The 54538-nt window shown below is 41.6% G+C and overlaps 1 protein-coding gene across 2 annotated transcripts; it reads right to left on the bottom strand.

The window, feature by feature from the left end:
• Positions 1–17242: 17242 nt before the first annotated feature.
• LOC121066260 (ADP-ribosylation factor-like protein 8B) lies at positions 17243–45096 on the bottom strand. 2 transcript variants are annotated; one of them, XM_040549687.1, is made up of 7 exons: positions 44738–45088; positions 40389–40469; positions 25843–25916; positions 24920–25013; positions 22723–22790; positions 20709–20779; positions 17243–17648 (listed from the first exon to the last, which is right to left on the bottom strand). In XM_040549687.1, the coding sequence occupies exons 1-7, from the start codon at positions 44924–44926 to the stop codon at positions 17599–17601; spliced, it is 627 nt and encodes a 208-aa protein (XP_040405621.1). In that variant the 5' UTR covers positions 44927–45088; the 3' UTR covers positions 17243–17598. The 2 variants fall into 2 exon arrangements, with proteins under 2 accessions (XP_040405621.1, XP_040405630.1); XM_040549696.1 differs by lacking the exon at positions 20709–20779 and having other exon boundaries at positions 17585–17648; positions 44738–45096.
• Positions 45097–54538: the final 9442 nt, after the last annotated feature.

Below are 54538 nucleotides of genomic sequence, written 5' to 3' on the forward strand. Positions count from 1 at the left end.
TAAAGCCTTACCAGAGATTTATGTTGTTTTAAATAGATTTATTTTGTTGCAATACCTGAAATGCAGCTCAGGGTCTTTCATAAGCACAAAGGCAGTGGCAAATCTCGCGATTAATCTCAGGGGAGAGTGATGAAAGTACATCAGCTGGTGGCAAACAGAACAAGTGAATGATTCTGGAAAACCAATTCATCTTTCTGTCACTCAGCACTCCTAGCTTGCAAATATATAGCTGTAGTATCTATCCTCAAAGCTGATTGCATTATCAAGAGCAGGAAGAAGTCTGTTTTACATAACGACTGAATCTTGGCAGGTAAGAATATATCTAAATGTCTTAGTTTCTTTTTCTCCTTCTGAAAGGAGAACACGACACAAATAGCAGTGCTTACCAGTTAGGTAGTGCACCAGTTAGTGCATTTATCAGGAGAACTTCTTCAGACCAAGTTTGCTGCATATTTTTGAAATAATCATCTTCTAATAGAGAGTTGAAAAGAAATGATTTTAACAGGCAGTAAAACTAGCAGTTCATTGACTCACAAAGCAAATTCCATTTCACTGTGACTACGAAATAATATCTGTTAAGTTTTCTGTGATTCTTTGTCTGTAAGTGCAACCCCAGCTAGAGCAAATGAATGGTAAAAGATGTCTTTGGTACATATCCCCTTGTTACCCCAAAGCTATCTATTTCAGTAATATCCAAGCCAGCAGTTTAATAAACACAGCAGCACACAAATGTCTCCAGGTGCCAATGAAAACAAGTTTCTCCAACAGACAGAAAGAGTTCTGCTTGGCTATATCAACTCCATGTTACAGGCACATTAAAAGGATCACCACTTGTTGAAAAAGAGACTGAATCAAGCGGATAATATCCATGGGACTGTCAGATAATAATACCTAAGTTATAAATAACAGCTTATGCTGGGTTGCTGGGGCTTTCAAAAAAAATGATTATCTGATTATGAAAAGCATGTGCATTTTTTGCACATTTTGGTTTTGTACTCTGCAGATTCTTCTGCCTTTTTCCTCAAGGTATGCCTGCCAAGGACCCAGATAAGTGTTATTCCACATGTGTAGATTGTTAATATTCCCATTTTTAGGACAAAGGTTTTGAGGAGATTCATATCTAAAACCTTTTCCTGTGAACTCACCCACTCAGTTTTTAACAGAGGTCTTTGCAAAGCAAGTGTACACAACTCCATGGAGTGGGTTGGAGGTCTTAACGTAGACTGTGACAACACGTGCTTACAATATTTTTCACATCCCCAAATCTTTTGTGAACAAACTATTGAAGTTTATTCAATAATGGATTTCACAAGTCTTCTTGATCATCCAGTGCTGTGATTGCTAGAACACCTTAAAAACTCTCACGTTACGTGCCTACCACACACCCTGCTGTAGGTCAGTGAGCTTCCCAGCAGGCTGTTGGTCACAGGAAAACACATCCATCTCTCAGACTCCCACTCCAGTAGTTATCAAATCAGCCTGTGCAGCCAATATGAAAACATGTCCATCACTCCGATACCCCCCACCCTAGAGCAATCTGCAAGGGCTTCAAGCAGTTGTGAAGTTTCCCAGTCTCCTACTTCAAAAGGTGGTAACGTATGCAGGGAAGGAATGGCTTGACATTTGAAAGTGACCTTAAAAAGAGTTTTATCACATGGCAGGCTAAGGTGAAAGCGAATAAAAGTGTTTACTTGCTAAGCACAAAACAGACAGCACCATTTGCAAAATACAAACCCATGAATGTGCAGAAATGAAATGAGCATGTATTTATAAGTTATTGTTGTGGTTTAGCCCGGCTGGCAGTCAAACACCACACAGCCGTTCGCTCACCCTCCCCCCTCCCTCTCCGGGATGGGGGAGAGAAACGGGAAAGTGAAGCCTGTGAGTTGAGATAAAGACAGTTTATTAAGACAGGGAAAAGAATAACAACAATAATAATAATAATAATAGTATTAATAGTAATAATGTGTACGAAATAAGTGATGCACAATGCAATTGCTCACCACCCGTTGACCGATGCCCAGCCTATCCCCGAGCAGCCGGCCACCCCTCCACCCCGGCTAGCCACCCCTATATATTGTTCAGCATGACGTCAGATGGTATGGAATACCCCTTTGGCCAGTTTGGGTCAGCTGTCCTGGGTCTGTCCCCTCCCAGCTTCTGCTGCATCCCTAGCCTGCTCGCTAGCAGGACAGAGAGAGGCTGAAAAGTCCTTGGCTTGGTGTAAGCACTGCTCTACAACAATTAAAACATCAGCATGTTATCAGCGCTGTTCTCATCCTAATCCAAAACATAGCACCCTGCCAGCTACTAGGAGGCAAATTAACTCTGTCCTAACTGAAACCAGGACAGATATCCACCCCTTATTCCATACCATTTATGTCATGCTCAGGTTACACTCTTTCCAATACTTTCTAATTAATCACCATTTTCATCTATGATATATAGCAACCATGGTAGCGGTGACATACAGTGTTATATGATGATTAACATATTATAATTCAACTCATGGGCTATTCTCACCCAGTATTAGGTCCCCTTGAGGTACACACCGGACCTCCCCATTCTCTTGCATTACCCACCAAGTGCATCCAGGTCCCCGAGCAAAAGCAATCCCACGAATGGGCTTGCCTTTTCCTGAGGCGGGAGTAGCCCAGACTGTCTTACCCAGCATGTTTCTTACGTGCACTACAGGAACTTTATCCCCTTCTACAGTGCGTAACAGGTTTGATTGGGCAGGTCCAGCTCGGTTGGCAGATCCTCTAGTATTGACTAACCAGGTGGCCTTTGCCAGATGTGTTTCCCAATTTTTGAATGTCCCAGCACCCATTGCTTTCAGTGTAGTCTTTAACAGTCCATTGTATCGTTCAACTTTCCCGGAGGCTGGTGCATGATAAGGGATGTGATACACCCACTCAATACCATGTTCTTTGGCCCAAGTGTCTATAAGGTTGTTTCGGAAATGAGTCCCATTGTCTGACTCAATTCTTTCTGGGGTGCCATGTCGCCATAGGACTTGCTTTTCAAGGCCCAGGATAGTGTTCTGGGCGGTGGCATGGGGCACAGGATATGTTTCCAGCCATCCGGTGGTTGCTTCCACCATTGTAAGTACGTGGCGCTTGCCGTTGCGGGTTTGGGGGAGTGTGATGTAATCAATCTGCCAGGCCTCTCCATATTTGTATTTCAGCCATCGTCCTCCATACCAGAGAGGCTTTGACCGTTTGGCTTGTTTAATTGCAGCACATGTTTCACAATCATGAATAACCTGTGCTATAGTGTCCATGGTCAGGTCCACCCCTCGGTCACGAGCCCATCTGTATGTTGCATCTCTACCTTGATGGCCTGAGGTGTCATGGGCCCATCGGGCTATAAATAATTCACCTTTATGTTGCCAGTCCAGGTCCACCTGAGCCACTTCAATCTTAGCAGCCTGATCCACCTGCTGGTTGTTTTGATGTTCTTCAGTAGCCCGATTCTTGGGCACATGAGCATCTACATGGCGTACCTTTACAACCAGGTTCTCTACCCGGGCAGCAATATCTTGCCACAATGCAGCAGCCCAGATGGGTTTGCCCCGGCGTTCCCAGTTGTTCTGCTTCCATTGTTGTAGCCACCCCCACAGGGCATTTGCTACCATCCATGAATCAGTATAGAGATAGAGAACTGGCCACTTTTCTCGTTCAGCAATATCTAAGGCCAGCTGAACGGCTTTCACTTCTGCAAACTGACTCGATTCACCTTCTCCCTCAGCAGCTTCTGCAACTCGTCGTGTAGGACTCCATACAGCAGCTTTCCATCTCCGATGCTTTCCCACAATACGACAGGACCCATCAGTGAACAGGGCATATTTCTTCTCATTTTCTGGTAGCTTGTTGTACAGTGGGGCTTCTTCAGCACGGACTACCTCCTCCTCTGACGATATCCCAAAGTACTTGCCTTCTGGCCAGTCCATAATCACTTCCAGGATTCCTGGGCGACTGGGGTTTCCTATTCGAGCCCGCTGAGTAATCAGTGCAACCCACTTGCTCCATGTAGCATCAGTTGCATGATGTGTAGAGGGGACCCTTCCTCTGAACATCCAACCCAGTACCGGCAGTCGGGGTGCCAGGAGGAGCTGCGCTTCAGTACCGACCACTTCCGAAGCAGATCGAACTCCTTCATATGCTGCCAATATCTCCTTTTCGGTTGGAGTATAGCGGGCCTCAGATCCTCGGTATCCCCGACTCCAAAACCCCAGGGGTCGACCTCGAGTTTCCCCAGGTTCTTTCTGCCAGAGGCTCCAGGTGGGGCCATTCTCCCCGGCTGCGGTGTAGAGCACATTCTTTACATCTGGTCCTGTTCGGACTGGCCCAAGGGCTACTGCATGAACTATTTCTTGTTTAATTTGTTCAAAGGCTTGTCGTTGCTCAGGGCCCCATTCAAAAGCATTCTTCTTACGAGTTACTTGGTAGAGCGGGTTTACAATCAGACTGTAATTTGGAATATGCATTCTCCAAAACCCCACGACACCTAGGAAAGTTTGTGTTTCCTCCTTGCTAGTTGGTGGAGACATAGCTGTTATTTTGTTGATCACATCCATTGGAATTTGACGACGTCCATCTTGCCATTTTATTCCTAAAAACTGGATCTCTCGTGCAGGTCCTTTAACTTTATTTTGTTTTATGGCAAAACCGGCCTTCAGAAGGATTTGGACTATTTTCTTCCCTTTCTCAAAAACTTCCTCTGCAGTGTCACCCCACACAATGATGTCATCGATGTACTGCAGGTGTTCAGGAGCCTCCCCCTGCTCCAGCGCAGACTGGATCAGACCATGGCAAATGGTAGGGCTATGTTTCCACCCCTGGGGCAGCCGATTCCAAGTATATTGGACTCCCCTCCAAGTGAAAGCAAACTGTGGCCTGCACTCTGCTGCTAGAGGGATGGAGAAAAATGCATTAGCAATATCAATTGTGGCATACCACTTGGCTGCCTTTGATTCCAGTTCGTACTGGAGTTCTAGCATGTCCGGCACTGCAGCACTCAGTGGTGGCGTGACTTCGTTCAGGCCACGATAGTCCACTGTTAGTCTCCACTCACCATTAGACTTTCGCACTGGCCATATGGGACTATTAAAAGGTGAATGGGTCTTGCTGATCACTCCTTGGCTCTCCAGTTGACGAATTAGCTCGTGGATGGGAATCAGGGAGTCTCGGTTGGTGCGATATTGCCGCCGGTGCACGGTTGTGGTAGCGATTGGCACTTGCTGTTCTTCAACCCTCAGCAACCCCACAACAGAAGGGTCCTCTGAGAGACCGGGCAAGGTAGACAACTGTTTAATGTCCTCTGTCTCTAAGGCAGCTATGCCAAAAGCCCAGCGGAACCCTTTTGGGTCCTTGAAATATCCTCTTCTAAGATAGTCTATGCCAAGGATGCACGGAGCATCCGGGCCAGTCACAATACGGTGCTTTTGCCACTCATTTCCGGTTAGACTCACTTCAGCTTCCAATACAGTTAACTGCTGGGATCCCCCTGTCACGCCATAAATACAGATGGGCTCTGGCCCTTTACAGCTGGATGGCATTAGAGTACATTGTGCACCGGTGTCTACTAGAGCCTTATACTTCTGTGCGTCAGACGTGCCAGGCCATCGAATCCACACAGTCCAATAAACTCGGTTGTCCCTTTCCTCCCCCTGGCTGGAGGCAGGGCCCCTCTAGTCCTGGTCAGAATCTTCATTTCTGTGTTTAAAAGACTGCCTGCTAGAAGTTGGAGCAGCAAACTTTTCAGAGAACCCCTTTCTCCCGATTGTTTTCTTTTGCAACTCACGTACCCGTGCCTCTAGGGTCTCAGTAGATTTTCCATCCCATTTTCTCATGTCCTCTCCATGGTCACGTAGGTAAAACCACAGGGTGGTGCGGGGTGTGTACCCACCATATTGTCTTCTTTGCATGGATGCACGTTTACCCCTAATAGCTGAGACGCTGGTTTGTACAGGTGGGGAAGAAAATACACTCTCTTTAAGTTGCTGGACCTCTTCAAAAAGTTTCTCCAAAGTATTCTCTTTTAGTTGGTGGCCACTGGTTTGTTCAGGTGGGGGGGAAGATAAATTCTCTTTAAGTTGGTGGAACTCTTCAGAGAGTTTCTCCACAGCCGAGACGCAGGCCTGTAGGGAAGAGGAGAGATTTCCTTCGTACTCCCGGAGTTGTTTAGCCATGTCACCCACTGTGGGATCTTCACCGTTTTTCCAGGTTATTATTGCCAATGTGCTGGCCCATGTTGATGGTGCATTCCGTACAAACTTCCGCCATATGGGTCGAGTACACTGGACTTCATCTGGATCTGTGGATGTTTGTGCATCGTTTAAGTCCTTATAAATTACTTCCCGTACGGCTAATTCCCTCAGGTACTGAATTCCCTTCTCCATGGTGGTCCACTTGACTGGTACACATACAAGTTCTTCCTTGTAGGGATACCTTCCCTTCACAGCTAACAGGAGATGCCTCCAGAGGCTGTGAGATCGTGCTCCATCTCCAATTGCTTTGTCAATGCTTGCATCTCTAGCAAGGGATCCCAACCGCTTGGCTTCCCTGCCCTCTAATTTCACACCATTGGCTCCAGTGTCCCAGCACCGGAGCAGCCAGGTGACAAGCTGTTCACCTATACAGCGACCAAAATCTTTTCGCACATCTCGTAGCTCACGCTGGTATAGGGTTCGGGTAGTTACTGTTGACTTACTGACATCCTCATCCTCATCTTCATCCTCCTGCACACTTGATGGCCCAGCCTCGTCTTCTCCAGACCCAGACTTAGCAGAAGACTTTCTGCGTTCTAAACGACCTGAGTCTCTATACCACTTTTTCACCTTTTCTACAGGGGCAACTTGCACTGCTACAGCTCGCCTCTCCGACCCAGCCACAGGGTCTGCCACAGGGGTTGGAGTACCCTCTGCAGGGTCAACTTGCACTGCTACAGTTCGTTTCTCCGACCCAGCCACAGGGTCTGCCACAGGGGTTGGAGTACCCTCTGCAGGGTCAACTTGCACTGCTACAGTTCGTTTCTCTGACCCAGCCACAGGGTCTGCCACAGGGGTTGGAGTACCCTCTGCAGGGGCAACTTGCACTGCTACAGTTCGTTTCTCTGACCCAGCCACAGGAGTGGGAATGGCTGCGGGAGCTGGAGCCGGAATGGCTGCGGGAGCTGGAGCCGGGACGGCTGCGGGAGCTGGAACGGCTGCGGGAGCTGGAGCCGGGACAGCTGCGGGAGCTGGAGCCGGAACGGCTGCGGGAGCTGGAATGGCTGCGGGAGCTGGAGGCGGGACAGCTGCGGGAGCTGGAGCCGGAACGGCTGCGGGAGCTGGAGCCGGGACGGCTGCGGGAGCTGGAGCCGGGACAGCTGCGGGAGCTGGAACGGCTGCGGGAGCTGGAACGGCTGCGGGAGCTGGAGCCGGGACAGCTGCGGGAGCTGGAGCTGGAACGGCTGCGGGAGCTGGAGCCGGGACGGCTGCGGGAGCTGGAACGGCTGCGGGAGCTGGAACGGCTGCGGGAGCTGGAGCCGGGACAGCTGCGGGAGCTGGAGCCGGGACGGCTGCGGGAGCTGGAGCTGGAGTGGCTGCAGGAGCCGGGACTGGAACGGCCGCAGGGTCTGTCACTAGGTTGATAGTAGCATCAATTGCAGCTCGATAGGCACAAGCCAGACCCCAGCACGCCACAGTGATTTGTGTCACTTTGGAACTGCCAGAGTCATGACACCTTTTTTTCAAGCATTCTACCAGTTTTTTAGGATTTTGCAGTTGTTCAGGGGTGAATGTCCAAAACACTGGAGGTGCCCACTGCCCTAGAAACCTGCCCATATCCTCCCACACTCCCTGCCACTCGCAAATATCCCGCCTCAAGACAGATCTCCGGATGAGATTCCTAAGTAGTTGTTTAACCTTAAACAAAACCTGAAGCGCATTCAGGAGACATAACAACAAGAACATGCTGGTCTGAGTATCCCAAGGATATTCAACATCTTGGAGAGCTACCGTAACTAGCTCGGGGGATAAGAGGGTGGTGAAGGAGGAAGGGAGAGTGAACAGGTAGGAAAAAATATCTTCCCCTGTCCCCTCCAGAGACTGACTCCCTGATGAAAAAAGGCAATAGGTGTAATTGCTAATAGTTTCTGAGATATGGTTTCCGAAGTATAGAGTCGACGACAGTGCTGAGTACAAATACCAGGTTAGAGTCATGACCAGATACTTCATCATTTCATAAGCCATCGTTACACCACACAGTACCATAACAATCTTAAACCAGGGCCCGGAAAGGGTAAACAGCACGACAGGGAGCACATACAGAAAGTAACTTGCTATAAAACTCAATTTGGGAAACAGGCACAGCAGACTTGAGATTAAGGCAATCAACATTGTGACTAGCAACTATTAAGCAGGTCGAATACTTATACCAATTTTAGTTTAACACACTCTGGTCAAATCTGTCGATATCTCAACCCTTCGAGCCCCACGTTGGGCGCCAAATGGGCTGTTGTGGTTTAGCCCGGCTGGCAGTCAAACACCACACAGCCGTTCGCTCACCCTCCCCCCTCCCTCTCCGGGATGGGGGAGAGAAACGGGAAAGTGAAGCCTGTGAGTTGAGATAAAGACAGTTTATTAAGACAGGGAAAAGAATAACAACAATAATAATAATAATAATAGTATTAATAGTAATAATGTGTACGAAATAAGTGATGCACAATGCAATTGCTCACCACCCGTTGACCGATGCCCAGCCTATCCCCGAGCAGCCGGCCACCCCTCCACCCCGGCTAGCCACCCCTATATATTGTTCAGCATGACGTCAGATGGTATGGAATACCCCTTTGGCCAGTTTGGGTCAGCTGTCCTGGGTCTGTCCCCTCCCAGCTTCTGCTGCATCCCTAGCCTGCTCGCTAGCAGGACAGAGAGAGGCTGAAAAGTCCTTGGCTTGGTGTAAGCACTGCTCTACAACAATTAAAACATCAGCATGTTATCAGCGCTGTTCTCATCCTAATCCAAAACATAGCACCCTGCCAGCTACTAGGAGGCAAATTAACTCTGTCCTAACTGAAACCAGGACAGTTATCCTGTCCTTGAGTAAGCAGTTTAGCAAATTATTTAGTTCTGATATTTTTCACCACAACAGCCCTTCACACCCTGCTGTGAACCACTCTAAATTGATGCTGAAGCTCACTAATATGTTATATCTTGCATTTAAACTTAAAGTGCATCTACTACTCTCTATGTGTGTGCATGCATGTATTTTTATATATGCATATATGGACCTAAGTCTGCTGCTTTAGACCAACAGCAGATAGGACAGTAACCAATCAGTTTGGAACAATAACGTTTGTGGTGGACTGTCCCTGAACCCTGTCTTTGAGGATGGGGGACAAGGGGACAAAGGCCCGTTTTTCCCCAGTTTTTCTCCCCTTCCCTCCCTTCAGTTAATTCTTTTTCTCAGACGGACCCTGCTCAATATCATTATCCTCAGAGAAACGCACCATCCATCTCACTTCATCAAGTTCGGCTGCCTTTTGCCAATTGCCTATCATCCTTGGGAAGCAGCTGATAGTACCATTCCCAGAAGGAAGGAAAAAGCTCTAGGATTAATTACTCTCCAGTTAAGTGCAGAAAACACATTTGCTGTGACATATTTATCATCTCACAGCGTTCAAAATGGCTAACATCTTGCACTCTAGATGAAAAGCCAGGGACTATGCTAAGAAGCTTGTATCTCCTTTCAGATGCAGTAGAGTGGGGATGATAGGGAGGGGCTGAAAGAAGGAAGGTGGAAGTAGAGAAGGGTAATCACAGTTTCCCAGCAGATTTTTGTGTACAACATTGTGGGACAAATGAAGGACTTGATTCATGTTTTGCTCAGGTGCACCTCTTTATTCTTTGCAAACATCACAGTAAAATTGAGTCTTGTGGACAGTCTAAAGCCATTGCCCTATTTTCATTAAAAACAGGAGGAATCTTCCCACTGATCTCCACACACTTTGTCTGAAACCTTAGAGATCTGTTGCCCAGATCTGTTGGATTTAAGTCTAGCAGACAGAGGTTAGCCAAGGAGACAACCCGTGGCTCAATCACTTCGCAGCCTAGTGTATTAACTTAAATTGCCACCCATTCCTTTGGGTGTAATACCCAGGGTGTGATGCAGGGCTACTGCCTTTCCAGTACCTCTGAGGACATTGACTTTCGTGGAGAGGTGGAGTGAAGCACTCAGCCAAAGAGCTTCCTCAGCTGCAACAGCAACCCGAAAACAGCAGTGGAGATCACGAATGAGAGGCCAGGAAGATGGAACCCCCTGTGACATTAGGGGAGCTCTACATACAGGAGTGGCACAGGGGAAGGGCAGGTAGCAGTAAGTGAAGCAGACAAATGAGCATCATTAGTGAACAACACAGAAAATAAAGAAAAAAAAAGTGAAGCTAGATGAAAGGGATGAGGGAAACAGTCACATAAATCTTCACCCCTGTTGTGGTTTAGCCCGGCTGGCAGCCAAACACCACACAGCCGTTCGCTCACCCTCCCCCCTCCCTCTCCGGGATGGGGGAGAGAAACGGGAAAGTGAAGCCTGTGAGTTGAGATAAAGACAGTTTATTAAGACAGGGAAAAGAATAACAACAATAATAATAATAATAATAGTATTAATAGTAATAATGTGTACGAAATAAGTGATGCACAATGCAATTGCTCACCACCCGTTGACCGATGCCCAGCCTATCCCCGAGCAGCCGCCCCCCCCCCCCCCCCCCGGCTAGCCACCCCTATATATTGTTCAGCATGACGTCAGATGGTATGGAATACCCCTTTGGCCAGTTTGGGTCAGCTGTCCTGGGTCTGTCCCCTCCCAGCTCCTGCTGCATCCCTAGCCTGCTCGCTAGCAGGACAGAGAGAGGCTGAAAAGTCCTTGGCTTGGTGTAAGCACTGCTCTACAACAATTAAAACATCAGCATGTTATCAGCGCTCTTCTCATTCTAATCCAAAACATAGCACCCTGCCAGCTACTAGGAGGAAAATTAACTCTGTCCTAACTGAAACCAGGACAACCCCCTTTGTGTGTTATATGGATTTGCATGATTGTTACTTTTGAGAGTTTTTTTCTTTTCCTGAAGAGTAATCTGTCAGTTATCATTAGCCCCTGGACCAGTGAGCCTAAGATGGCACTGATGACCTCTAATTCCCTTCCCTGAAAGGTGTGAACCCTGTGCTTCAGATTGTACACAGCATGTTTCTCTTCTTACATTATCTGATAAACCTGACTGGCTATACTTGATGCCAAATAAAGGACTCAAGCCCCAGAAAGTGTAGATGTGACTCCACTACCTTCAGCGGAGCTTCACTAATTTATAACATCTCAGTCTCGGGCATTGAATTTTATTACCATAAAAACCAAAGATTTTACTTTTTTAAAGACTTAAGGTACAACAGTTAAACGTAGTTAAAACTCTCCAATACAAATATCAGTGCATTTTGTTCTGTGTAGCGTAGAAATACTCCTGCTGTTCCCTAATCTTTCATCTCTTGTTTTAGACATTGATTTATTAGTTTACAGCTTCGGTAAATTGAGAAAGCCTGATGCTCAGACTTCTTATGTCTGACTTTTGAGCCTCATTTCTCAAATGTACTCTATAGTTATTCTGACAATTATGCTAGATTTAATTAGAAATTGGTTCTCCAAAAGTTCAAATACTGCATTATTATTTTGTTACTGTTTACCTCTCTTGTGCTAAGTTCAACATAGTCTGAACTACAACTTTGAACATTGTTTTGGTACATGTAAGGCCGTGTGACAACTTTGACTTTACGGTCAATGAAAATCAATTAATGCACATTAGTAAGAAAATTCGTAGAAAAGCAAAATCCTTTTGAATGATAATCCTTCCCCTCAATAAAACCTTCCTTGCTCCACAAATCTTGCAATTCTCCTTTTTTCATAGAGACATGTAAACCCACTTGTATTTTGTGATGATCGTATAAAGGCAAAAAAGGCTTTAATGACCTTTATATAATTTGACTTCAAACAAACACTCAAAAGGCACTTTTTAAGCAAAGAAATTGCAAATACATATGGAATAAATTGCTAGATCTCGTTAGCAGTATCTTTAAAATGTAAGCCATAAATGTATTCCATGTTCTTTCCTCGTTGCTATATTACAAAATATTTACAGAAAGAATGGTTGGTTCTGGCCCTATAGATCTTTCTGTGGAGACTTTGTTAAATATTGCTTTCCTGAAGAGCTGAAGATACAAATCTACCTGCACTTACAGGCCATTCAGCTCTGATTTTTGTGTAATTGATGCAAATGAAGCATGTAATAGTGTTTTGTCAACTGCATGAAAAATGGCTTTAGGACATTCTAGTTATAGGAGAGAGAATTAAGAGAATCTGAGACATTAAAGAAGGTTAAGAAAATGTTAGTTGATTTAATTCTTCCAACACAAAAAATACTTGCCTTGTGTACCTCCAGGCCTGAATGGTTATGTTAACCTCACCTTTTGGCAGGTAAATACCTTCACCTCCTAGAGGACACAAGTAGACCTAGCATATTAGCAGCTGATGGATGACACCTAGAACAGGCCATGTGCATTTGTTACTGGCTGTGGGCAGAATACAAAGCACTTCTGGGTGTTAGGCACATATTTAAACATTGTTATATTAACTGGACAGTATCCCCAAGCACAGAGATTTTATGTTACATACATTTCTTTTTCATTTAGTGCATTTACAAGAGAGGCAGCCACTGAACCCTAATGTTGAAACTCACAATTCATAAGGTCTCAGATGTTCAGTACAGGCTGGGTCATAAACACTGAGAAAATCTGAGTGCAGGGGAAGTCTGTTAGAGTCAAAGATGTAGAAGCTGAGGTAATAAAAAGGTTAAATACTGGAATACCTTACTTCCTCACAAGCAAAATTTATACTTGTGTTTAACGAGGTTCTTGGTCCAATATGGCTGTACCATGCAGCCTTCAAAACAAGCAGCATGCTGCAAACTTGCATTCCTTGTCCTTAATAATTGAGAAATAGCTTTAAATACCAGCAGTGCACATGCCTGCTTTTGCATTGAAGGATGGATTAGGGAAGTGTATTGATTTGTTTTCCACTTCAGTGAAAACACTTTCCACGCAATCTATAGATAACAATGAGCAAAGAGTCAGGCAATGCTGCTTAACAAACCCACTTACTTTAAGTGCACTTAACTGTAAATACCTTATTCCTGAAAAAGTATACTGCCTACATAGATGTATCATAATGCTTCAATTTTTGAAACTGGAAGGCAGATGAGCTACCTCCTCAGGGACCATTTTGTGAAATTATGCGCACTAGGTGCAATCTAGTCCACTCACTGTCAAAAAAAAAAAAAAAAAAAAAAAAAAGCATTTTCTAAAGGCATGTCTGTGAGCCCTAGGGAGAGTCTCATCTGGAAGCAAGGATTAAGTATTCAGAGATGACAGAAAAATCACCTCCCTCTTTCTTCAGCTCACGAGTGCAGGCCTTCAACTCCATCACAGCAGGTGCTGGACACTGCAGCACAACCCATAAAGAGCAGAATCACCCAGAGCAGCGGTTCTCAAATGAAGGCTTAGCTGCCCAAAGAAATATTTGAATGGCTGCTAGGTCCTACATCTCATCCACACTACCATGGCCTTGGAGAGCCATTAGGAAAATCCGTGCAGAGGCGGCTCACCATTCTGAATGGTCTTTTCAGTGCAAATACAAAAGCACACGCTGACAGCCTCCTCCGGAGGGGTAAGTCCACCAGCCCACTCCCAACTGCAGGAGGGCAGAGCAAGTACCACTCAACGGCACAGGACCGTCTGTCCACCTTCTTTAAAGCTGTCCTGCAACATCTTGAGGACATAGACAGTGGTCCCAGCCCCTTCCTTCAGCAGCCTGGGCACACTCCCATGCCAGTAACATGTGCCTGCAAGCAGAAATTTGCTCAGCATTTACCAGAGCCGGTAGGCTCCTGCCAGCGTACCCCAGAATCTTTGCTGGGAAAACTATAAATGTGTCTTGCAGTCTGAAGGCATTTGAGTAAGCCAAATCCACAGGAAGGAGTTCTGCACAGACACTCTATAGACTGACATGTACAGACAGACTTGAGGCATGGCCTTGAAACCACAGGGCAGAAAACTGATAGCCAGAAGCCAGCCCTCGCCCGCATCTCACCTCCCTCGTGTGCTTTTAAACTGTGAGGTTATGGCCTGAGCTAGGTGGAGTTTATCGTGCAGCGCCTTGCAGGATCACCGTGTGCATCCTGCAGACCAGGCTGCATCATAGCCAGAGGCAGAAGAGCCTGGTTGGAGGTGCCAGCCAAGGGTACAGCCTGTTCTGCTCCACAAGCTTCTAAACATTTTGGGTAGCTATACACAATTCTTGTATTTGTTCCGTCGGCATGCTCGAAAGTCGCGTGACAGTCGGTATGAACACCCTGTCCTCACGCACAGAACAAAGACACTCAATTTGGTATGCTGCTCAGGTGACTGAAGTACCAGTGTTTTACAAAGTGGCTTATTCAGGAACAAATTATGTATGTGTCACAGCTCTCCACAATAAATGTAGAAAGTTTTATAGTGCATTTGATAAATCCTTGACTTTTTTTTTTTTTTTTTTTGTATCATTTAACTAAAATTTTATGTTCAGGATTGCTTTCTACAATACACAATGCAAATGAAAAAGAAATGTGGGAAAAATTACATCCCTAAGCAGAAAATAAATAAATAAATAAATAAATAAATAAAATTTGCTGGGTTTAAAACAGATGGGTTGTACCTGATGCTTCTATATAGCCCTGGGTGACAAGTTACACTATTCCTACGCTTGGAGCAAGAAATAAGGGAGAGGAAACATGTCTGTATGGCTGTTGCACTGATACTGTTTTAGGGCTCTTGGCGTTGTGGGTCTGGCGTTATTAGCTGTGCCTGAACAGAAGGTTAGTCCAGCTTCCACAGCCACCCACATGCCCCGGCACTGCTCTCTTCCCATGGCCTGGAGGACATTGTGCATGGAGGTCCCTCCCTTCTTCCGAAACACACCTGATGTGGGAGGAGAAGGCCTGTGACCCCTTCAAGTAGCTTTTCTGCCATATTGTCCCCAGTGGTCTAGACCTCTGTAATACTTTATGGCCATGTGTGGTCTCAGAAATAGGATGTCAGAGCTGACAGTCAGCCACAATCCATCCTTCCCGCAAGGCTATTGAGTGTGACAGTAAACACTCACCCTGAGCTAAGGCCGTTTTGAAAGATCACTTGAAGGCAAGTCGCTGAAAAACACACAGGCTGTTTCAAATGGAAACAGTGAGACCGGCGCCTGTGTTGATTTGCCCTAGCTTCAGATACAAGGTCACACAGTAGGAGAAAAGAAAAAAGGAGTAAAGAAAAAACAAACAAACAAACAACAAAAAAAAAACTAAAACTGAAAAACAGCACGTGTTGTATAATGGAATGATTTTAATAACAAAATCACTCATTCTGCCCTCTTATTCACAGAGATTCATTCAGCCAGCCTGGAACCTAACCTTTTCCCTCCACAGATTGTCTTTACTTTATGTTGGTACTCAGTAATGTGCATACCACATACGGGAAGTTAACTTCTTCGGTCCTCGCCCAGAGAAAAACTACATGAAGCAAAGCAAGGGAAGGATAGGAGCCAGCACTGCTTTTCTCACCAGTGCCGGTTCCAGTCAGCCAGCACTGACAGATCTTGTTTCCACCCCAGAAACTTCCTGCAGCAAAGGAGCATGGCAGGTCCACAGTAAGGAGCAACGCAGTAAGATCTGACATGAGCTCCTGACAGAAGCACTACCTTGTATGCCACGTTAGTAGGTCAGAAGGATGAGGCAGTACTGTCAAAAGGCACAACTAAGGAAGGATAAAGACCAATGATAAAGAAGTGGCTCCTCTTTTGTGTTTTATGCAAAATGACTGCAATTCCAGTCACTACCTTTTGCAATAGCTCTGCTACTTCAGAAGACCACGAGCAACAAGTGTTCAAAATTTATCAGCTTACTCATCTAATGTTGTTTTCTTCAGCATACAATATGTCACTAGATGGATTACTCATCACATTTTTGAAAGTCTTCTCCAACATCCTATTTCAGTTAACATCCACTAATTTTATGGAGCACTGAGCGCTTAACACAGTCAAATTATTTTCATGGAGCTACTAGAAAAATTAGCCCCCCTGGCCACAGCTCCACAGGTGATAATAAACAAGTGCTATACCTTGCCTATCGTGCTTACAGCAACATTCCTGTGACACTTGAGAAAGATTTTATCAAGGCTGCTCAGCAGTTGCTTTAAGCAGCTTATCAGAGCCACTACCCAAAAAGCATCCTCAGACTCAATAAAAAAAGTTACTATTTTTATAGTTCATGCATTTAATTACAAGAACCGCATAAGCTACTTAGAACTGTTAATGCTTACAGCACTGTTCATCTACCACATTTTTAGACCAGTATCTCAGAACTTTGCCCCCCTTCATCTGCAAGTGTCCTTGAAACACTTGGCCACTGAGAAACTATCTTGTATAATTTTTAAGTCTATCTACTATTAGTTGACAAGAACTTTTCAGATTTAATAGAATTTCCAAACTCACAGAATTCCCAACAGAGTGTTTCTAAGTGACGCACTCAGATGCAGGTATCTGTAAGATGTTAGCAATGTATCAAAATGTAAAAGTAAATTACTCCTTTAACCTGTTAAAGAGAACTGATTCTACTTCAAAGCCTAGATATACTGGAAAATTCTGCAAGGTTCAGGAATGAAATTAGTAGTCCAGAAGCAAACTGAAAATTACTTCAAGCACAATAAAAATGCTAGGAAATACATGAGTTTTGGGGGCAACGATGTCAGTTGGTCCATACAAAAAAGATGCACGTGCTCTCACCTGCTCTGTTAGAGAGAGACAAACTTCCGCTGCAGCCCCAGACTTTCCTCTCCCAACAGAGGACAACATTGTCTAGAATTAATGTTTTTTTTCAATTCCCAAAGAATATTCATATGAACCATTTACCTTTGTGACTAGAAAAACTAGATAACTGCAGACACATAACTTCAGAAATAACTTCTCACCAACTGGAGTATTTGAAAGTGATCTGATTAACAGCATTCTGGCAATTAAGAATCTTTTAATTATGGCTTTAATTTATTACTGATAGTTAACTACAGGCATTAATTGGAAAAAAAAATCTGTACTAATAATTGATATCTTAATAAAAAAACAACAGTCATATCTGTTTCCACTGTGCAGTTTATTCTGTTTCAAATTAGAAAAAAATACTAAGTATTTGACAATTCACATGCATAAACTCAAACATTACAGCCCAAAAAAGTACTGATTTCTTTCAGTCTTGTATTAAGGCGTTCAGGAATTTCATCTAGGCAGACAAATATCTGGATTTAAAAAAAAAAAAAAAAAAAGAACCAAAATGGAGAGACAAGCTATAATTCAGTTTTATTTCTGTTAACAAATATGATCAAAGTGAGTCCTGGTAGTATGCAGTTGCATTCTTCATCTTTTCAGTTGTATATAGCTGACAGGAGATTGGGAAAGTGATTGGGAAAGAAGAGTTATCTTCAGCAAGTTTTCTTCAACAGTGTCTTGATTTGGAGTGCTGAATAAGCCATTGCAATGTTATGTCTGCCAGGACAGATAAAACAAAATGAAAAACTCAACAGCCTGTTTGCAGAATGTAAAGGGACAACAGAGCACCAGCAGGTTAATACAAACAAAAACAAACAAACAAAATCCAGAAAACACAGATCTTCACTCACACCTAATTAAAAATTCAGCACTTAAGACTCCAGGGTTCTGTTTCTGTTGCTTTTTGTTTGTTTCTAAGTTATGTGCATTTTACACTTTTTACCTGAAATTTACCTGAAATATGATGACTGACATCAAGTTCTCTAAGCCACAGATGAAGAACTATTGGAAAAGCAAAGATTTAAGATGACCATAAAATGTACTGTAAAAACCCAACTGGAATGAAATGCAGTATGAGAACAACGGCAGAAATACATGACCAGAAGAAAAGAGAAGGGCAAGCATCTGACAAGACATTAAGAAGCCATTTAGGTAGATTGTAGGAGTCCAAGGTCTCTGAAAGACACGGAACAGTGGAGTAGAATTTGATAGCTGAAATTGGTCCCCCTCCTGACACAACCTCATGCACTGGGCTGAAAACTGCAGCAGTTTACAAACTGATTCATGAGCAGATTAGATGCTTTTGCCTCAAGGCAGTAACATCTGTCAGGGAAGAAGGAAGAGTGTCAGGGGGCAGCAACAACTGTAGCCCTCAAATTTAAATTTGTTGTCGCATCTGTGCAAAGTTCAAGACATCACTCCAGGAATATCCTGGCAGACCAGCTTAGGTACAGAGATTGCAGACAAAAGCATCCCACGGTATCCAAAGCTAATAACTGTATACTAATCTTTCACAGTCTCTCAGGACCCAGAAGCTGGCAGCCTTACACCTACGCCCCTTGATGAGACCCGCTAGTTAGGTTGCAGTTTGCACTGAAAAATGACTCTCTCGTTCAACTGCATTGACATCAATCAAAAATGCAGACAAAGAGGACAGCTCCCACTCTTCTCCCTAACAGCCTAGTAGTTTCATCACTTTAATAAGCTAAATACATTTTCATTACAGTTTTTCATCATCGGTATTTGCCAGTCCTTTGATCTCTCCAGGTTCTTGCTCTTGCTTTCAGTTTCTCCAGGTGTTCTTCAAAATATGGCACATAAAAAATATGGTCATTCAAACACGGTGCTCCAGTAATGCTCACACAGTTCTGAACACACAATATACACCATCTAGTCCCATTTGTTATTCCTTCATGCACATATTCAGGAACCAGGTCAGCCTTTCTAAGCACAGTGCTACATCGGAAGATACTTGACTGATTCTCAACCAGGACTTGAGTACTTTTCATCCCTACTCTCAGGACTACCACAAGCAGGTGATCTACACTGTTCTGTATCAGTGATCCTTTTCATTATTTTCTCATCTGCAAATTCTAGCACACGTTTTACTACATGCTTTTTTACTCCAGGCCATTCATAGAAATGAGCTAGGATTAAAACCTACTTTCTCCAGGATCCTTCCAGAAATGATGCTGATTGTTACAGTGTCTAATTACAATACTACTTTGAGATCCTCCACTGCAGCCTTGCTGATTTGATGAGGATCAAACGCCACATTTATAAAACCTGACAGACAAGATGGCACTTACGTAGTTGGGGAATATTTTCTGAGTTTTGAACAAACAAGTTCTTACTTAACTCGGAGCCATGCAATTTCTGAAGCCAACCAGCTTCTGGAGTCCTTCACCAGCAGTCTTCAAACTTGCTTTCCCTGTATTCTACTTTCTTCATTTCAGTGCTAGCTGAGGCCTGTGTCCACCTCAATCTGCCCCTCACTTATGCAGACAGTCTGGACTATGCAGTCTTCCTCTGTCTTTATATCCCTAAGCCTATTCTTCCCAAGTGGAACAGTGCATTCTGTGTCCTTCCTTCACTCAGAAATAATGGCTGCACACCAAACTTCAGCAAAACTAGACCTTTTGAACCAACTTACCCAAACCCTGTACACCATTTCCAAGAGAATATATGAGTGTCCTGCCTGACACTGCCTAACAAGTTCCTGACAAGCACTCAGCTGAAATCTTCCCAACTCTCTGAAGCCCAGGTGTCATAGCAGTCTCCTCACTACCTCCACTACCTGGTTCTCCCTGCCTGTGATGAAAATTTCCCCTGCTGCTGGGAGAAACTGGCTTTCCTCCCATTTCCACTCCCACTGTCTCTCACTCAGCTGAGCCCTACAGAGCTGCATAACTCTTCCGACAAGCCTGGTTTCCTCAAGAAGCAGCTATAAATATCTACCCAGGCTGCATCCCTCTCAAGCAGCACCACCTGTCCTAGCAGTGTGCGTGGAAGAAGGGTGGCACAGAGGCAGCATGTCCCCAGCCAAGTGCTGCTGCTGGCACAGCCTGTGCTTCACCCCACTGGCAGCGCTGGCCTGGCCCACCTTCCCTCCCGCTCACCTCAGGGACCTTGAGGAGCTCAGCTTTCTCCAGGGGGTACCCGGGGAAGGGAAGGGGAGAGCATGGCAGAGGAAAGGGACAGGGAAATGGAGAGGAAAAAAAAAACAGAAGAGAAAGAGAGAGAAGGGCAAAAAGAAAAGGCCAAATGAGAGACAACTTCATGAGGCATTTATAGGTCCTCAGACTTTAGGATAAATTCAGGGTGTCTCCAGTAGGACAAAAGCACTAGTGACATGCATGTAAGACCTGATTACAAAGTAAAATCATGAATAGGAACACTTATCAAAATTTATTAAATATAAATAACAACTGGAAGGCCTTCATACCAGTTACTTTTTTTTTTTTTTTTTCAAAAGTAACACTTTTTTTGTGAAGGATTCAGGTAGTCTGCTTTTTAGACACACTTTTCCAAGGCCCCTGCTAAACTAATTTTATAAGTTCTTGTGGAACTGAAGTCACTCGAGGAGTGATTTTTAAATTATACATAATTCTGTATTAAAAGCAATTCTATTGAAGGAATACTATTTGAAGCAAAATCTTTCAAAGTAATTTGAGATTTTCAGTTATATGTTGGAACTAGATATTCAAATCTCATTAATGTTTTAAAACATCTGATTCAAAGTATACACTGATGATGCCATAAGAAAAAGAAGCTTACCGATGTTATCCTTCTCTTTACAAGAAATAGAATAGCAACAGATTTCTCTGTCTTGAATAGCTGAAAGGTTTCTACAGAACAACAACAAAAAATCATTACATGGTGTTATAACTTCACAAAAACTGACAACAGAAATTGCCATTAAATTACATATTTCCTGATTTTTATTCAGTGGGTTAAATTCTAACCTCAGACACTCAATTTTTAAAATACGCTATGACATAAAAAAAGTTTTTTAAATTAAAGATTTTAAGGTTATAAAGTCATTTCAAACATTCAAATCTCTCATTAAGTCTATATAGTAGTGAATAATAAAAAAGCAGAAATCCATAAGCTGACAATAAAATTCTGTACTGGGAACTGAATAACAGTACTTTGTCTTAACATTCACCTTTTACTCTTTCAAATTAGAATTCAGTGTTTTTATATCTATTAAATCTTGCAGTCAAACAACAGTACTCAGCATTAATATTCAAGAAGCTTATCATATACACAAAGATATCAGATATGTTTCCTACTGAAAGGACACTTCTACAGTTAGGAAGACACTGCTTCTTAATTTACTTGTTTTGTTACAAGAATTTCCCTATTCCCCCTCAGCATTTTTGAACACTTTGCTATTTTTCATTTGTTTATCCTCACACAAGTCACAGAAACATGCAAGAAACAGATGATGCTCCTAGAACAGATGGGAAGTAGAAGCACTGAGAAGGGAAGTCTTAAGCTTTGCAGAAAAGGACTTGGGGGACCTGGCGGACACCAAGTTGAAAAAGAGCCAGCAATGTGCCCTTGCCACAAAGAAAGCCAATGGTATCGTGGGCTACATTACGAGGAGTGTTGCCAGCAGGTCAGGGAAGGTGATCCCTTCCCTCTACACAGCCCTGGTGAGGCCAAACCTGGAGTACTGCGTCCAGTTCCGGGCTCCCCAGTACGAGAGAGACATAGACATATTGGAGAGGGTCCAACAAATGGCCATGAAGATGATTTAGGGACTGAAGCACCTCTCCTGCGAGGAAAGGCTGAGAGAGCACAGGCCGTTCACCCTGAAGACAAGGCCTTGGGGGGGTGGCAGGCGGAGATTTATCAATGTGTACAAATATCTAAAGGGAGGCTATAAATAATATGAAATGGTGCCCAGTGACATTACACGTCAATGGACACAAACTGAAGCACAAGAGGTTCTGTCTGAACATCAGGAAACACTGTTTTACTCTAAGAGTAACCGAGCACTGGAGCAGGTTGCCCAGAGAGGCTGCATAGTCTCCCCCCTTGGAGATACTCAAAAGCCATCTGGACATGATCCTGGATAACAGGCTCTAGGTGGCCCTGCTTGCTGTCTTGGATCAGGTGATTTCCAGAGGTCCCTTCCAACCTTTATGTGATTCTGTGATTCCTAAGCCTCAGTTTAGTTGCTTGGCCTTTGGACCATCCTTCTATACCGCAAGCTTCGCTTCACTTCCTACTGATTAAAATGATGTGATCTGAGATACAGAAACCTGTTCTGCAAAGTTATTGCTATACCACTCATTTTTACAAAATTGTGTATTTCATTTAAAATTACCCTTACAATGCAACAGTTTAAGTTAGTTTCAGTTATACATAAATATATGCTTTGGATACATGCCAAAAATATCCAAATTGCTTAAATTTACAGACAATAGTTTGAAAGGTTCTGTTGTAATGCCATTCAAGCACTAAACTGCCACTACAAAGTACTTTGAGAAGTGTAAGTGAGCCTATTACTATCTACCAGTTTTATCTTCAGTGATGGGAAAACAGGATTATCTGGAACAACTTTACACAACCAAAATAATAATCAAGAGAAGTTCAAATCTCCTGCAGTCAGTTATCAGCCTAGATTGCTACTTCAACTGCCAGCAGAACTCGAAGTGGAGCATCTGAGAATGTAAAATAGAATCCGTTATAGCTAGCTATTGCCATAGACTACCAATGACTTTCTCTTACATACCGCATTTCACAGCATTTCAGCTTTTTACACAGCCCAACTACTTACAATTTCTCAATTAACTGCTTTTCATCCAGTGCACCTGGGAGGTCTCTTTTATTTCCAAGGACTAATACCTGAAAGAAATAATTCATATTTATGTTAATCCAGGGGCAGTAGAAGTTTATTTTTGTCTTTAGCCACCTGCTGGCGTTATTTTGGATCTCACAACCAAATATTTAGAATGCAGTAACTGACATATTCAAAACGACCAATGTCTGTGTGAGCAGCCTGGAAATACCCCATCCAGTCAGGGTCTGGTGCTGGGTACACATCCTTTGAAAACTGAACCTGTCCAATCGTCTCTGGGTGTATCAGTATCAGAAGTTCCCAACATGGATCCCTTTAGTATGAGACCAAACTTGTAAGGGAGCATGCACCAGTGCACTCCAGCCACCAGCAGTCATTCAATCCACAGGACCAGATTGTTCATCAGAAGTAAGGCCCCAGAAGTAAATGCTGGGTCCTCAAGACCACATGATTCTCTCCACAGTTCTGCTTCCCTGCTTCTTAATGTAGGTAAACCAGGGTACCCCAACCACAACCCACCCAAACTAAATGACTGATTCCTTTCCCTACCCACTTTGAGCAACCATGGTTAAAAAAAAAAAAAAAAAACAGAGGGCAGCCATTACGAATTAAGTCTGATAAATGCAGTAAATCTACCAAAGAGATGCTGGGACTTAAATTTCCTATACAATACACAATACTTAAGACCTCAAGTATAAATTAAGGTCAGATGAATGGTTTGAGCACATTCTAAGATAAAGTAAGCAACAAAGGCTTTTCTAATTATGGTTGCATTATTGTTTTCCAGATGCGTTGCAACTCCAAGTCAAAGTCAGGATTGTTCCATTATTTTCCATGCAATTGGAACACAAAAAAACTCATTACTTGCACTCTCAGATTAAAAAAGGTACCTTAAAATCTATAATGCCAAAACCTAAATAGAATAAATTGAAGGAAGTTCAAACTAGCTACTACCTATGAAATAAAAATAAGTAAAAATACATTACTGCATCTTGGAAATTACTGTGCTGGTCAGGCTGGGCAAATGAAATATGGTATAATAACATGTAAAAGCAAAGGAGCTTAATTAAGTACTTCTGAAGATATTAGAGACCTACCCTGTCAAGGAAGGGGCAGTGAGAAGTAAAACAGAATGTGCAGATAGTAAAATAGAAAGACAATGTCACTGTCCATGACTGGTCTGACAGTACATTTCTGTAGGATTTGTTCAATATGTAAGTAACATATAAAAATGCAATAATAATAGCAAAACTTGTAATAAAAATGGAAAATCACTTGAAAAATTCTCCTCTGAGATGGATGCATTTGCCTAATTTTATTTTCACAGTGATTTGATGGGGACTCTGTTGATTTTCTGTCTACTCATCTGCATCTGACTTCAAGCATTTGCACTGGCTGAGTATCCAAATACTTGCTTGCATAAATGGGCCAAACAAGATCCATAAAGTCTAATTAGTAACTTCTCCCTGATTTGTATGTAGCATTACTTGTTCTTATGATCAAAGATAAAAACTCATTTGGTGATGCCATCATCAAAGATCAGCGCTTATCAGCTTGACTCATACTAGGTCTCAAATGGCAGATTACATTTAACTGAACAACATCAGTCTCCAACTTCGTAATTCCTGACTAGAATTTCAGCAGGACATACTATTCTTTGACACCTCTTACTTGAGAACCAAAGTATTTTTGTACTTTTTCCATACATTTTTTAATTTGAAAAGCTAAAAAGAAAGTCAAGAGAAAAAGTCAAGTTCCTCCACAATCTCTGGAAGCAGAGGTGACTACCTGATGTTAGCATCTGCCAACCTTCAGCAAGACAAATCTCACGTGTCTTAAGATACTGCCACAAATATATCTAGGTCAGTGGTTTAAACCCAGCCAACAAGGGGACTGTCTGGAAATAATTATTATCTGATAATGCCACATGTGAAAATGAATTTGTTCCAAATCTATTCTGACCTTTAGACTAGAAAATGTACAAACACACTGCAGCACTGATAAGATGCTGAGTCGTGTGAAAAATGTTACTTTTTTTTTTTTAAGAGAGCTTGGCGTATTAAAAATGCATTACACTTACACTAGTATTTTCAAGGGTCCAAGAGAATCCATTCATGAGGATTTAAGACTACACAGTCTACATTCAGGTAAGAACCACAGAAAACAAAATACTTACTGGGATTCCATGCAATTGTGGTTTATCTATCAAACTGTGTAGCTCATTCTTTGAAGCTTCTACTTTGTCTAAGTCTGCTGCATCCACCATGTAACTGCAATGGGAAAATAGTTATTTATGATATTGTCCACTACTTACAGAAACTTGCATTAAAACTTCTGAAATGTGACAAATGTGTTCACATTGACAACACCATTAAAACTCTCCTAACTGTACAAACCCTGCATTTATTAACACAGGAAGACACAGAATTAAATATGGGCTGTGGGGAAAAATGGCCTGGAAAATGCACTTACTTACATAGTTGGCATGTGGGAAGCATAAAAAACATTCCTTGTATTGTGCTGGGTCCTCTTACTGAATGGTTTGACAGATCTAAACATTTTATTAAAGACTCTTCTAGAAGCAACTGTCTCTATCAGAAGGATTTTTTGCAGTAGTAAAATCCAACATCATCAAGATATTGAAGAGTAATAGGCAAATGGATGGAAAGAATGGACACTTAAATATAATTGTATCTACATATAGTGCTAGGAAACAACAAGAATATTGCAAGCATAGGAAACAATTTTCTGCCAGCTGCATAACGTAACACCTTTCATCCAGATGCCAGTGAAGTCAAAACAAGACATTTTAATATGGTAAGTTAAGTAACTCACTGTTACAATCCAAGTAATTTTTTCTTGAATTCTGCTTTCTGCTGCTACGGCAATCAGGTTCTGAAAAGAACACTGCTGCATATCTTATGCTTACTCTTTGTTTTCATATTATCGCCAAGTTCAGCTAAACATTTGACCATAAGAGAAAAGCAGCATCATTAAGAAAGGGGTAAGTAATTGAGATGGAAAGGAGGAAAAGCATATCTATATTAATAATATGTATTTTAAGTTATGCTTTATATAGGCATACACAAGAAAACTTACACAACTGCATTGACTCCTCTGCAATAGCGTTCCCACATGCTTCGAAACCTTGGTTGCCCTCCAATGTCCCATACCTGGAAAAGGTAAAAACACACCAACCCCAAAACTTTTTTAAGTACACAGCACTAACAAAACAACTCTTACATGCAGGTTGTATTTACTCTGCCTAAATGTAGGCAGTTCTTAAAGTAATTGTCCTCAGAGACTGGTCTTCTCAGCCCATTCCAGTCAATGGGCAAGTCAGTCCTGTGACCGTAACAGCTCCAAATGCCCACTTGGACACTTCTACCCTTTTCCTCTAACTGCAAGAGAAGTCTAACTCAGATAGCCAAGTGAATTGTGCAAATACACAGTCTAAAACCCGCAGAAAATAGCTTATTTGAATGAAAACAGCTATGGAGTTGCATTTTTTATGGGGCTAGGGAGACCTGAGACAAGAATGCAACAAGCCTTCAGTGGAATAAAGGATACTGATAAACAGTTGGTCAGAGAGTAGAATGAATCCACGTAAAGGACAATATATGTTAGGGAACTCCACTACCTCCACAGCTTTCCCATTTGTTCATTAAACATGATTTAAAATACATGGTTTTGCTGATTAGAACCAAAAAGGAAACAGTATGTAAGGTAGGCCTGAAGTGATTGATCAGTGAATCTTAAGGAAGGGAAGCTCAAATTCTTCCTGGTATTTTATAAACTCCAGTCCTGCAAATACTTACACATGCTATTAGTGCTGGACAATCCCACTGAATTCCTTATCATCAAAGGGCTACCCCATCATTTTTCTGTGAAGGAGGAACTTATTCTATTGTGCTTGCAAAAAAAAAATCTATATTTTTGGTGGATGAGAATAAACATCTTCAGAATGGTTTCCAAGATCAAAAAAAACAGCAAAAGGATCTAAATCACACAGGCAAGGGCTGCATGATGATGCAGCTGTTGCAGCTACATCCAAAGACAGTTGTGTACAAGTGACACAATCTTTAAAGTATTGATGAACACCGAAAAATAAAAGGATTGGATTTGTTTCTACGTCAAGGGCAAAAATTCCTTATTTCAATCCGATTTAACTATCAGACCAGTATATTCCATACACCTAAACTAGGAGGCATATCCATTACAGCACAAACTGAATTTGGAAGTAGCATGCACAGAAGCAAAAATTTATGCCTTCTAAATTTTCTTAAGAATTGTTTTCGTATTTATACTTCCTAAATACAAATACATTAAAGCTGCTGTGGCAGTAAAGGCTTGCACAAAACAGACTTAATATACCCTTGGGATAAGGACTTTTTAAAGTAATGTGGGCTGTATTTTTTATTCCACAGTCCATAAATCATCTTTATGTATAAATTTCTCTATCATTTTCAACAACTTAGGTTCATATTTTGGAAAGAAATATTCCCCAACTCACCATTAAAATCATTCCATGATTGATATCTTACCATTCCTCCTAGCATAAAATTAGTATACTACTTAAATGTAGATTGCCTTTGATCCCCTTTACAGGATTAAGAATTTTACACATTAAAGAGAGTTGAGTGAAATTCTGAACATGAACTGGGTATCAATTATTATCTGCACTGACATTTGAGGTGCTGTTTCAGAAGTCTTAATAAAATACACCTTTTATTTTTAAAGCTTGAAAGAGATGACTACACAGTTCAATATTAGATGACAAATCTCACACCAACACTAATTATTTCAATAACTCATCAGGACCTTGAAACTATCAGTAGCCATCTGGTGCACATCTGTGTGTCTGGAGAAAGAAACCATATTATTTTCTTGGTAGATCAGAGAGGAAAGAAGGGGGAAAGAGGACAGGGCAGGCCAGTAGTAAGATGAGATTTTTGAAGGCTGATAGCCATTATTCCTGGTAGCCAGAAAAATCTACAAGATGGTGTGGCCTGGACTAATCACAAAATAAATATAAGATAGCAAAATACTGGGTTTGTCCTTGTTTGATAATATATTGCATCTATACTATATCAAATTGCACTACAGAACAAGTGTTACTGTCATTAGGAGAAAGAGTCACCTTGAAGCAATGGGAAGATAAGTCATTTCCAGTCAGTTTCCCTAATAGGGCTTACAGCTATTCATTAAAGTACAACACGAAGGACACAAGGGAGATTAGGTGTTTCTAATAGCACTTTGGAATCCATTTTATATCAATATATTAAGTTATAATTATGTTAACTAAGGAAAGAAAATAAACTGATAAAAAATCCTTCTCCTCCTTGCTTATGAAATTAAAATGGTGCAAGTACTAACTTCCTAATAGTCTTTACTCTATAGAATAGCCAGTAACAGTGTTAGCTACCTTATTCCAAACACAAATCTCTGCCTCAAACCATTTTCATTGTAAATGACTGAACAGAGAGAACAGTGTAACAATAAGGGGCACCCAGGAAGGAAAGGGGAGATGTGTTAGCATCACAGATGTTTTCATGCATGAGCCCTGCATGTTTTGTACATCACTTACTTTTGTACCCCAGTATTTAATACACAGGTAAAATATTCTGTGTGTGAACTGGGAGAGGTGGGAGACTGGATCTTAACAGAACATCAAGTAAGCTGTAAAAAGAAAAGTTAATTTTGTCTAGGTGATTTTTAGGAGACTGGATTTCAAATTGCTCCTGTGGCTTTTGTTGGGCCCTAAGGAATGTAATTTTCACAATATTTAATAGGTAGCTTTATCCTTAGACCAGCTGATGTTAAGAATCAGACAATGCCTACAGAATGACCAAACTAAACAGAGAAAGAGTTTATTTGACATCCAGTGCAACTGCCTCAGAGGAGATCAAAATCTCAAGGAGTTGCTGTTTAGGCTAAATCTCAGAGGCACACACCTTAGTTCTACCGCATTTTATAAATCGTTATTTTATCTGGCCCTGTCTACTCCTGTGGAATAGTAATTCTTACCAGGCTTGAAGGTCCATGCTCCCATAACGTAATGCAATGTTTTAATTTGTAAACTAGATTTATCCCTGCACGTTGGAATCATCATTTATCATAGTGCTTATACTTACCTGTTCAGTCAAATTCTTCTCAAACAAGAACCTCTCTGGGTATGTCTCTTGTTCAGCTTCCATACTTCATGTGGCTGTAAGGCTCCCTCCTAAGACTGCAGCGACCAGCTATGTTTAAGAACCCTTTTTCTTTTGCAGAGGTGTATCATGACAGCTGAGCAAAAATGCAGTTGTGGCATACATTCAAAGGTTTGCAAAAGTTTTCAGTGACAGAAAGGCTCATTAACACTCTAGTTGCGCTTCTTTTAATTAGCTTATATTGTGGGAGGGTTTGACAGTTAATGAGAAAGTTGCAGGAAGGGAGAAGTAGTATTTTCTAGCTGTCATTTTTTCATGGCTTTTGTTTTTCAGACATGCTGGATGGGATTTACCTTCTGATAGAGAGGTGTACCATGACACATTTGTGTCTGTATGTCGATGCGTGGGCTCAGTACCCAAGATCTCACTATGGTCTGACAGCTGTTCAGCTGACCCAAAGCAATGTCTTCTTTAGGATGACAGCATTATGCCCTGGGGTTGTCGGTACCAACTAGAGCTCCTCTCACTATTAAAGGAGCTTAAACCTCAAGGCAGGCATAAAGCTGTTTACATTCAAGCATCTTAATTTGCTAGCTGAAACTGACTCTACAAGCACCTGAATGCAGAAAGACATCTTTCTAGTTGGAAGTACTCAGAAAGTATCAGCCAAAGAACCTAACCTGAACAAATAGGTAAGGAGATTCTAAACACAGAAAAATATTTGGGCAGAATAAGGTAGCATCAGCAACATCTGACAACATGTTGTACACAGACAAGTCCATGTACACTGACACGTGACTTAAGAGCTCACACATACACAGCAAGCACGTAGCATTCAAAGACAATGCAATGTGGAAGGACAGGGAATAACTGGATAGCACGGGATTCGTTTCCCACAATTTCAGCCACCTAAAATGTAGGCATGTAACCCAAGTTAATAGCATCTTCCTGTGATTACAGAGGGAGCCCTGAGGGCACCTAAAGCAGAAAACGATTGCATCTGCCATCTCCCCTATCAGGTTAGACATACTTGCAATGCACCCACTGCTTTCCTCTGAGTTTAGACAACCGGCTCAGGCTGGCTTCCTCCTTTTTACCCGGCTAGGGCTAGGGGAGACAAACCCTGAACAGTCACCTCCTCTAGACTGGATTCTTCCTCCAGTAACATTCACCTTTCTCATCTAATAAATGGGAAGAATAAAAAGAGTTAAACAAACAACCTTAAACTTTTAAATAAAAAAGTCGTGGCTACATTTTCTGCAGGCAATACTTCCCCGAACACTGTGTTCCTTGAAATCAGTCTTGGTCTGTGAACCCAGTTGTCACCCCTCATTGGCGATAAAGCCCAGCTCTTAAACATTTTTGCAATTAGACATTTTATTTTTAGTTACATCAGGCAGAAAAAATACTATATGAACACTTCACACAGTTTATAATTATTTAATTTAATCGTAATACTTTCACTGAAGAACTGGAAACAAACTTAGATTTGCAACACAAAACGGCTGAGCAACTTCAACTCCTGAAAACAAGCTCAGAGGCATTTTAGTAGGAGAGAGTATTTCTCAATGAGAGTATTTCTGCCACTCTATCAGAGCCACAAGGTAGAATGTCCAAAGGATCAACAGCTGGATTTTAAGCAGGACATAAAAGTCTGTTCTCAGCAACCATTTTCTGAATCTAGTGCTGCTTACATCTGCACTGTGTTCGAGGGCAGGATAGCACCAAGGAGCCCAGATTTAGAGATAAGATCCTTAACCAAGATGTAACACACCTCCAAATCCAAAGAGCCAATCCTTCCTAGCCTCAGTGTTGTATCTTCCCTCAAGAAGAAAGCCCCAAAGCTGGGTGATCACACGTGATCCTGTGCACACACTCTTCACATGATCATGAATCAGTCTCCAGACACCAAAATCCTAGATATTCTGGTGAAGGCTGGTACACAGAAGTTGTAAGCTGTAAGGAGAACTTGCATTTGGAAGTCTGACAGCAAGGAGACCAGAGGCAAGGACACTGCTGGCTCAAAAGGGCTGATCAATAACTCCTGTAGTGATTATTAATTTTGCTTGTCCTTGAAGAACATATAACCATGAAAGCGAAATGAGTATTTGTTCAACAGCAAAAGCTAGTGGGATGCACAACAGTGTGTATGCTGGGAAAACATACTCCAATATTGTCAGACAAACAACAAAAGGACATTCTCCCATGTCAGATTTAACCCCCAGAGCAGCTGCCTGGCACTCTCCTCACGTGTCCCCTCTTGCCCTCTACTTCTCAGGTCTGAGCAATCCTGACAGATTCTTGGCATTTATCAGTGAGACAAAGCTGCTGAGGAGAGAGCTAATCAGAGGCAGCATTTATGGTCCCCTGGTGTCCCAGCAGGATGTTCGAATAGGACATACGTTTAAATAAGTTGCAGATAACTTCAAGCTGGGAATGGATACGAAGACAAGTTCAGAATCCTAAATCATCTGGACCAATTAGAGGGACAGTCTGAAATAAAACTGCTGAAATTTAACAAGCACAAGTTCAAAATGCTACATTCGGACAGAGGGAACCAAATGTACTGATGCAAAATAGATAACCAGGGAGAGACAGAGGAGGAAAAGCTCTCGAGCAGTTCACTTAGTATGAGGCTTCAGTGTTGCAGATCTTAAACCAGCATGTAGTAGCAGAAGCAATTTATGTACAACTTTGGGAATATTTACTGCCCTATCCTCAGAGTCAGCAAGGCTCCTGTACTGGTTTTAACCATCAGTCTATAGAAAAGATGTCAAATTTTAAAAAGTCAAGACCAGCTTGGTGGCCCCCCACACGTCCTGGTGCCTGGGGTTATTCCTTTCCAGGAGCAGACTTGGTGTTTCCCCTTGTTGAACCACATGAAGTTCCTGTCAGCTTACTTCTCCAGCCTGTTGAGATCTCTCTAAATGACGAGCCAACCACCTGGTGAATCTACCACTCTGCTCAGTTTGGCAGCATCTGCAAACTCTGACCCATCATCCAGATCCCTAAGGAAGACATTAAACAGACTCCAGGGTACATCACTACCAACTGGACTCCCTGATGTGGGTCGCAGCCCTTAGTTCAGCTTTTCCTCTGACATAAAACTGTCATAAATCACTGGGACATCCCACAAAAGTTATTCTGTATAAAAATAACCACATTTTGATTTGACATCAGCCCAGATATGGCATGGCCTTTTCAAAGGGACACAAACCACATGGAATGGCCAGTACTTGCAGAAAAACTGCTGGAGCTATACCAGCTGTACACACACAGGCTTCTACTGCAGCATGATGTGAGATGGTGACATAGCAGATATTTTTCATTGTTGCTGAATAGTAGGATGAAGCATTAAAAAGCAAGAGGATTATGTTTCTCTGTGGATGTTTGGAAACTTGGAACCTTTGCTCTTCAGAGGAGGAAGGAATGCAGCAATGAAGGAAGCTGGAGAGGAACACACACAGCTGGAATTCTCCTCCTCCTCCGTTGTATGAGAGCAAACAGCAAGTAGCAAGAAGCTTGGCTTTGCCCTCCAGCTCATTTGCCTGCACTTGCCCAGGCTGCAGCTCCCATGGAAGGGCGCTGGCCTCTAGTGGTGACAGCTGGAGTGACTGCAGCCCAACCAACCTCTGCAGCTCCAGTTCCTTCCAGCCTGCAAATAGTCAGTGGGGTTGCAGAAACTGGCTGGTGGTGCGATTTTAAGACGGTAAGCTTAAAACAAAGTGAAACAGCAAGGAAAAGAAGTTGCTCTTTTGCCTGTGTATACGCATTTCTTGTGTTACTTCTTTTTCATATCTGAAATTATTCTAAGACAACCACTGTGAGAATCAAAGGCTGATTAGTTGGAGCTTCACAATCATTTAAAGCAACAGCTAGTGATGATGCATGCCTTCTGAGGCTCTCAAAATTTGGTATGTCAAAAGAAATGTTTTAGCTACTCTCTAGCTTATTGAACAGTAAATCTCACCAAACCAAAAGTACTACTAATACTGAGCTAATCCAGAAATAGAGCAATCCCACAAAATCAAATCACAGCAAACGACAAAACTTGTTTGGAATTAAACCCTCAAATTACTTCTGTCACAGAAATTTTGTCTGAAAAAAAAAAGTGATAGCTATCAGTTTCATTATAAACTTCATCAAAATAGTTTTAAGAGATCCCTAGACTGCAGTACATCAGGTATTTTGAAGCTGGAAATCATCCTGTAATTTAATACCTCAACCACAACCTCAAAATCCATAAAGCTTCTTGCTTGGATTCCAAATGGTGCCTGGTAAAATCTTTTCTCTTTTCCTCACCTGCTTTTTGGTAATTGTAGGTGACAGGTTTTATGAAATACATTAATATGCTGAATTTATGAAATTGATATGCTGAAGTTTGACAATACATGGTTAAAGCTAACAACTTTACAATTCTCATCACTCTCAACCACATGAGCCACATTAAAGACGAAATGAAATTGGCACTTTTCTATTCTTTAGACCTGCATAAATCAGTGTTTTTCTTTCAGCGTGGTTCAGATAAATACTATCATACACAGGTATGTCAGTGGCCATACTTCTAGGATTACGGTCTAAATACAAGAATAAATCTGCTGACTTCTGGAAAAGACTGCCAAAATAGTAAGAAAGTACACTGCAGGGTCCTTAGTTTTTGCTGTCTTCTGGAATTGTATGGAATCTAGAGATAGAACTGTAGCCAGGAAACCAGACAATGATGCTGCTCAAGCACAGTATTTCCTTTTTAGTGACCTGACTGAAAATATGGCAAAAAACAGATGAAGGATTAGTATCACCTACTTGTTGGCATTGTAGCTTTCTTTCCCTCAAGTGATCAATTCAAAAAGTTTCAAAAAAAGTTTCAAAAATTCAAAATTCAAAGTGATCCAGCCTTCTGGAACGCCATTTTTTCCCTCGATGACTTTTTGACCCAGATAGTTTCTCAGCCTCATTCTTATATTAAGTTTAATTTATTCTGTCATACAGTGTCCCCTTAGACCTTCGATAAAGGTTAGATGCTGGACCTTTCTGCTTAATATGAAGATTGCTCCTGACATGCTTGAAGGACTTTACAGGTTTAGTAAAATAATGCATTATCCAAGAATTCTAATAGCAGCTGATAGTTGGATATCACACTATTTCTCTGCTTGAGAAAAATAAACTGCTTTGTCGTGAAAGGTTAAATAAAATTTCACTCAAATTCCTTGCTAACTATGCTGCAAACAGTTCATTGAAGAATGAGCAAGAGGCATCCCCCTCAGCATTCTCCAGTCATCAGCTTATCAACAAACAATGTCATTTCTTCTCACAGTAAAGTAATTTTGGAAACTTTATCTAGCAATTAGATGGTAAGATTTTAACAGTTTATTTAAATGCAGGAATATTGACTTTTAAGTACTTCTTGACAGGCTTTCAAGGAAATAAGCACCTATATATGAGCCATATTCCCCCAAAACGCTTATTTTCACTATACGCTGTTGTAGCAGAAAGACCTCTAGAATTTGTTGGGATACATTATTTTCCCTGCATATTGGTTTCCAAACTAAGTACTGTTTTCAAATCTAGTAAACTTACTAATAATATTAGTATTATCCACTTATTCTTACCATACTATATTGCAAACTTTCTATCAACTATATTGTAAAACTTTTCATATAACGTTTTTGAGAACAAAGTGTAAAACAAGGCATTTTTACACAGAAACCCACATACCTCATCCCTGCATGAAGCTGACCTTAATAAACAACTGTGTAAACAATTCCACTGCAAACTTTCTTCACCTACTTGAACCATCCTAATTCAAAACATACTTTATTTTGAGGACTCTGTTTACTTGTAAAATACTTTTGTTTGTCTAGCTGAATGAACCATCAACAGCTTTCTCCTTTTCTTCCATGTCTGACAATTTGGTAGCAGCACCACTATAGCACTCCAACTGTCCTTCTGTTTTCTATACACAAACATCGAATCATGGCTTATTGTTTCTAGTCAAAAGACATAAAACAGGGGAACTGAAAGGCAATTCATACTCTTATAGATTATTTATCCTATCCATAATCTCTTATGGATTATTTATGGTTGAATGAGGTAACTTTTTTATTGACTGTGCCATCCACGGACTTCTTTCATCGGTGTTGTGGCAAGGCAGATGCAATGAGAATTATATAAACTGGATGTTTAGGAATAAATAAAATAGAGAGTATCCTCTCCTGGATAAATTGGGCAGCATAGCCAATTGAATCTGGCAAATCAACAGATGGTTGCAGGACTGGTGCCACAGCCCGGGGTTTGGCTACTTAAGACTTATTAGAGTTATTCACTCCTTTGAATGAGTGAAAACTTAAGACAGTTTGACTAAAACAGAAACAAATAGCTTTGGCTTGTGAGCCTGCTGCTTCACATCCTGCCGCTTCATATCACAGTACTAATCAGAATTGTCACTGCGTCAGTTCTCCTGCACATCTGCCATTGACTTTTAAGAGGCCAAGAATGCACGGGATGGCCTTAGGATTCATACGCGCCTGCAAGTTAGTACCTCTGATGTTCTAACTACACTATCTTGAGTTACTATCCCAGCTAGTGCACGTTCATTTGTGTATAATAAGTAGAATCTTTGAGGAGAAAATCTATACCATTAGTGCATCAATCAGACTGTTCTGGTACTGGTGGCTATTGACTTCATAAATTCTCTTTCATAACTAATATGAATAATGAATTAATCATGAGGATTAGAAAAGCTTAAAACCATTCAAAGGTTGTAAATCCTAACAATATAGCATTAAACTTTTATTTAAAAAAATATTGCCACATTTTTCCAAACCCACAGTCAGCCTATGTGTGAACACACAATTCTGGCAGCCCCCTAGCCACATGCTGTGTTAGCTGTACTTAAAAGTTTGTAGCTATCAGGGTTGAAGGATGAAAAGCTTAATTTTAACTTAAGGAAAACTTATTTTTTCTCAGAAGTGGAAGGACTGCTTTCTTCCTGTCCACATTCAATGCTCTAAATATGCAGTCTTGCAACTAAGTCAATCTATCTAAGCTGCCCTCAAAATGCATGTGCCTGTACCCTGCTTTCCTACATTGGGGTGGCACCACCAATCATGCAACTGTTTGGGGGGATCACATTACTTAGGTAATTTGACCAGGCATAAACTAGTAGGGTCGTTTTTAGTTTAGTTTTGTTTTAAAGAGGTTACATTCAGCTAGATCAATTGGCTGTTCTGTTTACTGCTTTGCCATGTGATAATTACTGTAATAGAAAAGGGGTGCTAGGGTACATGACCAGGCTTAAAGTGGAACGTAAAGCCTCTCGTCATGATCTACTTAAACTGACTGTAAAATCTGACCTTTAGTCTCCACCATCCTCACCTGATTCCCTCTTAGGTTTCCCAGAAGGGAAATCTGATTTGTCCCCAGCGTGAGGAACATCATTGGGAGGTTTATAAGTGCTAACACAGGCAGAAAAGCAGATGTGATAAAAGGTTATTTTGTGACTTTTTGGAAAATGGGGTTGATTTCACCTCACTCTACATGAAAGATTCTGTTTGGAAAGCAGAATTTGGAGCCAATTTTAAAAATATTCAATTCTGATTTTGATAAAAAAGGCATTCTCTTGTAGAGAAAATAAACAGGAATGTGCCATACTACTGTTCTGCTGTTGAGTTCAAGTATGTTCCTTCTACAGCAGAATTCAACGCTTGCTCAGCAGTAGTGATGGCTGTTAAGACACATTTAACAGAGGCATTCAAGACTAGAATTCTACTTTCTTTCATTCACTGACATCCACTCCTAGACATTTGCTGCTTCCTCTTGAATTGGTATGAGAAGGTACTTTGAGGAATTAGATGTTTACAGTTTGGCCTTTGTATATGCAATGGGATGAGGCACAAAAAAGCATAGCAGTGGAAGAGGGGATCATGTTTGATGAGAAGACAATGATTGTGAAGACAGTGGAAAAACAGTACAGTCATTGGTCACAGCCAACACAAGTTCACAAACAGAAAGCCCTGTTTAACAAACATAATTTCCTTTTATGATAAGGTCACCTACCTAGCTGACCAAGGGAAACCAGCTGACATAATCTTTACGGAATTTAGCAAAGCTTTCCAGACCGTTTCTCACAATATCCTTCTAAACAAAATGTCCAGCACACAGCTAGATAAATACATAACGTGATGGGTGAACAAGTGGCTGACATGTTGGGCTTAAAGGGTTTTAATAAATGTGGTTACATCAGGCTGGTGGCCAGTGACTACTGGGGTTCCACAGGGCTCCATTTTAGGGCCAGTTCTCTTTAATGTTTTCATAAATGACCTGGATGCAGGACTAGAATGCATACTAATTAAGTTTGCAGATTATAGTAAATTAGAAGGAACTGCTGACTCCCTCTAAAGTAGGGAGGCCTTGCATATAGATCTTGACAAATTAGAGTGCTGGGCAATCACCAACAATATGAAGTTGTACACGTAGATGGGTCTACATACAGACAGGGGGGACAAGAGGCTGGAAAGCAGCCCCAAAGAAAGGGATCTGGGGGTTCTGGTTGACGGCAAGTTGAATATTGGTCAACAGTGTGTCCTGGCAAGCCAAAAGGGCCAACCATATCCTGGGGTGCATCAAGTACAACATTGCTAGCTGGTTGAGGGAAATGACTGTCCCACTCCGCTTTGCACTGGTGCAGCCTCACCTCAAGTACTGCGTGCAGTTCTGGGTGCCACAATATAAAGAGGCCACTAGAAAGCGTCCATAGGAATGCTACAAATATAGTTTTTGGTTTAGAGGGGAAGCCATATGAGGAGTGGCTGAGGTCCCTTGGTTTGTTCAGCCCAGAGCAGAGCAGGCTGAGGGGAGGCCTCATGGTGGCCTGCAGCTCCCTCACGAGGGGAGCGGAGGGGCAGGCACTGAGCTCTGCTCTCTGGGGACAGCGACAGGACCCGAGGGAATGGCATGGAGCTGGCACAGGGGAGGGTCAGGCTGGGTGTTAGGTAAAGGTTCTGCACCCAGAGGGTGGCTGGGCACTGGGACAGGCTCCCCAGGGCAGTGGTCACAGCACCAAGCCTGCCAGAGCTCAAGAAGCATTTGGATAAAAGACATATGGTTTAGTTTTTGGGTGGTCCTGTGTGGAGCCAGGAGTTGGGCTCCAACTCAGAGCATTCTATGATACTATGAAACTCCATAGCAAGGAAAAAGAGGAAACAGCTGTCCACCAGTCAGTACACCTTCTCACTACTGCAATAAAGTAGATGCTCCTGTAAATCGAGATTCCCCCTTACCAGCCTTCCCTTACTTGTAATGTAAGCACTACTACAAGCAGAGCTGGCCACAGATATGAACCAGAAGAGATGAGGGACAGCTTGGATGATCTTGTGTATACTGTAAACATAGGTGAAGAAAGGCCAAGACCAGAAGTTAAACTTCTGGATGAAATTCTGTATATGTTTTTTCAATAGTTTCAAACATAGCTTTCATAAGAATTAAAACAGAATGCACAATGAAATAACATCTTCCATTTACAATTTACAGAAGAAACCAAAATGAAAAATCTTTTGAAGGTTTTCTCTCAAAATTTCAGAAGTTTCCTTCTTTCAACTCCTGGTGTGTAAGCTTTTTGTGCTACAATGTATTTTAGTAAAAATATGATAAAGGTATAATCATTTGTATTTATTTTAAAACATTAAATTGAACATCATCTCTGCCATCACACAAAATATGGTTGTTCAAAGTTACAGAAAAGGATTCCCTACAGAAAAAAATTTATCCACCGAAGTTTTTGTGTTCTGTGATGACACGCTTTTTACTTCAAAGAGTTTGGCCACTCTGCATTGACTTTGCAGTGCTCATCACATGACTTTTTTTTTTTTTAACTCACAAACACACAAGCACCATCTATACTGGAAAAAAAAAAAGTTTAGGCTTCTATCAATCATTTATCTTGCAGGAAATGCTTGAATTAAAAATGCTTCTATGATTCTACTTTGTCTTCTTGCTTACCTGTTCTGTGATAAAAGTAAGATCAGATTCTCTGCCAAAGGAGACTCTGATCACGTACTTACCGTAATTATCATCCACAAAGTCACAAAACTGAGCTTATAAGGCAATAATGATTCTCCTTCATTTTACTTTCACTCCATTTTATATTTTACTCCATTTTACTTTTAAGCTTTTCCAGTCTTTACTGTAGACCTAGTTTTAAAGTACTTACTATCACTTATTTTTGGTATTCTGCCAAAATTTCATGGGAAATTAAAATCAGCCCAAATCATGGGTAACGTTAAGAGTTTTTAATTCAGCCAAACTTGATGTGAATTTCAAGAGGGTATATGGGAAAGAGGCTTGGAGTGCTGAGAGGAAATAGCTGGGCGACATTAGACTTTCCATTTCAATAGATTTCAAAAGATGGGCTTATTAGGCACTTATACACGCGGTTGTAGAGAAACCTAGTGATTATTCTACAAGCTTATATCATAGAATTAGATACTCAGTTAAAGTGTTCAGCTGAAGGCGCTACAGTCATGACGCTTTGAAAAAGCATACCAAGATACTAAGACCAGAGACAGGAAGTCACAATATCTATATCCCTATAGTCATTTTAGGTTTTGGATTATTATTTTCCTTCAGCTTGAACATCTTCCAAGCTACAGAAATCAATTATCCCTTTTATCACCCTTTACCTGCTCATTGTTTAGAGTGGGTAGCCAGTTAACAACTGCTTATTTTTACATTATGGGTGTTTTCAGAAAATCCTTCCTAGGTAGAGTTACACCAATCCAGAGGGAAAAGGACATATTTAGAACTAAGCAAGAAAGGAAAGAAAATGAAGGAAAAGAATGGAAAAGTCAATGCAAAGAAAAAAAAAACCTACATTCTCTTCACCTAATTTTACATGGAAGTTATGAATTTGATCTAAACTAATCAACCAGGCTTCCTTCATAATCAAGCAACAAGAGAGAGTGTTAACGCTAGTGATTTCTCTCTATTTTGATGCTTATGGCATGAACCACAACCAAACTGGTGGCATCTATACCTCTCTATAGGCCTAAGAGATGCTGCCGTGACAACTGACTTAGATTAGATGTTCTGTTTCTGGATAGCTAATACGATGTGAACTCAACTATACTCTCCGATGAAATGCATAGCTTAGGAGGAAAGTTGCTTCACATTACACTTAAGAGTTGTGAAAAGGGGGGAAGATGACAGAAGAAAGAAGCACCTGCAGGAGACAATTTGGCTCCCTCATTATCTCCAAATTTCATGACTTTTCTAATCAAACAGAGTGCCAGCTTCTGCCTGGCATGGATATCATGAAATCAAATAGGTGAATGTAACACAGAAATATATGGCTATATGCTTTAAAAATATTTTGAACTAGGAAAACAGGTAAATGGTCCTATATCACCTTAAAAGAAACTTTCTAAACCTTTTCATTATAAGTTGCAATCACTCTCTTTTAATTATCAATTCTGTATTAATGCAAACATGCACACCTACCTTTATGGTAACGTTTCCTTTTGTTATTTTCCTCATATTGAATCCTACTGTAGGAATCATATCTTCTGTGAACTGCCCTGACTAGAATACAAAAAAATGGTTACATATATTATAAAATAATCTATACACAGCAGATACGTCTCTCATTTGCAATCTAAAATTTTTATTTTACAAGACTGTAAAACACCACATTAATTTTCTACAAGAGCATTGGCCAGCACTTCAATTAATGCATTGTCACGCTAAGGAAAACTGTTCATTTCAGTCCCTTTAAATGATCTTTTATTCTCCTCAGTGACAAAGATCATCCCAGAAACCACGAGACTTCAGATAATTCCTCATTTGATCTTTGAGCAAACCAGAAAGCAGCATTGTCAAAATACGATGAAACTGACTATTCTTGGATTTTTCCCTACGGTTTCTCACCACTATTACCAACAATTTAACATGAGATGTAACAAATGGTGAAGGAGTACTCATGGAGAAAACTTCATGCAGTCCCTTTCCTTCTAAGTAGGTGACAGCAGAGAAGACCCACTGTGGAAACTAAACGAATGCCACTGAGATGGGAAAATTCAAAGTACTAACTCAGCACAGCATAAAACTTAAAGTGCTGAATGCCTGCCTCTACCTCCTTAGTTAAGAGAAGTATTCCTACAAGACACACATTTGTCAATACGACAATGGGAACCTTACAAAAATCTACCCAACTACAGAAGGTAGCTTTTGAGGAAAAAGGTGAAACTCATTTCTAAGAAGGTAACTCATTATACATTCTTCCTGTTCAAAATGCATCATTAATGAGGTATTGTGCCTCACCAGGAGTGGTGCATTAAGGTATGCAGAAGGGTACTTAACAGTTCTTTCTACACAGACGTCCAGGCACTCTCTGCAACGCACACAGTAGTCCTGGATTTCCAGCCACCCAGAAAGGAAGAGCGTGGTACCTTCTTCTTCTATCTGCCCCATATTCCCTTCACCCCTTCAACCTCACCAACCCATGTGACCTGCTTGGTTGGTTTTCTTTGTTTCTCCCCAAAGAAATTATGGGTATATGGACCTCACTCCAGCAGGTCCCTCCCATTCCAGAAGCAGATGATCAGAGCTTCAAGGTGCACCACAGCAGCAACATGCCTCCAGTCGCACGCCACCACCAGCTATCCCAAGTGCTGTTGCTGGCCACCATACGCTTTCTGCAACTTTTTTCTTCACTGTTTGTGGCGGAGTGCGAATACAGTTTGTACTGCAACTCCAGTTTGTGTTTACAAACTAAGATTTTTTTATTTGAGACTTCAAAAGCTGTATAACCTTTGACACCTATTCGCTCCTCTTGCATGATTTTGGGGTTTGGAATTAGATCCTTTGGGCAAGAAACAACATCCATCAATTTCTTGTTCACTTTTACATAGGGAAACCTCACTGCTAAATTCTGTACATTTTCCCCATCTTTTGTTTCTGGAAGACTCTTTTTTCTTCCCTTTCCTTGGTTCAGTGACTTGTCAACAGCAGCAGCAAGGAGAAACAGGGAAGATAAATGTACCTGTAGTCTTCTACAAATACACACACCCAGCAGTGACAGAAGTTTTTAATTGGACAGAGTAAGACAAAACCAATCAGTAACAATCTGCTGTAGCGGGTACTGGCCTAATTTGCTAGAACACTGGGAATGTGATATCATTATTCAGGCACAGGAAAGCCTGGAAAACCAGACAGCCAGCTCAGGAGGCTATCATTTAGGCAAACTCACAGAAAGTCAGCATTCCATTTTTGTTAGCAAATTATACACCATGCATAATATGCTAAACTAGAAGACAAAAATCAAAACAACAAGCAATCATAATTGCTGTAGTTTGGGGGATAGAATGCAACATATTAATGTCTCCTTTAATGGTCTTTATTATTCTAAAGATTTTCAGTTATGGTTAAACAGAACAAGCTACAAACTAAGTGTTATGTTTATAATTCTTTATTTTCTCCACACAATGAAGAAAATTAGTATGTTGAATTTTTTGCTCATATTAGTCCACAAACTCAAACTCCAATTACTGTGTTTTGTTTCAAGTGCTGTAAGCACCATAAAGTAAAAAGTAACTTCAATTTTGCTTGCTAAGGAAGTTTTACATGACAATGGCCTATTTTCGTCAATATTCAAGATGTTATACCTCAGTAAAAAAGAGATTACATCCTGACACAAATGAAAATAACCAGTGCTAAGAAGTTTGTAATGTCCTTTTTAAATGTTGATGAATATTGAACTGACAATGAATACTGTCATTACCCCTTACTATATCAAAAACAATGGGCCAGATTCTACTTCATCACATCATGCATATCCATAGTAAAAGGCAGTGAAGTTATCCAAGGTTTCCACTGGTAACAGTGGACTAAATACGGCTCAAACAGGGAGGAGACTGTCTCAAAGCATGTTTATTCAGTGTTAGTATGAGAGGATCTCTGAATACTATTCTAAAGTGAGAAAAATAATTATTTCCTATCTTTGGTTATATAATTCATTGCCGTTTGCATTTTAAGAATACACTGTTTCGTAACGGTTATTTTCATCTTGTCACATACTAGCCACATGCATGCAAATGTACACAGAGTTCCCTATCTATTTGCCATGTTCTTATCAACTGGAATCAAGAGTACACTACTACCCATTGCCTCATGCAAAATTGTTTACTCCCAGATTCTTCAACTAGCCTTCTTTGGCAATTATCAGTGCACATGATCTCCAAATTGAAAGATCCAAAAGCTACAAAAACAGTCATCTATTACACTCCTCGAGTCAGAAAACAGGGATGCCTTGCAGAATACTCTTAAGAGAGATGTATGCTGACAAAACCAGGCCTGCAGCAACAGGAGTGCTATCAAATTCATGTTAGCATAAGAGAGGCATGACATCATTCCACAGGTGGTGTAGCACAAATGAGTGGGCAAACATTTTACAAGCATTAAATCTAATACTGCACACTACTGTTAGAGCACTAAGGTCTCTGAACTGCTGTGTTTTCCTCTGCTCCCTCTATGAAATCAATACACGAAGAAATATCATTTATTAAGCCTTTTTTGCCTTCTTCACCAAAGCCTGCTGTTGAGACATGAATGCTCCGTGTGGATATTAAGAATATGGAGACACACATGAGTGCTTAACAATTAACTAGAATACAAGTTTCAGAAAATTTTCTGTTTATCGATTGATATCCCTTAAAGCATATCTTCATTGCTAGCTGCACTCTCCCTACCTCATTCCTTTTTATCATTCTCTGTCTTAACTACTTCATTCGCAGTAATTCAGTTTCCTTTCTTTCCTTTAATCCATAATCACATCTGAAAAGAAACAAATACCCTTTGAGAGGGTATTTGAAATTACATTGAGACAATACATTGTCTCAGTTTCCTTCACTGTAGGCCCTACCCCTCCCAGTCTGCTTCTGATTCTTGACCTAAGAGCTATTCAGGATGAGGACTGATGAACATATGGGAGCTCCTAAATTATGGCAGGCAAAGCTGCCATACACCTAACAGCAGAAGATCACCTCAGAGAAAAGGGTATCACTGATAAGCTTCCTGATTACTACTAATCACAGTTAATGTATATTTGTTTGTGTTGGAAAGGAAAGCTTTGGATGGAAAGGAAAGCTTTGGGATGTACCCAAGTGCAGATGGGTGGGCAGCACACCAAACAGGTAGGAGGACGTTATTTCAGCATGGTGACAAAATGGAAAACACCAGAGCAGACGTCAGTGCCAGAGACGAACAAGACAGCAAGGCCATTGTCACCAGAGGAGGGGAATGGCAGAATCAGACTTGAATGCTGGTAGGAGCTATCGAGGGATTGCAGGAGACACTATTTGATGCAGCTGATGGATGGGGTGAATTCAGTGAAAGGGAAGTTAAGGCCTTGGGGGAAGCACAATGTATTGCTAATTATTTGGGGATATACCGACACGAACTTTCAACGACGGGCAACAGGCCTTGCCAGGGGCTCTGTTTGCGATGGCCACACTTTGCAGTCACGACACGGCACACATCTGCCTTCTGTCCCTTGCAGGATTTCACACACATCTGAAACCGGTGCGAAACCTGCAGGCTGCCGAAGGCCCACGGGGCTCCTGCCGGCCCCCACCCACCACCCCGGCTCCGGGGCATCCCACGCCAGGAGGGGCGGCTCGGGCAAAGCCCCCCAACTTGTTGCGGGGGGCAGCGAAGCAGGGGCCGAGCCCCGGGTACGCCGCCAGACCCCGCTCCCCTCCTCCGCGCCGCAGCGACCGCCGGCCCCGGGGCGCTGCCGCCTTCCAGCCGCCCCCCAACCCACCCCCAGCCCCCGCCGGGCCGCGGCCGCGTACCGCCAGCACGGTGAGCAGCGTGGTCTTGCCCGAGTACTGCAGCCCCACCAGGGTGAGCTCCATCTCCTCCTTCCAGAACAGCGAGCGCAGCCACTCCAGCAGCCGCGCCACCAGCGCCAGCATCCCGGCCAGCGCCCCCGACCTGCGGCAGGCGCCCAGCCCCAGCGGCACCGCCTCGCTGCTGGGCATGGGGGCGGCGGGGTCGGGACGGCAAGGAAAAGGGACCGGGGAGGCGAGCGGGAGCCTTCTCGTGATGGCGGCGCCGCCGCCGCCCTTCTCCCGCGGCCACTTGCTGCAGCCAGGGGAGGGGTTTGGCCCGGGCAGGGGCGGGGGAGCCCCGCGGGGGGCTCGGCGGGGAGGAGGCGGCGGCCGGTTGGGGTGGCGGGGACCGCCCGCAGCGGGGCGGCTCCGCCGTGAGATGGCGGCGGGGCGCGGGTGGACCCCGAGAGGTGAAGGAGGGGCCCGGCCGGGGATGGCCCCGGGGTCGTCACACCGCCTGTCACATCGCCTGTCACATAGTCTGTCACCCCGCCTGTCACCCCCACGGTGCGCATCGGGCGGCTCCAACGTGGGGCGCCCCGTGGGACCTCACGGGCTGTGTCAGCCTGGCGCTGTGGCATGGGGCACCGCAGGCCTCGGGAAGCAGCAAGGTGGCCCTGGGGTCGCTTGGCTGGTGCTGGGCAGACTGGGCACAGCAAGGGCCCTGTGGGGTGAAACAACCAGTCTGTGGCGGGAGAGTGCTGTGACGGGGCAGGACAGGGTGTCACAGGGCCCCACAGTGTGGGCATGCAGCTGGGACCAGGACCCACCACCCAAGAAATTGCATCCATGCTTTCATTATGCAGCTCTTGTTTATGAGAGTTGAAGGACCCAGTCTCCTTTATGGGATCTGTTTTGTAGTTCTACCTCCAATGATGACAGTTCTCACAGCCCTCGTGCTTCCACTTTCCATGTGAAAGTCTTTTCCTAAATTGTTCTCTGCATGGGGACAGACTGGCAGTTCCAGGGCTTATCATGTTTTTATTTGGGTTCTCTGACAACATTTGGAGAGTCTCCCTTAACATGCTTCCCTGCCTCAACAGGAGATGCTAGTTATGGTTGTTTTGTGTAGTTGGCAGTAGCAAGATATGCAGCATCACAAGGAATCGTCTTTTGCCTGTACTACCTAAGTGACATTTAGCATACTATCTTGCCACACAGCATTAAAGAAAGGATTCTTTTCTCCAAAAATAAAGAGGTAACGCTTAACCTGGATCCATCTGCCAAGCTCAGAAGTTGTCATTTAAATTATACATGATGCTCTAGGACGTTACAGTGCTGGGTATTGGTTGATGAACGTTTTTACAGATATAAGCAAAGCACTTCAAAATGTAATATGGATACTTCTACATTTGAAACATAGCAAATTTGTCAAACCATTTAGAAATTCATTTTTCATGCTTATTTAAAAACAGAATTAATCATTTTCTAAAATGCAGTTTGTGACAAAACTCCCTGGTTATGTCCATCCAATAACTGGAAGCTGTTGTGACATTACTGTCAAGAGCAATTGGTTCTGGGCTAGCTGTAAAGGTGAAAGATTTTTATGCTTCTTCATGCCCTGGTCATATATACGGTCAAAATGACTCATAATGTAATTCCGTGATTTATTTTTTTTTTGGTAGATATTTATTTACCCCTGTAAATTGAGTTGAAAATTTTCAGAAGAAAATAGGATGCTGGAACTGGCCTTGCCACCCAATGTTAATTCTAGAGAATTGTTTTTCATTGCTTCTCTTAATAAAGTCTGGAGAAAAGCAGACATTAACTAAGTGGCAGGCCCCAAACAAACAAGAAGAGGCTTTTTTTTTTTTTTTTCATTAGCATAAAGTATGGCCCTTGATACAGACATAGTCCCTTTGTCTGAAAGCTATTTCCTAGTTGCTCTTGATTCCTCAGTTTTGGGGGCTAGGTTCTGGGCTAGAAGAAGTGATCATTGGATCTGATATGACCATTCTTATGTCGTTGGGAATTAGTGTTTTTAATGCTTACATTATTTTCACAGCTTTTTATACTTATGAATAAACTTATCAAACTGGAAGTTGTGTGGCTCAGCAACTGAAACAATTGTTTGCTCATACCTAAGACTGACTCCAGTTAAGAGTTGTGTAATTTTGTGTTTTTCTGAGTTTTGGAGTTTGCACTCGAGAGATGGAAGTTGCCCTAATTATTTGTCTTTCTTCTTACTGTGGTAGTTCACTTGTCTCAATCCTTTGTGCTAAGTACAGGGTGAAGTTAAAATGGTAGAGCATTAGCCTTAATGATTCATAAATCTAAATGAACAATATGGGAAGTCATGGGAGGAGTTTACAGGCTGCCAACAAATATATAACTTCAATGACTTTTCTTAAATAGAGTTGTGTCCTAAGCAGAACAACTAGTGAAATTAGTTTCTTAAGGAGCTAAGAACCATAAACTCCTGCTCTTCTGCAATAACTCCACTTTTCCTCTGTCTTCATGTCTCCACTGCTACCTTCCTGATCCATAGCTATGCATACACCCAAGACTAACTGCCTTCAGCAAACAGAATACAAAATAGCTAAGTTGTTTGCCAGATAGAATGCTTGGGCTTGTAGTTCATTCAGTGGAGAAACTCGTTCATGTTCCTCTCCCATATCAACCACTACCTCTTTTGAAGTTTGTAGAAACATGTTAGATTAAAGCTTCTGCCCATGATAATTGAAATTGTCCTTAGGGTTTAAAAAGCACTATGAAAATGGATGGTCAGGCAGCTGGTAAAGTTGTAGACAAAACAGTGTCATAAGTCTCTTTTTCTTTGGTAAGAAATTAAGATAGAAAATGGTGAAGTAGTTATTTTACAAGATGAAAAGCTTTGGTGTTTTTGGTTAAAGCTAGAATTTTGGATGCTGCTCTTAAAACAGGCAGTAGTGGTGTCTTCAGGCAATTTCAGAGCATGGTACAGCTCTCAAAGTTTCTTGAAACTTGGTGACACGATGAAAGGAAGGAACTTGATCAGGTTCAGCACTGAAGGAGCGGGTAACCGAAGTCAGCTATTTTACTTGCTTCTTGGTAGCAGCAAAATGGTCATTCAATATACACATACTGTCCTCAGCCAGCAGTTACAAATTTACTAGCTGATTACCATTTACTCTAAATGTAAGCAGGGGGATCACTGGAGACATGAGTGGAAAAGTTGGGGTAGGAAATAGGTTATTCTGGTTGGACGGGTAAAAGGATTTGGGGAAATAATTCGTAGGCAAACCAATGTTCTTTTCTTTTCTGTTATGAGGCTTGTTATTTTTAAAATCTTGTTTCAGCCAAGGCAGTTATCGATTTTTGAATGACTAGATGAAATGTTCCTGGCTGCATTCAAACTGAAAATATAAGTATTTCTTCCTTATCCACATCACCCAGCTGGCAATGTATGGACTAAAGACAGGCCATTTGTAAGGGTAGTTTCTGTGAATGAAGTGGTTCTGATTACTGCACGAGGGAAGACTCACATAAAATAGAGCAGTCTATTTTTTCAAGAATTTTTAAATGATGAAGTAGTGCTTAAGGCCCATGGTCAACCTTAAAGAAACTATGTTACAGATACAGTAGCATATTCTGGAAAAAAAAAAAAAAAAAAAACCTATCATATCCTAGTAATAGGCCAGCAGAGTATAGGCAGGTAAATTTTAAGACTCTAATTCAGCTATACACCGACTGAAATCTGTTACAGTGTTTAGAGGATTGAAATATAATATAAAAAAAAATTCTTGGAGTATTTGTCCAAGTTCAAAGATCTGTAATATTGTTTTAAAATCTTTTATAATGTCCCTACTTTTGTGACCAACTATATGACCGTGAAAGGCAATTCTTTAGTTTACAGACTGCTTGATAATAGAATATTGTAAAAATATTGCTACCTTGCTACAATGAGCATCTCAAAGGACATTTGTTCTTGTAGTTAAAAGCCTGAGCAGGGGCACAGAAGGCCACCATTCATTATCCCATGTGACTCTAGGCAAGCCACTTAATCTCTCTGGGAAACATTTAACCACTGATAAAATATTTCATTTTTCTGTCTTGTCTATTGAGATTTACACACTTTGAGAACAGTGTAGCTGTGTTATGGCGACATGTAGCACATAGGGTATTGAGTCTTCCATGTGCTCTGTCTCTGAAGCAATAGTAAAGCAGATCATTCCATTGCAGAGACTCACTTGTGCTACAAAAAATTTTAGCAATAGATCTTATGTTTCAAATGATGATGATGGTGATGCTATAAATACACGGTCAGAAAAATTTGACCTGAACAAACACTACAGATCCAAACATTTGATCGATACAAGATGTTTGGGTCTCACATCTTTAGTTCTGAGCACTACCAAAGAGATTAGATCTGATTGTCTGTAGCGTAAACATGGGTTTTGGTGACAGATGTAGATCTTAATGAGAAGTCTTCAGCTGAATGAAATCTCTAGAGAGGAGAACATGAGAAGAAGTGATGTCTCACTGTGGTATTTTCAAGTTTGTCCTGATATACCAGATGTTTGAAAAAAAATGTAGAATAAACTATACGTCTTTTCTGCTAATGAGGCACTGCATGGGTAAGACACTGGTCTTCCCTTAGTAGGCCGGAGTCAAGCAGCTGCTTTGCTAAGGAGAATAGAAAGGCTGTATTGAAGCTCTCAGTGAAAGCATTGTACTGCACCTGTTAGTGTTTATGTGCATCAGCCGGGCCCTCTACTGGCTGGAACCTCAGAGCCTCTGTAGTCAAGAGAGTAAATTATTAAGAGACATCTTAATAATTTTTTTCATAGTCCAATGAAGAAAGGAGTGAAAAAGCACCTAAGCATGGATTGTTACACTGACAGAGTAGGGCACACTAAGGTTTTTAACTCAAGAACTCTGTATTTTGGTTACCTAAGTTTGGTATATGCAGAATAAAAACTTAAGCTACGCATTGGATTTACAGACAGACGAAGTGTGTATATAATTAGTCCAGTGCCCTTAATTACTAGTTGGGCCCAGCAGTGAGGTACTTCCTACTTTGTTGTGGCATTAACAATACTGTTATTACGGAACCACAGGGTTCCCTTAGCCTCCCTTTTAAATGAGTGGTTATTAGGTCCCTGCCTCAGGAAACGATCACTTGACACTGGCAAGCTATCATCTTGTCTCAACCTGCTAGTAGCCTGGGGGAGCAGTATGCTCCAGAAGGAGATTGCCAACATATGGTGTATTTCTTCTGCACAATCTTGAAGTTCTGTTGAATAAATGTGCTTCCTGAGATGAAAACAAAGGCAGATAAAGGAGACTGCACGTTGTTTGAGGTCCATGTATGCAGCTGAACACCCTTCTCCATAGTTGTGTGCACAGAACCAAAATGTTTGCTCAACAAACAAAGTAGTGATTCACATTAATTTTCATACTGTCTGTTCATGTCTGATTACTAATCAATAAATACCTAATTAGTTATAAACTAAGGGATATACAAGGATACACTGAAAAATGTCATCTAATTACTACTGCCAAGGAGAAATATAATCAATATACAGTGATGGTGATAACACATTAGTGAACATAATGAAATCCTGAGTTAATTCCCTTAAGGATGCTAATATTGATAGTTGCCCTTTACCTCCCTGCCCTTTACTTTCTCATACGTGATGAAGGGACAACAAATGGAGGAGGATTTTGCAGTCGTGAGTACTACTGACAGTGAGGAGAAAAGTAGCTGCTGAAGGTTCAGAACAACTACAGAAGAGAACTGTTCTCTAAAGACCCAGCTCCTTGACTGGCAGACACAAGAACTGAGGATTGATCTCAAATACTTTATGTTTCCATAATTTTTCATAAAGAAAAATATCGTGATGGTGGGTTAGAGTTTCAGTGGAGTCTTTCCAGCAAAATAGACAGAAGGGTTTGGGATAGCTACATTGCAGGAAATACTTAAAACTGTTAAGGGGTGAATTTAGACCAGTTAACTTTTTGAATCTGTTTCTAGACACTTATGCACTGTTTTTTAGTTAGACAAGAAAAAAACCTGCAACAAAAGAACTGTAGAAAAGAGATTTCTTTAAGAAAGATGAAGTCTTAGCTCACTAAAGCAGTATTCTTTCATATTTTTTTAGAACCATACAATATTACTTTGTATCGATGTTATTCTTTGGAATGAAACTCATGACCGTGTTGAAATCTCAGGTCGTAATTTTGCTGACTGCTTTGCCTTGGCAGAATGGACGAAGTGTGAATAGGCTTGCCCAAACAGGCTGCGAAAAACCTTCCAAATATTTTTTATTGTGTGTGCTTGAAAGACAGAATTTAGTTGTCTCCTTAGAAAGGTCACTTGTGCTTTGTAATTGAATATATTTCAAAATTATGTAACTGACAGCTGTGTTGTTGTTTGTATTGTTATATGATGGATAGATACGTGTACAAACCTAATCTGTGTCTGGAAGTTGTCTAGTGCCTCTTATACAGGCCTGAAATCTTCCACACAATTCTTTGCTTATATATACACAGCAGGGTGTCCCAGTATAGTGCAATCATTAACGCAAATTTTCCTGGACTCTTTGGGATGCTAGTCACATCCTATGCTGTCTGCAAAGTGGTCTTATTGGCCTGTCTCTCAGAATCTCTTTGTGCATTGGTTATTTTTCAAACAGAGAAGCAAGAAAGAAACTGTAAGGCATGGACTAGACTATGATTTCACTTCTGCTCAAATTAAAAAAATTAAAAAAAAAAAAGCCAACAACCATCTCTCTTGAAAGTGCTAATATTTTTGGGTGTTCCAGAATAAGCAACACAATAAACCAGATCCAGATTCTTCACACAGAGAAGCAGAATTTTAATGAAAATTTTAGAAAAATTTTCACTAAGAAAAGCACTGATGGTATTTGAACGTTTTTCATTTAGACTTCTTCATTAAACCCAGTTTAGTGTTCCCCAGCCCCGGACTATTGCCAGCCTCCATTCTGCATGGAAGCGTGAAGTACAAAATAATGAATGGTAACCAAAGTGAAATGATTGTTCATCTAGTATTTAATCTTCTGAAAAATATAAGAACATAAGAAACTGAAACTATAAGGCTACAGAGACAACTTAATGATTACAGGCTGTGCAATTAATGGAAAGTGATTTTAGTTTTTGTCTGCTTTAGGAGAATACAAGTTTGCCTTTGAACATAAGGTAAGTCACCAGCAATGGAAGGAGCAGTTTTCCTTTTCCTTCTCTTCTCCACCCTTACTCCATGAAAACTTTTGCTTACTCCATGGTGGCTCTGACATAGAAAGAGGCAAGACAAATATAATACAGAGCAAAATAATGTATCTGGAAAATACTGTAATTATACACAGTAGCTAGGTGACCTGAATCTCACTATGATATGAAGTTTGTAGGATTGAAAGCATGAATTCCAGATACATGTAGGTGACATAAGTATCCAAAATGAAAATTCAAAAGGTGGTTGGTACATGAGAGCACAAGATAACTATGGATGGAGCTTAGGAAGATGCATTTCTGTGGACAGTTTATTGTGATGACCTGCTTTACTCTCACTTTTCTTATACTTTTCCTATCCTAACTGCTCTCAAGAAAAAGATCAGATGGATGGATCTAATCTAACGTACCAGTTACTGTGTTCTTTTATCTTTATAGTGGGCACTGGGAAAAGATTGTCTACATTAAATACCAGGTAGATAAAAACTGTGGTACACAAAGACCGATCTGTCCACATTCACTAGTGCTTCATTCTTTCACTTCTGCAGTTCACTTCTTTTGCATCTACTGGGAGGTCCTAGATGCTCTATCTTAACTCTTCTGTTTTTTTAACTTCTCATTCCTACTTCTTTCCTTGTGATTTCATCCCTTCCCCATCACAAACACTGCTTGCTACTACTTGGCTGACGGTCAATATTTACGGCAAGACTTGTAGGATTTTGTGATCCTGCAAGCTCTCTTATCACGAAGTAATACAAATCTGGTGTTTTCTAGAGAGCTAGATGTTTAGAGAGAAGCTTAACCTCAGGAAACTTGTGATTTAACAAAGCGATGCAGCCTTTGAACTAAAACTCTATATGCCAACATAAAATTTTAGCTGTGTTAAAGGGTTCTGCTGAAAAAATAAAACTTCATGTAAGTCATACAAAATATGCTAATACATTACCGGCGAAGTTTCCAGTTTTTAGAAATCCTTTGATAGTTATCACAGGTTCAGCATGAAACAGAGGGACCTCAGATGCAGCAATAATGCAGAAGGTATACAATGGCTTTTGTCTACCCAAGGTCAAACAAACATTGTCAAAGCTGCAGTGAAGAGCCCACATTTCTACAGAGGTGATCAAAACCTGATGGCTTCTTTGGTACCAGAAAGTTTGCTACAAATATAGTTTTACTCATTAGTCTACTTGTAACATCGATGGTAGGAATAGCTTTGACTTTTGGATTCAACAGCATAAATGCAATGAGAAAATTGTCACTTTTTCCTAATAACTTGCTGTCCAAAAGCCGTAAAACATTATTCCTCCATGTTAAATCTAAAGCCTTCATCTATTTTTCTGCACATCTGTTATGACTGACAATCTGAAAATTTGAAGGCGTTGGCTGTCATATGGGTTTTCTGCTGGATTTAGGCATTAACTTTTCGTAAGAAAAAGGCTACTGTATTGAAATTCCAGGTAGTTCCATTAGTGAGGCATGTTGTATCTGTGGGAGGTGATGATTTATTTATGCAGATCATGCCTAGCTCTAGGGAGATTTTTTTAATCTATCCATGCCAGCAACCACTCTTTACCCATTAGAAGTCAAGCCTTCTATTAAGCATCTGACATAACAATTTGGAAATATTATTTTATCAAATGAACTGCAGTTAATTGCTTCTAAATGCTTAAACTGACTACACATAAATCATAACTGGCCTAAATGTGAAACTGGAATGTTTTCCTTCTGAGGTACATATGCTACTTCAATGTTGCTTTTGTCAATAAAATAATATTAGGCAAATACCCTTACTGAAGCTATGATGACACTGTGTTTATGAGTGGGTATTGACACATCTTTGACTTGAGTAACTGATTTTCTCTTAATCCGGTACAGAATACACAAGGTTCTTTCATGTCTCTCCTTTGCAAGGAAAATACAAGCCGCGTTGTCTCTGCAAGACAGCTGAGCATCTGCAGTGAAGGCATGGGTCTTGTGTGTTTGCCATTTCTCTTCGGAGCTGAAAGAAAGTGGTTTCACTCTGTGGCCTGGCCTGCAGTGTCCCCAGTGGCATGCCTTTCTGTGTCTGTCTTCTGCCAGACTCCTCTCCAGATACGGGTATTATCTCTTTTCATTGCCTTACCCATCAACTGGTGTCTGCCTTCCTTCCCTGGCTAATGGCATGTGGCAGTAGTGCCCCCACTGAGAGAGCGCTTGGTGGCACGCAGCTTTTTGTGCGCCAGGACAGGTGGTTTGGGGTGTTGTGAGCAGAACAGATCATAAAACTGGTCCTGAGATTACAGATCACAGACACTGAAGGTGAAGAAGGAGAGTCCCAGGTCCCCAGCATCACTGCATCTTCCACTGTTGAGTTTTCCTATGGAATAAACTGGCTTCCACCAGATAGCTTGGTTAGGAAATAGCCTTTTTTCTGTGCACACAAACTTTTGGCTCAGTGGCACAGAGACAGTCACATGCACTTGATAGGACTGGCCGAATTGAGAAACCAGAACTGGTGACCAGTGCCAGTAGGGAGTGAAGAAGCAGATCAGATAAGTTGTGTGCTGGCCAGACAAAAGAACTGAAAGCCAGGAAGGGGAAATCTGAAATAAG

The sequence above is a fragment of the Cygnus olor genome, chromosome 1, assembly GCF_009769625.2.
Source record: "Cygnus olor isolate bCygOlo1 chromosome 1, bCygOlo1.pri.v2, whole genome shotgun sequence".
NCBI lineage: Eukaryota > Metazoa > Chordata > Aves > Anseriformes > Anatidae > Cygnus > Cygnus olor.

Bases quoted from the DNA above. Each gene is read 5' to 3' on its own strand.
- LOC121066260 (XM_040549687.1), bottom strand. From the start codon at position 44,926: ATGCCCAGCAGCGAGGCGGTGCCGCTGGGGCTGGGCGCCTGCCGCAGG. The intron at 20,780-22,722 runs GTAAGTAGTTGG...GTTGTTCTGTAG, and splicing joins AAGCAGTTAATTGAGAAATT to AAACCTTTCAGCTATTCAAG. The intron at 17,649-20,708 runs GTAAGCTTCTTT...CTGTCCTGGCAG, and splicing joins TAAAGAGAAGGATAACATCG to ACATAACATTGCAATGGCTT.